The 72,089-nt window shown below is 43.4% G+C and overlaps 1 protein-coding gene across 2 annotated transcripts; it reads left to right on the top strand.

Moving 5' to 3' along the window:
• Positions 1 to 40,086: 40,086 nt before the first annotated feature.
• Positions 40,087 to 65,271, top strand: LOC115103986 (EGF-containing fibulin-like extracellular matrix protein 1). 2 transcript variants are annotated; one of them, XM_065006391.1, is made up of 9 exons: positions 40,087 to 40,285; positions 42,194 to 42,284; positions 51,825 to 51,870; positions 52,300 to 52,575; positions 59,083 to 59,202; positions 59,390 to 59,509; positions 59,845 to 59,968; positions 63,008 to 63,200; positions 64,283 to 65,271. In XM_065006391.1, exons 2-9 carry the CDS (start codon positions 42,204 to 42,206, stop codon positions 64,442 to 64,444), a joined length of 1,122 nt encoding a protein of 373 aa, XP_064862463.1. In that variant the 5' UTR covers positions 40,087 to 40,285; positions 42,194 to 42,203; the 3' UTR covers positions 64,445 to 65,271. The 2 variants fall into 2 exon arrangements, with proteins under 2 accessions (XP_064862463.1, XP_029480948.1); XM_029625088.2 differs by having other exon boundaries at positions 40,087 to 40,297.
• Positions 65,272 to 72,089: the final 6,818 nt, after the last annotated feature.

Genomic DNA, 72,089 nt, shown 5'->3' with positions numbered 1-72,089 from the left:
ACTAATGTGAATTCAACGTGAAATCAACAAAACATTTCACCCTGTTATTGAATTTAAGTTAAAAGTTAGGTGAAGAAAATACTAAATCCCCTTATGTTGATGACTTTTAGCAAATCTAATCAGTTTTCCACGTTGATTCAAAGTCATCCCATTGATTTTTTTGGTTGAAATGCTCAGTGGGAAATTACCTCGATAGAAGTTGAGATTACCTTAAAAGTCCATGGTGCAAGTGATTAATGCCGTTCGAGATTCTGTGCAGATTATTACAGCAATTGTGACGATCATCACAGACCTGCGATGATCTATGCATGCTATATTGAACATGCACACTTTACATGATTACTTAACACATTTATAGTTAGAGTAACCTCAATGTGGCCATGGATGTGTTACTCATTTTAAGGTTGAACGTTACATTAAGATAGTCTTAACTTTAGGCTATTTTGCTTTATTACAAAAGTAATATTGAATTGGGTTTGGTTGACAACATTTTAAGGACATGTATCTACTGCTTGGATAGTTCCATCTGGGCCACTGGCTTAATACCATTCTTTAACTTTTTTGTTGTTGTTTAAATTGGAGACATGAATCCAACATATAATTTGTTAACAAGTTGATAGGCTGTTTATTGTACTTCAAAGGTGATATTGAATTGTGTTTGGTTGTCAACGCGACCAAATATCAACATTTGAAGGATGTTTTTCTTCTGCTTGGATAGTTCCATTTGTGCCACTGACTTAGTCTGACTTTAATTCCAGTTTGTTTACAAATTAATAATTGTTATGTTGGATTCGCGTCTCCATCTCAACCAAAATCAAAGTTAAAGTTTCGATTTCAATACCAAATCATTTCTGGGTAAAAATTAGTACCTTACTGTGATTGTTTTCAATTAAAATGGTCAAAAATAAACAAAAATAGCTTTTAAAGCAAAGAGCAATTTCTCAAACAAGAATTTAGCTAGGACAGTCTGGGAGTTGTCTGATTTGGGAGGAGAAAACTGAAAACTAGCTAATATTAGCAAAGAGGTTCGGAACTCTCTTTCTTATTGGTCTATTAACTAATTTACCGCCTGGTGACCTCACCAGGCAGTCCAACACTCCATCTCTCCAAAACAGGCTGAAGTTTTAGATAGTCTTTTCAACCAAAAGGGCTAAAAGGGCATTATCATAATTTTCACAATTTCACAGTATTATTCCAATCTCATAGTGTGGAAATATATACAAAACAGAAAAAAATCACTGTTTTGACTGCACTGGGCCTTTAAATAAAGTGTGAAGTAAAGTATGGTCAAATGTAATTTGCTCTGTTAAACCTACCCTTTGGAATGACTTCAATAGCAACAATGAATCTATTCATTTTTTAAGTGGAGCTCTCTCAACGAGCATATTCACAATAGCACATTGACAATAATCAGTGACAAATATCATAGATGAGTAGGGCTTGTTTAAAACCGATTCAATTCTCAAGTAGTAGGTGCTGCCCAGCCTCTAGTTTTTTTCTGCTAGTGGATATAAAGTTGAAAATCTGATGTTTTTTGTGCTACTCATTATGAAAAACAAGATTTGCTTCTTGGGGGTGCGGTTTGATGTGGGTGTGTTATGTCAGTTAGGACTGATTTCTGGGAACAGGTCTACAACCATTCCTTGAGGAAATCACTGATTTTATACAATAATATTAGTGAAAGATTTATGGGGGAGACCATGTTTTTACCTATCGACTCACATACAAGTCAGTTTCAAATGATTATATTCTGCAACAACTCCAAATATTTTTTTGTCTTCTTTGGTTAAGTTCAAATACACTATCTCTGAGGACTGTGGTGTACTCTGGTAGCTTTTATAATGATGCCAGTGGAGTTCTTAAGGTGCCTCATGGTTACAGTACTCATATACAGTACTCATATACAGTACTCATATACAGTACTTTGCAGAACAATTCATATTTTCTCTCTTGTGTCCCATCAATTCTGTAATTCTGTAAAAAATAATAATAATCTAGTGTCCCTCTCACACTATGGACTATTCAGAGAGAAGAGGACCGATGAAAAGAAAGGGGGGGGGAAATCAATACTCATCCTGCAGCATGTATCCAATAAAGCAGGAGAAAGATGAATGTAAGGATATATCAGTTCGGCCCGGGTGCAAGAAGGGAGAGAGAATGAGAGGAAGAAAAAAGAGAGAGTGGAGGGGAGACCTTGCATGAAGTGACATTTAAAATTATCAAAATTATCTCTTTTTCACGTACACACGTGCACACACACACACACACCGAAATTCATCCATACATACATAGTAATGTACTGACTAAATACACTGCGTCCATTCAGAGGGTGGCGAAGGAACAGATATTAATGAGAGAGCTCCAATAATTTAAAGAGGGATAAGGCAGATATTAGCAGGTTTGCTGCACAGACAGTAGCCACTAGTCACTACCTCCCATCCCTCCTGCCATTTCACCCTCTCAGGAGTTGGAGGGAGATGGGAGGAGGAGGCTGCTCTCAGTCGCTGCTCCAACTTAACACACAGACAGGCAGGGAGTTTCAACCAATGGAGGAGATAGGTGGATGAGGGGGGAGCTTATATGGTACGCCCACCACTCCCAAGCTGCCAGGAGAAAAGAAGCATCAAGGACCGAGGCTAGAAGACTTCTTGTTTTCTCCTTTCTTTTCTCTGTATATCTTGTCCTCTCTTCCTCTCGCTCCCTATCCCCCCCCCCTCTCTCTCTCTCTTTCTCATTGTCTGAATCAGTGTTGCCATGGAGTACTGGAGCGATACACCTGTCCGGGCTGTTGCCACACCACTCCACTGCGATGCCTGCAAGAGGTACCCCCTTTCTTTCTCTATTTATTTTTCCCTCCTCCATCTTTCCCTCTCTCCCTGTCTATTCTCCCCACTTTCTTTCATCGTGTAAATGTTTGCTAATTTAATGTGAAACTTTTCAATTATATATTGTATGAATGGTTACAGTCATAACACAGGAGTGTATTGCCTACCCCATGCCAAAAGGTTAACTGAAGTAATTATGATTCTCTTTTTAATTGATAATCCCCCAACAATATAGTTCATCAGTGTGTCAATTTGATGTGTGTATTTTTTAGGTTTTCATGTTTTTTCCCCCCAAATCAATATGATCAATACTAATTGCAGTTAGTTAAAATTGTAAAATGACACATATTTTAATCTTGATAATCTTATGGTCATGCCTTGATATTCATGATATTGACGGTCATGATATTACAATTATTTGACCTGTGAAGATAGTTCCAGTTTTCTATGGCTGTAATATATTCTGTAATACTAGGTCAAATGAAAATGTAGTGAATCTTACTGATGTAATACTATCAGTAAATCAAAGTAACGAACAACTTACAAGTTTACATAATATTAACCCGTTGATATAACATAAAGTAGTCAATCTGTGACACTGTAAAATGCTTAGAATTTTATTTGACAGCAGACTTTGTCGTACAATAAGTTATTTACTGATAAATGTGGTGTCTACCTCATTCCTGCTAAATTAGCACAAGTATGCCAGATGGTACTGGCATACTTGCACAACAATTTACAACATAGTCAAGATGTTCAGAATACCCCCTAAATTATCTGCAGTACTTTATTTCACATAAATCAAATGGTTGGTTTAATATGCTTTGAAATTATTGGATGATTATATGCACAATGCATGAGAGACGTATTATGGATGTAGTCCTTCAAAAAGATGGAACAAGACAAATATTATCTTTTACAACCAGCATAAACATACAATTACCAAATTAGCATTGATGAAAAAAGTATTAATTGTGTCAGTGGGGTAAACATTTTTGGGCTAAACTCTAGCTATCACAAAAGCCTGGAGTCACACCCCATTTTAAAGCTATAGTGTTCCTATTTCGGCAATAGCACCACATAAAGTTTAGCACCACACAAAGGTTCAGATAGAATGGAATACTTGAAATTCTTTTCACAAACCTACCATTCCAGTTTGAATTGAGCTAAGAGAAGCGGATGCTGTTCCAGTGATAGAGTGCTAAAGGATATTGTCTGCCAAAGTATTAACACTTATATGCAGATGCTTTTATCCAAAGCGACTTACAGTAGTGCGTGCATACATTTAAGTATGGGAGGCCCTGGTGGAAATCAAACCAAAAGTCCTGTTTTTGAAAGTGCCGTGCTTTACCAACTGAACCACATAGGACCACATAGTAAATGTAGTGTCTTGGGCACAAGAACCCTTGCCTGCTTGAGCAGAGCAAACAAGTTGACTATTGACTATGTAAACTCATTGAGATTGAGGGGACCAGAGCTAAACTTAAAATTCTAAATGCCAACTGAAAAATGTAATTGATAGTTTCAATTGAAAGTGATAGTGAATCTACTATATGGTTAATGCCCGATGCCTCAAATAGTGATATAGGCAGGCCTCTTTCCTTTCTCATTACCCTGACTGGCACCACAGAAGCCATTTTGGGGGAAATACAGCGACAGAATAGACCAGATTTTCAATATCTGGGCCATGGTTTGTAGTTCGGCTGTGTTGTTTAAGGGGCCATTTGTTTGGCAACAGAAGGGCACTGATACCAGGCCTGTGGTCATCTTTCAATTCTATTGCCTTTCATGCCAAAGGTCACCAGGGGTCACGGAGAGGCAGAAGCTAATTAGTTTAACCCCCAAGAGGGCTAGGTCACCCAAAATAGGATTGGAGTGGGGATCCCTCAATCAATCATTCTATCCAGCCCTTCCTTTCTCCATCAAACCTTATCACACAACCTGCGTGTGCTGCTGCCTGATTCCTAATTGGTGATGAGATTGTGTTTCTGTAATGTTATGATAACATTTCTTACTCAATGAAATTATACTTGTAAAAGTGCGATGTGGTTCTTATTGTGGTTTCTGTCATATGACCCCTTTTGCCATAGGATGACCTCAGGTATCTTGTATCCTTAAAAGGGAAATCAGCAGTTGCTACATCCATTTTTTGACTTAAATTAAAGATTGATTCTTGAAGAATATAACATGTAGTTTAACATGAAGATTGGTACAGTTTTATTTTTTGCTTATTAGATTGAAATGAAATGATACTAGATTACTTTAGAAAAAAAATTGCCTTTGACTGATCAGATCAAATGATGACATAAAGAGCCGTTGTATTGAAACACCGTGCGATGTTTAACAGTGAGAATCGCAGAATGGTGAACTTACTAAATGACAGAGTTTGACTGTGTGATATTAAATTGCTTCTTGTGTAAATATTTTCTGTCTGAATTTTAATGATTTGTATCATTAAGCTGAGCTTAGTTCAACCCATCAGCACCCAAAATATAAGCTTGATTTACTCCAATGTTTGTAAACAAAGTAAATGTAAACAAACACTATATAGCCTCAGCACGGTTAAAACTATAATTTTATATAATGTATTGTCAGTCCTTGCATCCATAGCGCTGCCTATGAATTTGAGAGGTTACATTTCTCCACACCCATATGCCTCAGCTTTTTGCTGGAACAGGGGCAGGAAAACGCCTTGTTATTGTTTCTACTGCTGATTGCCACTTTATTTTAAATGGTCCTGAGACTAAATGGAAGCTTTATGATACAAATATTGAACATCCACACGATCTCATAACCTCATAAGCTCATTGGTTAAAAATGGTTTGTTTCTTTATTCTGAGCATCAATAATAGGCCATGGGGGCGTCGTGTTGTTCAACATAATCAAGAATGTGGCGGCTTGCCTTCCTTCCTTACTGCAGTTTGCTGTAATGTGGCCTGTTTTTTATACTAGAAAGTAAACAAGATCAGCAATAGTCAGTGGCCTCTCAGATAATACTACACACCTATAATAATGCACTCCTGGTAGGTAGACTAGGTGGCACATCAGATGCTGTAAGTGCAAACTTGCTTGGGCAGCACAGTTCACCAGTACCAATACAGATAGTCTTTTTCAACTTGTATCTCATACCTGGATGTACCGGTTTAGTACATCAATTCACATAAGTACCAAGCCATTACACGAGGGCCATGTAATAGCAATTTTCATTGGGAGATGGATGTCTAAAGTTGCTCATTTTCAATGGATGATTTTAAGGCCATCACTAATGGCATTATTGCTTGACAATATTGCCCCAAAAATTGCCTCTTTACCATAGGCTTTACACATATTTGCCAAAATGCATATGGTAGATGGTGAATGGAAAGGGTTGTAGTTGTATCTCAGCAGAGTTGTGCAACGTGGGGCCTTGTGAATAATGTCAGGTGTTTGAGGAGGGGACAGAACTCAGGGACAGAACTCAGTGTATGATAGAGATGGGACAAACAGTTTGAGTTGAAAGGCAGAGGTGTGGGAAGATCACCGGCTGTGTGGCCATCGCTGATAAGGGTTTGCTGATATGGGAGTTCTTACATTTGTCCTATTTCACACACGTACAAGTGTGTATTATACGCATGTGAGTTAGAAATGTTTTCTTTGCATATCCCACTCCCCCCTGAGAGTGTGGTCACGGCCAAGGATAAACCATTATTGACAGTGACCCTGGTGCAATTAGGATTAATTGCCTTGCTCAAGGGGACATAGACAGATTTTTCACCTGGTCGGCGATTCAAACCGGAGACCTTTCGGTTATTGGCCCAATGCTCTTAACCTCTAGGCTACCTGCCTAACTCAGTTACTTTGTAGGCCTACATCTTTATATGCCTTTATATGCATAACAATTGAGGTAGCCGCAGGGCAGCAGGTGGTTAGAGCATTGGGCCAGTAACCGAAATGTTGCTCGATCGAATCCCGAGCGGACAAGGTAAAAAATCTATTGTTCTGCTCCTGAACAAGGCAGTTAACCCACTGTTCCTAATCTCTCATTGTAAATAAGAATTATTTGTTCTTAACTGACTTGCCTAGTTAAATTAAGCTTAAATAATAATACAAATTGATTGATTTATATCGAAATGAGCACTGGTCTACAGGAATGAGGCAATAATGACATCACAGTCCACCATACATGGTCTTTAAATAAATGAGCACTGGTCTACAGGAATGAGGCAATAATGACATCACAGTCCACCATACATGGTCTTTAAATAAATGAGCACTGGTCTACAGAAATGAGGCAATAATGACATCACAGTCCACCATACATGGTCTATATGAAGCGGATGGCTAAGTATTGTACTGCCTTACTGAGACCTTGAGGTACTGTAGACCTGGATCCAGAAATGCCTTTGCTTTCTTGGAATCAGTGGTATTGATGGTGCTTCTTAGGGCTGTGAGTTAGCGACCTGGATGGGGCGGTATTTCCACTTCGTCACATATACAGAAGAAAATGTGTTATTTTGATTGACAACATATCCTTACAGTGATAATGTGATAGGAACAGTGATAATGCTGTGTGTGGATCATCCTTTTGATACTATCTTTGAATGTTACTTTGATTGTAACAATGCAGCTCTGTAGTGCTATTCAGCCAGTTGTATGGGACAAACTATAGGACACATTTTATATATACTCTACATGGCCAAAAGTAGGTGGACAATCCTTCAAATTAGTGCAATCGGCTATTTCAGCCACACCCATTGCTGACAGATGTATAAAATCAAGCACAAATCAATGCAATCTCCATAGACAAACATTGCAGTAGATTGGCCCGTTCTGAAGAGTTTAGTGACTTTCAACGTGGCACCGTCATAGGATGCCACCTTTTCAACAAATCAGTTCATCAAATCTCTGCCCTGCTAGAGCTGCCCGATCAACTGTAAGTGCAGTTATTGTGAAGTGGAAGCATCTAGGAGCAACATCAGCTCAGCTGCGAAGTGGTAGGCCACACAAGCTCGCAGAACGGGACGGAAGCGATTAAAAATCGCATGTCCTCGGTTGCAACACTCATTACTGAGTTCCAAACTGCCTCTGGAAGCAACGTCAGCACAATAACTGTTTGTCAGGAGCTTCCAAGTAGCTACAACAGCACTCTGTAGGGTAGCACCATAGTGTAGTTGGAGGACAGCTAGCTTCTGTCCTCATCTGGGTATATTAACTTCATGGTTCTCACCCCCTTCCATAGACTTACACAGTAATTATGACAACTTCCGGGGGACATCCTTCAACCTATCAGAGCTCTTGCAGCATGAACTGACATGTTGTCCACCCAATAATCAAAGGATCAGAGAATGTAGTACTGAGAATCTAGTACTGAAAGCATAAGCTACAGTGTATGTGGTGTGTATGTGTATGTGGTGAGTAGTTGACTCAGAGAGAGAAAGACAATAGTTGAACAGTTTTGAACAAATGTATTTCTTCAAAAATGTAGGCGCAAGAAATAGAGAGAGCTAATTATATTTTGTCTATTTTTTATTTATTTTCACTTTTCACTTACTTTGCTAGCAAATGCAGTTAGCTAGTTTGACCTACTCAAACACCCGGCTAAAACATAGGGATGCTATGTTAGCTAGCTGGCTATGACTATCCAACACTTGAACTCTTCCTAGTCAAGGTAAGCTTTTGGTTTTTACAAATGTATTGCCACTGGGGCCCACCGGTGTAACTGCTAAACTGACTGCACACTGTACTGTATGATTGTAGCAGGTTTACTAACGCATTAGTTATATTACCTATGTTGACTATGAAGTTACTTTAGCTAATATGGTGACAACGATGTAGGCTGTGTGTAGTGGTTATGATATGAAGGTTCGGCTTGGAAAGGTTTTTTCACCTGGTCACAGACAGCTGATGTGTTTGTGCATTGAAGTCCATAAGTGGAGGGAAAATGTGAGAGTAGGAGAATGCGTAGATGTGAGAAGGAATACAATGATAGTATGTTGTTGTGAAATTGAACTGTTTGCATGTGATCAGGGGTGTATTGTTTGTCATTGCTTGTCACCTCAAATCTTTCTCTCGACCTGTGTGCACCTACGTTGTCAACTTTAATTCATAGGCTGGGTTGTAGCAACCTCATGACGGGTATAGGGAAAATTTGAATAAAGCTACCGATGTTACATTGAGCTGGGTAAATGGAGTACAGTCATCCACTATGCTGTAATAGATATAAAGTAATATTCATAAAAATAAAATAAATAATAAATAATTGTCCTCCCTCATCTTATAGTGCCTTCGGAAATTTTTCAGACCTGTTGACTTTTTCCACATTTTGTTACGTTACAGCCTTATTGTTAAAGGGATGAAATACAAATACATCCTCAGCAATCTATACACAGTACCCCATAATGACAAAGTGAAAACTGGTTTTTAGATTTTTTTTCACATTTATTAAGAAATAACAAACAGGAGTTTTGTCCTTATTTACATAGGTATTCAGACCCTTTGCTATGAGACTCGAAATTGAGCTCAGGTGCATCCTGTTTCCATTGAACATCCTTGAGATGTTTCTACAACTTGATTGGAGTCCACCTGTGGTACATTGAATTGATTGGACATGATTTGGAAAGGAACACCTGTCTATATAAGGTCCCACAGTTGACAATGAATGCCAGAGCTAAAACCAAGCCATGAGGTCGAAGGAATTGTCTGTAGAACTCTGAGACAGGATTGTGTCGAGGCACAGATCTGGGGAAGGGTACCAAAAAAAATCTGCAACATTGAAGATCCCCAAGAACACAGTGGCCTCCATCATTCTTAAATGGAAGAAGTTTGGATCCCCTAAGGCTCTTCCTCCACCAATCAGGCCTTTATAGTAGAGTAGCCAGACGGAAGCCACTCCTCAGTAAAAGGCACATGACAGCCCGCTTTGAGTTTGCCAAAAGGCACTTAAAGACTCTCAGACCATGAGAAACATGGTCTGATGAAACCAAGATTGGACTCTTTGGCCTGAATGCCAAGCGTCACATCTGGAGGAAACCCGGCACTATCCCTACACTACAGTGAAGCATGGTGGTGGCAGCATCATGCTGTGGGGATGTTTTTTAGCGGCAGGAACTGGGAGACTAATCAGGATCGAGGGAAAGATTAACGGAGCAATGTAGAGAGACATCCTTGATGAAAACCTGCTCCATAGCACTCGGGACCTCAGACTGTGGGCGAAGGTTCACCTTCCAACAGGACAGCAACCCTAATCACACAGCAAAGACAATGCAGGAGTGGCTTCAGGACAAGTCTCTGAATGTCCTTGAGTGGCCCAGCCAGAACCCAATCGAACATCTCTTGAGTTACCTGAAAATAGCTGTGGGGCAACGCTCCCCATCTAACCTGACGGAGCTTGAGAGGATCTGCAGAGAAGAATGGGAGAAACTCCCAAATACAGGTGTGCTAAGCTTTTAGCGTCATGCCCAAGAAGACTAGATGCTGTAATTGCTGCCCAAGGTGCTTCAACAAAGTACTGAGTAAAGGGTCTGAATACCTATGTAAATGTGATATTTCATTGTTTTATTATTTTAAATTAGCACACATTTCTAGATACAAAGTGCATGTTTGCAGTAGCCAGCATGATCGAAATATCACATCTAGAGTTTTTCCGGGGGGAAGTGTAATATATCGCAATCGTGTGGCATAATAAGACTACCCTCGATGGGGGGCAATCATGACTTGAATAGTGTTATGTAGGAGATCACAGGTACCGAAGGTGCACCTATCATTCTGATCAAGCACGAATCACACATGGGCCCTTCCCAAATATTACATAAATGTTTGGTATGAGCTGTGAGCACCTGAACTGGCCATAGGCCCGTTAGACTTTTCCCCCCTTAGCACAAAGACACTATAGTCCTCCAAACCCACTAACAGGGCAAAAAAAGCAAACAGATCTTTTTATCCATCTTTCTCCTCTGTAGAGTTATGTGCCTATGCCTATCAAAATGTATAAACTACTGTAAATTGCTTTGGACAAAAGCGTCTGCTAAATGGCATATAATTATGTATTATTACATTGGTACAAGACAACCAGTGAACTTCAGTTTTTGAATAATGGAAAATGGCTCGGATCAGGCGGTGACTGTGGTTGTTGGATCAATACAGGGGGGGCATTGGAAGAGAAATGCTTGGCTTGACGGTAGGGTTCCGCCTTGGAGTGGATGGAACAGGGAGGGAACTCATGGGCACATGGTCTAGTAAGAGCAACGTGGGGTGAACGCACTCCCAGACTGTGCATAGTGTCTGTCAGGGAGAGAGGGCCAGAGCAAGCCCGCTTCTCTGAAGGTATCACAGACCTGTGTTTCGTAGCAAGGGCTAAGGTAAGAAAATCTTTCCAGCACAGATTATATTGTATTCTAATTTGTGTATTATATTTGGTATGAATGAAGACTCGGTTGGATTTCATGATCATAGAGATTACACAAAAATTGTAAGGGGAGCAATGTGAAATTGGGTGCATATCTGCAGTGTACTCTATCTACAGTAGTAAGCATTATTCATTTATAACTATTTGATGCTCATACATACTCCGTCTCTGTCTTGCTCAATATGGCATTTGGTGTTTGTTCTTGCGATCCAGTATTGAAAGAAATAATGAATTGGGAAGCAGATTTATCCTTTACCCTTCTATTTTCACTATAGTCTTTCTAATTTGTGTGTGTAGTGGAAAAGGCTGAAAGAAATAACATATTTCTGTTCACATTCCATTTGGACAAGAGCCAATAAACTCCCCGTAAAGGGCTTCACATGAATTCATGACTTCCATTTTAATATAGGGAATTAACATGTAAAACAATTGTGCAATAAGTATTTGAATGTATTTGACACATGTACGTATTTGACCCACGTCCGATGTTAACAGAAATCCAATCAAATATTAGAGTCTGTGCGGACACAAAATGATCATGAATGCAAACTGAAGACAAATTTTGCTGTGCATAGTAACCTATTTGTAGCCTTAATAGTAGCCTGCTTTGTTTTAAAGTCAATTGCAGATTTTACGTATAAGTTCACAAACTCACTGGGAAGACCATGTGTTCCTAAGAAATATGACTGATCTTGAACAGTATGTGTTCCAGATGCTCCATGAGAAGTAATACAACGACAGAACAGTGCATACTGTTGAACACAATAGATTAGAGAGCACCGCCTTACTCTTGGGAGACCTCACTGTCACGTCTCGGAGCCTTTAAAGTGCACGGTACCAGAATCAAATCATATTGTCTTTATTTTCAGTTCTTGTGACAAGACAATGCAGAGCCATAGGGGGGCCAAGTTCGGTATCCATTGCCAATCCAGCCGGTCCAATTTAGCTTTGTGTTCCCACCGTCTTCCCTTGTTAATGGCAAGAAAGGACTCAGAACCTCAGGCCTGGAACAAATCACAAATGTCATCTCCGCTCATGCAGATTGCAATTGTTTGTGTGCAACCCGCAGCCCTGAGGTCTTGGGATCTGGCCCTGAAGAGCGTAAGGAGGGCAAGGGGTGTGCTGCAGGGGTGTGTATCCGTCCCCCTCCAACACCTCTCTGGTCCAGTTCAGTTCCTTACTCCACTGATGGCCCCAACCGAACAATACAATGGCCTCTCCAGGAGGCAAGTCCATCCGGAATCTCCTCATAATTCACACGGAAGGGGCCATTGTACAGTAGCCCTTTGAGAATGACCACCAACTGACACAACTTATCTTTTTCTTATGGGAAAAAAAGTGGGGGTGACTGAAAAAATGTATGGAAAAATAGAGGCACAAAACAGTGCATGTGTACAGTTATTTTTGTCTCGTAACAATTACACAACCCTGTTCAATTATGAAAAGAGCCAGTAAGGTTGGACTTCATAGTATTCACAGTCCACTGAATGCAAAAGTAATGGATAACTTGAGGTGTTTATTAATGATGACAATATGTTGCCTACGGGTTTCTTGTTGCTGCATTATGCATTATGCAGATATTTGTTAAATATACACTTTGAACGTGTATTTGTTTTGGAAGTTTAGTTATTTATGACATGTTTTGGCTTGAATGTGGCTGTATTGTTCAGACACATAAAACATTTCTGACTGTCTATTTGGTGGACCCCTTTTGTTTCAAGAGCATGCGTAAGGCTCTAATTTCGACTGCGGTTAAGGCGGCGCTAGTGTTAAACGCACGTTAGTTTGCAATTTCGTCATGTAAAGACTGTCGCACTGGCATTTTCCAGCCCTAAAGCCAGGTTCGGCAATTTACCTCCCTTATATCAGTTCCTAGTGCTCAGATAAGCGAGGTGGAAATATTTGAGGTGTGTCCTTAAAAACATGATCCAAAGTGCTAATTTCAGGCAGAGCTGATAGGAATATTTAAGACCAACCAAAAGCTGTTTTTAGCGGTAACGCAGTTGCTTATGCATTTTGATAGCGGAAGCTCAGCCTATCCAGCCGTCCATATGTGTATGAAACAAGGGTTGCCTAATCTTCTTTTGGTGCCTGTATACGTTGTATTTAGAAACATGAAAAAAGTCGTGTTTTTCCCGATTTCGTTTTATTTGATTAAAAACCAAGCATAGCCTCCCGTCCTGTCAGACCCACCTAATTTTAACCATGCGGATCCCGTTTTGGATGTGCGTAAACCCCCCGTTAAAACCCCCTCCCATGAAACGAGAGATGAGAACCTCGGTACCAGTGAACCTTGTATTTAGAAGTTATTTTCGTGTGACAAGTGCTTGTTTTCCGTTTCATATGTTCAAAACCCAAGCCCTCCCTTACCCTAGGTCTACTATAACGAAGGCTGGTTCAACAGCAATGTATGTCGTTGTTTATCCCGGAGATTTTATGATATCGTTGCATTTTACATTTATTTGTTGTTGTTGTTGAAAAAAAGCTGATTGCTTGTTTTTTGTTTACTTTTATTACAATCAAACGTATTAGACTGATTCACCTTCCTGGTTTTATGGTGACAATACCGTGGCGCGCATGCAATGCAACTCCTGGAGATGTGTGAATATTATCTGATCTGTAAAATGCTTCTGATTATGCTCATAAAACATATTTGGGAGCAGTATAACGGGGAGTAGACATTCTCCCTTTCTCTTTATATTGGATTTATATTGGATCCCGCTACTGTGAAAAGTGTGGATGTGAGTAACATAGTCTGTGTTATTTTAATATGATATGCACACTGCGAGAAATGATGGTGCCTGTAAGTGTGATATAGCCTATTTAAAATGAATTGATGTTTAGTTTTGTTGAGAATTTGATTAGAATTATTCGTTCTCTTTTGAGGCCTTATCAATCATTTATGTAATCTTGCTTATTGACAATGTTTGGCATTGCTCAGCCACAATGCAATGTACAGTAGGCTTAGCCACTATATCAGTGTGAATGCTATTAAAGCCATGCTTTAATTACTTAGAACAATGTGGACTGCAAATTCCAGTTAATGTACATAGCAAAGACAGATCTACATTTTGTTATTTTATTTCTGTAAGCCATTTAACAAGCTATAACGGACTAACATTGGAATTGGAGTTGATTCAAAGGCAATGCATAAAAGACAGTAAATACACAACTTGAAGCAACCACATATTTCGCCATGGAGCGCGTTCTGATTGGCCAGTGAGGGGCCAAGCCTCGACACACCCACAACGTGTTTATTCATCAAAACCCATCCCTTTAGCTGCAACACCAGCAAGTGCGCCGATCATTGTAATAGTGAAAATAGCACCGGTATGTCTGACACACCCCTGAACGCTCCCGCATGCGCTTAGATTTACCATTGCATTAGGTTTGCTAAAATAGAACCCATATAGTAAAATGTTCGTATAGACTCTTTGTCATAAAGTTTATTGTTATCAGTAAATGCCAATGGTAAAATTAGCCACTACTGTGTACTGTGATAACTACCACATCTGGATAACTTCACTTTGATAAACAAAATGTTCCTCAAATAGTAACTCGACATTTGCATGTACATCAGCCTCATTACCCTGCACACACCAAAAAAACATGTGCCCTTCAAGGCATCTATCTCGCTCAGAAATGTTATTTTCCCCCTTTTTACAAAATGTAATATGTATGCATATCCCTTCAATAAGTTTACATCTGTAGTCTCCAATGACCAAAACACATAGGGATGAACACATTTGACATCGATTTTGAAGCCTTGTTATGAAAAGTCAATCCTGCCCAAGCGAGGCCATTAAATAACGCATATGCTTTTGTTGCAATGTTTACTGTTTGAACTAAAGCGTGTGCGGGGTAGGTACTCTTATGGCAAAAGTCCACTGTTTTGACAGATGGTGGCGAGCGTATGAGTCCAGCTGTGCTCTGCGGGGCTTGTAGATCACTAGGCTAGGACTGTCAAAAAGATTGAGTGAATAACAATGCTCTTATTACTTGAGAAGACCCAATTCTTTGTCATCACTACCACAATTGCAATGAACAGCCTTGTGTTGTGTGTAAGTTATATTTCATGTTTGATTATACTTTATACCGTGTGCAGATAGCATGATGTTGTGATTAGACAGTAATTATTCAATACACCTTTTAGGTAATTTGGCCTGATTCCATTTTTTTGTCATAAAATCTGCACATACAGCTAGGAAATTGCACTCTGGTCACTTCATGGTATAAGCAAAAACCATTAGAAAGTATTTATGCCTATAGAAAGTTCAACAATGCAGTTCAACAAGTATCCTTCCCCCTTAAAACTTCCTTGAATTATGTCATTTTACTGTAGCTTTTTAGTTGTATCTGACATCCACAAAGTTAGTGGACAAAGTGTCTAATTAAAAACGAACCAGAAATGAAAAAGTTTCATGCTTTTGAATTGACTTAAACTGGAATCATTTGAGGTAATTTCAGTGGAGGCACATTTTAGGTTTTGGAAATTAATAAATTCAACAGTTAAAGCCAAACTGAAATATCTTCCAGTATCTCCAAACAAATGTACTGCTGTATGTTTACATTTCGTTCTAAATCAGCAAACATCTGATCCAGGACAAATAGTCTGGTCTGGTTTAGGAACACTGCTGTGTGCTACTGGTCACTGTTGAATATATTCTCTGAAAGTGTGTCTCTCTCTCTCTCCCTCTCTCTTCCAAACTCCTCTATTCCTCCTCTTTCCTTTGCCCAATCCCTCTCAATTTGTTGCAGTGGTCCGGAGGTGTCAAAAGGCCAGGGACCATGACTTTTAAGGTGACCCGGAGCTCTCTGACAATGAGGGACCCTCATTCGCTATGGTAACGAGTTCTGGTGGATGGACCTTCTGGATGGATTGGGGTGAGGTCTGGGGGTGAGGGCGGCTTTTTTTTTTTTTGGGGGGGGGGAGGTAGTGGTCTCCTGGAGGGGTCTTTCTAAGGACAGGGGGCACGCGCCAGCTGCCACTGGCGGGGAGACGCCTTTTAGCACACCAGCTGGAAGCAGGATTTAACCCCCTCATCCAACCCCTCCTTCATGGTTTGAGGGGTGAGTGGATTAGCTTCACTACTGTTTGTTTACAGCACACTTCTATTGTTATGGCCGTTTACATATGTATATGTTTCAGGCCCGACAGAGGGACAGAGGACTGCCCATAGTAGTCCTCCTCCAACTCAGCTGCCAGCCCGTCATTGGCTTTTAAGTCCTGCTTGGCTTCAAAAGAGAGAGAGAGTATCACCGCTGCCAATACAATCTCCATGCTCTGTGTTACTGTGGATTGTGGTTTGGGTAACCCTTTAATAAGATTCTGGGTTGTGTTCATTGGAGCACACTGTTTTAAAACGTTTCACAACGGAAAATGAAAATTACTGTTTCTTATTGGACAGATATGTACAGATAATACCTTCATGTTTCACTCTGTTTTGGAGTGTGCTCCTACTGAACACGACCCAGGTATGAGTCATTTGATCCAATCAGTGGCCACATCTGGGGAGATGAGGTCACAGTGGCCAGGTTCGTGTTCATTAGGCACCAAGTGGAAATAACTAAAACAGAGAGGGACAACCTGGACTAAACACATGTTGTTTCAAAATGTTTAAAAGTTGTATATTGTGTGTTGTAATGAACATGACCCATGTGTGGGCGCTTTTGGGACAGATTGGGATTCATTGGATCGAAGAGAACGATCTCATAAGAAAGACAAGGGCATTGTAACTGAATGTGTGTGTGTGTGTGTGTGTCCGTGTGCGTGTGTAACATGGATAGCCTGGGTAATCTCTGCAGGCAACTGTGATGTTTTATGGTTTCTCACATTGACCTGGAGAGGTTCTGCAGTCTGTCTGCTCATACGCCCTCTCGTTCGGGGGGTGAAAACACAAAAGAATGTAGATCATTATTTTAAAACATATAGATCTCAATGCATCCATCTACAGTTGAACTCAGAAGTTTACATACACCTTAGCCAAATACATTTAAACTCAGTTTTTCACAATTCCTGACATTTAATCCTCGTAAAAATTCCCTGTTTTAGGTCAGTTAGGATCACCACTTTATTTTAAGAATGTGAAATGTCAGAATAATAGCAGAGAGAAGGATTTATTTCAGCTTTTATTTCTTTCATCACATTCCCAGTGGGTCAGAAGTTTACATACACTCAATTAGTATTTGGTAGCTTTTCCTTTAAATTGTTTAACTTGGGTCAAGCATTTCGGGTAGCTTTCCACAAGCTTCCCACAATAAGTTGGGTGAATTTTGGCCCATTCCTCCTGACAAAGCTGGTGTAACTGAGTCTGGTTTGAAGGCCTCCTTGCTTGCACACGCTTTTTCAGTTCTGCCCACAAATGTTCTATAGGATTGAGGTCAGGGCTTTGTGATGGCCACTCCAATACCTTGACTTTGTTGTCCTTAAGCCATTTTGCCACAACTTTGGAAGTATGCTTGGGATCATTGTTCATTTGGAAGACCCATTTGCGACCAAGCTTTAACTTCCTGACTGATATCCACATAACTTTCCTTCCTCATGAAGCCATCTATTTTGTGAAGTGCACCAGTCCCTCCTGCAGCAAAGTACCTCCACAACATTATGCTGCCACCCCTGTGCTTCACGGTTGGGATGGTGCTCTTCGGCTTGCAAGCCTCCCCCTTTTTCCTCCAAATGTAAGGATGGTCATTATGGCCAATCAGTTCTATTTTTGTTTCATCAGACCAGAGGACATTTTCCAAAAAGTACGATCTTTGTCCCCATGTGCAGTTGCAAACCGTAGTCTGGCTTTTTTATGGTGGTTTTGGAGCAGTGGCTTCTTCTTTGCTCAGCAACCTTTCAGGTTATGTCGATATAGGACTCATTTTACTGTGGATATAGATACTTTTGTACCAGTTTCCTCCAGCATCTTCACAAGGTCCTTTGCTGTTGTTCTGGGATTGATTTGCACTTTTCACACCAAAGTACGTTCATCTCTAGGAGACAGAATGCATCTCCTTCCTGAACGGTATGATGGCTGCTTGGTCCCATGGTGTTCATACTTGCATACTATTGTTTGTACAGATGAACGTGGTACCTACAGGCATTTGGAAATTGCTCCCAAGGATGAACCAGACTTGTGGAGGTCTACATTTCTTTTCTGAGGTCTTGGCTGATTTCTTTTGATTTTCCCATGATGTCAAGCAAAGAGGCACTGAGTTTGAAGGTAGGCCTTGAAATACATCCACAGGTACACCTCCAATTGACTCAAATTATTTAAAGTAGCCTAGCAGAAGCTTCTAAAGCCATGACATAATTTTCTGGAATTTTCCAAGCTGTTTAAAGGCACAGTCAACTTAGTGTATGTAAACTTCTGACCCACTGGAATTGTGATACAGTGAATTATAAGTGAAATAATCTGTCTGTAAACAATTGTTGGAAAAATTACTTTGTCATGCACAAGTAGATGTCCTAACCGACTTGCCAAAACAATAGTCGCTCAAAAACAAGTTTTAATGACTCCAACCTAAGTGTATGTATACTTCCGACTTCAACTGTATCTGGCTTATCCTAACTAAGATGTATGTACAGTATACCTCTGCAATAATTTTGGTGAAAAGTAGACATGTCAATCATGGGGTGGATGAACACCACTTACACATCATGTGTACCTCACACAAATATCATTAACTCAAGCCAGGCAGAAATGGCTGGTAAGTGCAACCGCTGTTTCTGTCTCAGGAGCCCATGTTGAAGCCTATGGGAGATTCTCTATTGGTTTTTTCAACTCCTCAGTCCTCTCCTCGCCTACTTTTGAAAAAAGTTAAATGTAACCGATGAGAGAAGGGGAGGAAAGGAAATGTGGAAACAAATGCACTTGTATGAAATGAGACAATCCTTCTTTACTTTCACGTCATCATGCAAATTATGTTTACAGGGGTGGAATCCCTAATTAAATGTGTAAAGTAGTAAAAAATAAATTTAGCTAGTTGTCCTAGGCATTTTATAGATAAAGTGATAAGTTGCATATAATTTTTAAATATGTGCATCCTTTTCTCCTCCAAGTAAACAACAGCAGATTCAAAGGGGGTGTGGCAGATCCCATAACTCTTCCACGAAGGACTCAGGTAGGATACTCTTGTGCTTCTTCGGAGGGAGGAGGCTATCGAGGAGGACTGACCAGGTGGCGAATCGCATCTCTGCATGTCTGGCAGACATATCAGTGTGGATGACGGATCACCACCTCAAGCTGAACCTCGGCAAGACGGAGCTGCTCTTCCTCCCGGGGAAGGACTGCCCATTCCATGATCTCGCCATCACGGTTGACAACTCCATTGTGTCCTCCTCCCAGAGCGCTAAGAACCTTGGCGTGATCCTGGACAACACCCTGTCGTTCTCAACTAACATCAAGGCGGTGGCCCGTTCTTGTAGGTTCATGCTCTACAACATCCGCAGAGTACGACCCTGCCTCACACAGGAAGCAGCGCAGGTCCTAATCCAGGCACTTGTCATCTCCCGTCTGGATTACTGCAACTCGCTGTTGGCTGGGCTCCCTGCCTGTGCCATTAAACCCCTACAACTCATCCAGAACGCCGCAGCCCGTCTGGTGTTCAACCTTCCCAAGTTCTCTCACGTCACCCCGCTCCTCCGCTCTCTCCACTGGCTTCCAGTTGAAGCTCGCATCCGCTACAAGACCATGGTGCTTGCCTACGGAGCTGTGAGGGGAACGGCACCTCAGTACCTCCAGGCTCTGATCAGGCCCTACACCCAAACAAGGGCACTGCGTTCATCCACCTCTGGCCTGCTCGCCTCCCTACCACTGAGGAAGTACAGTTCCTGCGCAGCCCAGTCAAAACTGTTCGCTGCTCTGGCCCCCAATGGTGGAACAAACTCCCTCACGACGCCAGGACAGCGGAGTCAATCACCACCTTCCGGAGACACCTGAAACCCCACCTCTTTCAGGAATACCTAGGATAGGATAAAGTAATCCTTCTCACCTCCCCCCCCCCTTAAAATATTTTGATGCACTATTGTAAAGTGGCTGTTCCACTGGATGTCTTAAGGTGAACGCACCAATTTGTAAGTCGCTCTGGATAAGAGCGTCTGCTAAATGACTTAAATGTAAATGTAAATGTATGTAAATGAGGAGGCAAGGACACTTCTCCGTTTGCCTACTAACTAACTGATACTCTCCTCGACCACTCAACCACTTATTGGTTTCCGGGTCACGGAGGAGAGAGGACAGTTTTTTGCCCAAATGAGAATCTTCCTGTGAATATAAACATTCAAAAAAGTCTCCTACACCTCCACGGAATATATCAAAGTCCAACTTGATCCGATGAGTTGCTGTGATTTGGCCTAATCTCAGCTGGCAACTGTGAGCAGTTCAGCGTTTCCTCTCACAGTGGCTACTGGGGTTCTGCTAAACGTAGCTGTTTGCCTCTCCTGCACCACAGTAAAGTCCAGTACAGTAGGTCCCTCGCTGGAACAAGCTTTTGGAGAGGCGCCCAGTCTCCAAGGTGTCAATAGAGATGACCTGCCGCCCCAGTGTCCTGCCTTCAAAATTGTCACTGGTGTTAGCACTTAACATGGGATAGTCCCCTACTGTTTACAGATCTTGAACAAACTATCAACAAATTGTTTAACTATCCACTAACCATATCCATAACTCCAATTTTTTGTTTATTTTTTATTACAGATTTCAAATTTGCAATTGCAACATTGATACATATATACACTGCTCAAAAAAATAAAGGGAACACTAAAATAACACATCCTAGATCTGAATGAATGAAATATTCTTATTAAATACTTTTTTCTTTACATAGTTGAATGTGCTGACAACAAACCGACTTGCCAAAACAATAGTCGCTGAAAAACAAGTTTTAATGACTCCAACCTAAGTGTATGTAAACTTCCAACTTCAACTGTATCTGTCTTATCCTAACTAAGATGTATGTACAGTATACCTCTGCAAATAATTTTGGTGAAAACTAGATGTGTCAATCATGGGGTGGATGAACACCACTTACACATCATGTGTACCTCACACAAATATCATTGTAACTCGAGCCAGGCAGAAATGGCTGGTAAGTGCAACCGCTGTTTCTGTCTCAGGAGCCCATGTTGGAGCCTATGGGAGATTCTCTATTGTTTTTTTCAACTCCTCAGTCCTCTCCTCGCCTCCTTTTGAAAAAAGTCAAAGGTAACCGATGAGTGAAGGGGAGGAAAGGAAATGTGGAAACAAATGCACTTGTATGAAATGAGACCATCCTTCCTTGCAATAGTTGAATGTGCTGACAACAAAATCACACAAAAATTATCAATGGAAATCAAATTTATCAACCCATGGAGGTCTGGATTTGGAGTCACACTCAAAATTAAAGTGGAAAACCACACTACAGGCTGATCCAACTTTGATTTAATGTCCTTAAAACAAGTCAAAATCAGGCTCAGTAGTGTGTGTGGCCTCCACGTGCCTGTATGACCTCCCTACAACACCTGGGCATGCTCCTGATGAGGTGGCGGATGGTCTCCTGAGGGATCTCCTCCCAGACCTGGACTAAAGCATCCGCCAACTCCTGGACAGTCTGTGGTGCAACGTGGCGTTGGTGGATGGAGCGAGACATGATGTCCCAGATGTGCTCAATTGGATTCAGGTCTGGGGAACGGGTGGGCCAGTCCATAGCATCAATGCCTTCCTCTTGCAGGAACTGCTGACACACTCCAGCCACATGAGCATTGTCTTGCATTAGGAGGAACCCAGGGCCAACCGCACCAGCATATGGTCTCACAAGGGGTCTGAGGATCTCATCTCTGTACCTAATGGCAGTCAGGCTACCTCTGGCGAGCACATGGAGGGCTGTGCGGCCCCCCCAAAGAAATGCCACCCCACACCATGACTGACCCACCGCCAAACCGGCCATGCTGGAGGATGTTGCAGGCAGCAGAACGTTCTCCACGGCGTCTCCAAACTCTGTCATGTCTGTCACGTGCTCAGTGTGAACCTGCTTTCATCTGTGAAGAGCACAGGGCGCCAGTGGCGAATTTGCCAATCTTGGTGTTCTCTGACAAATGCCAAACGTCCTGCACGGTGTTGGGCTGTAAGCACAACCCCACCTGTGGATGTCGGACCCTCATACCACCCTCATGGAGTCTGTTTCTGACCGTTTAAGCAGACACATGCACATTTGTGGCCTGCTGGAGGTCATTTTGCAGGGCTCTGGCAGTGCTCCTCCTTGCACAAAGGCGGAGGTAGCGGTCCTGCTGCTGGGTTGTTGCCCTCCTACGGCCTCCTCCACGTCTCCTGATGTAATGGCCTGTCTCCTGGTAGCGCCTCCATGCTCTGGACACTACGTTGACAGACACAGCAAACCTTCTTGCCACAGCTCGCATTGATGTTCCATCCTGGATGAGCTGCACTACCTGAGCCACTTGTGTGGGTTGTAGACTCCGTCTCATGCTACCACTACAGTGAAAGCACCACCAGCATTCAAAAGTGACCATAACATCAGCCAGGAAGCATAGGAACTGAGAAGTGGTCTGTGGTCTCCACCTGCAGATCCACTCCTTTATTGGGGGTGTCTTGCTAATTGCCTATAATTTCCACCTGTTGTCTATTCCATTTGCACAACAGCATGTGAACTTTATTGTCAATCAGTGTTGCTTCTTAAGTGGACAGTTTTATTTCACAGAAGTGTGATTGACTTAGAGTTACATCGTGTTGTTTAAGTGTTCCCTTTATTTTTTTTGAGCAGTGCATATATTTTTTTATACAAAAAACAGCTCAGTCCCTCGCCCCCACCTACCCCAGTCCCAACTTCCCTTTCCATCCCAGGTAAATAAATACATAAATAAATATAAAATACTATTAATATAAGGCCTCATAACTCCAATTCTATACCTAACTGTAATGCTAAATCTAACCCTAACCGTAATGCTAAATCTAACCCTAACCGTAACGCTTAATCTAACCCTAACCGTAACGCTAAATCTAACCCTAACCGTAACGCTAAATCTAATCCTAACCGTAACGCTAAATCTAACCCTAACCGTAACGCTAAATCTAACCCTATAACCGTAACGCTAAATCTAACCCTAACCGTAACGCTAAATCTAACCCTAACCGTAACGCTAAATCTAACCCTAACCGTAACGCTAAATCTAACCGTAACGCTAAATCTAAACCTAACTGTAATGTTAAATCTAACCCTAACCTTAATGCTAAATCTAACCCTAACAGTAACACTAAATCTAACCCTAACACTGGCAGGTGGTGGCATATCAATAAAGCTGCAGTTGATAGTTTGAGCCATTAAAGAGCAACTATGGGGGCTATCCAATTAAGTGGGGTGTCTCTATTTTTCTCTATAACTTGTCCATTTCCTCTCATAATCTTGTTTTAAACATGCACTAACTCCCTCATTTGCCCACTTGCAGTTGGTTCTTTTTGAGCCAGAGTGGAATCCCGGTTTCCATGACTGAATGCAGAGCTTTCTGATGTTGATGATACTGCATCAGGAACTGATTGGATGATGTCGATGGGCCATCAGTTCTTGATGCATTGCCTTCAGCATTGAAAGAAACACCACACAGTGTGTTGCTCTTTTAAACTATGATTTTCTAGTTTTGTCCATGTATGTTGTACAGTAATTCATTTTGTAAAAATGTAATCATTTAAAATACTGTAATTGAGCATCATGAACCTTTATAAAGGCTTATTCACATTTATAAATGTTTACAAATAAATGTGTGATTGTTTATAAATAGATTATTAATGCTTATTCATGATAATTATTATAAAGTGTTACCAATGTTTTGTTAAGGAAAAGATTAGGACAGCAGGTACTTTGAGATATTTCAGGAATAGAATAAATCTGTGTCGTTGTACCTTTGGTTAGGATTTGTGTTAAAGAGAATGCTTGTTATGAATGGTTTGACATATATAAGCGATTGTATTTTTTTTTAATAAGTTCATAATTGATTTTCTGGTAAATGTGTGGTGTGCAATGCAGAATGATGACGCTATTAAAGGATGTTTTAGAAGTGTAGTACGCTGTACCTCAAGTAAATTTCCTCATGGCTATTCAGACCACAGGAGGCTGCTGAGGGGAGGACGGCTCATGATAATGGCCGGAACAGAGCAAATGGAATGGCATCAAACACATGGAAATCATGTGTGTTTGTGTAACATTTATTTAACTAGGCAAGTCAGTTTCTTATTTACATATACCAGCCAAACCCAGACAATGCTTGGCCAATTATGCGCCACCCTATGGGACTACCAATCACCGCTGGTTGTGACACAGCTTGAATTCAAACCAGGGTGTCTGTAGTGATGCCTCTAGCATTGAGATGCTGTGCCTTAGACCGCTGTGCCACTCAGGAACCCAAGTTGTATTTCATACCATTCCACTAATTCTGCTCCAGGCATTGCCACGAGCTATCCTTCCCAATTAAGGTGCCACCAATCTCCTGTGATTCAGATGTGTTAGTTCAGATGAAAATTGCTGCAAACATGACAGTCGACTTCAAGACAGAATTGAGAACTGTGAATACCATAATGACAAGGGCGCCACCTGCCAGTCACAATATGAAAGTATCTATATTTTCATATGATGAGTTTTTTAAACAAAGACAGGAATCGACACACTCCATCAATACCATCTATGGAGTTACATTTTCACATTTTTTACATTTTCACAGGCAAATACTGTCTGCTTTCTGTATATCGAACATTCCATGAGAGCAACTACTTTTTAAAACATTATTTACATTTACATTTAAGTCATTTAGCAGACGCTCTTATCCAGAGCGACTTACAAATTGGTGCGTTCACCTTAAGACATCCAGTGGAACAGCCACTTTACAATAGTGCATCTAAATCTTTTAAGGGGGGTGAGAAGGATTACTTTATCCTATCCTAGGTATTCCTGAAAGAGGTGGGGTTTCAGGTGTCTCCGGAAGGTGGTGATTGACTCCGCTGTCCTGGCGTCGTGAGGGAGTTATGTGAAGCTATCCATAAATTCTTCACAATAATAGGTCCTTCATTTTGGATTAGGGTGTATGTGTGTGGCATGTGCAAACATGTAGCCTAACTAAGGTAAAACAGTTGATCTCTTATAGTCACAAGGCCTCCAAGTAAAGCTCACAATGCATTGACACCAGATACTAGCTTTATCACTGAATGGGTGTTACTATCCTCACAAACAATGCTGAATCAAACCATAACCCAGGATATAGGGGCTGAGTGAATGTGGTCTGGAATTTGTGGAGGAGGGTCATTGTGTCAGAGATGCTGTAGAAGGACAGAGTCCCTGCACTGTGGCTCAGGTACACTCCTGCACCAGAGGAGCGAGGAACATTAATATGAGTGCATTCTCCATTATTGTAGAAGAAACAAGTGTAGAGCGGAGGGGAGCAGTATATCATCCAGGACTGATCATTCATCCCATGCTGATCACCTACTTTCCTGATCTCTTCATTTGACACTGCTATATGAGCGGATTGCCCACTCCACTCTACCTCCCAGTAGACGCAGGCACCAGACAGACCCCCTCCACACAGCACCTGAAAGTGGTTGAAGTCTGACTGGATGGTACGAATGGGAAGATTCATGGCCACTTTTTTGTACCCAGCAGACAGACAAAATAATTTACTGTATTGGGAGATAATGTCAGCTGGCAAGAGTCTAAGAGAAGGAGAAATAAAGAGATTGAAAATGAATGCGTGTGCGTGCCTCAATTTACTCACATTAAAAAAACTCCTCTCTGATCTTGGGCTCAACAGGGCGTTTCCATCTGAACTTCAGTCACTATGGTGACAGACCGACTCATCTTATAATGCACATGGTTGAAGAATTGTCTCAAATTAAATAAAGCTGGCCAGAATATGATCGCGTGTATGGTCATTTTTGCACTTTGCACAATTATTTTGTCCTATGAAAATCCTCATCAATCTACACACCAAACCCCATAAATGACCAAGCGAAAACAGGTTTTTAGAATTTTTTGCAAATGTAGAATTTCTTTTAAACAGAAATACATATTCACATAAGTATTCAGACCCTTTGCTATGAGACTCAAAATTTGCGCTCAGGTGCATCCTGTTTCCATTGATCATCATTGTGATGTTTCTACAACATGGTTGGAGTCCACCTGTTGTACATTCAGTTGATTGGACATGATTTGGAAAGGCACACCTGTTTATTTAAGGTCCCACAGTTGATAGTGCATGTCAGAGCAAAACCAAGCCATGAAGTCGAAGGAATTTGTCGGTAGAGCTCCGGGACAGGATTGTGTCAAGGCACAGATCTGGGGAAGGGTACCAAACAATTTCAGCAGTATTGAAGGTCCCCAAGGACACAGTGACCTCCATCAATCTTAAATGGAAGAAGTTTGGAACCACCGAGACTTCCTAGAGCTGGCCGCCCGGCCAAACTGAGCAATCGGGGGAGAAGGGCCTTGGACAAGGAGGAGACCAAGAACCCGATGTTTAGTCTGACAGAGTTCCAGAGTTCCTCTGTGGAGATGGGAGAACCTTCCAGAAGGACAACCATCTCTGCAGCACTCCACCAATCAGGCCTTTATGGTAGAGTGGCCAGACAGAAGCCACTCCTCAGTAAAAGGCACATGACAACCCTCTTGGAGTTTGCCAAAAGGCACCTTAAGGACTCTCAGAATTATGAGAAACACATCATTCAAACAGTTTTAGAAACTTCAGAGTCTTTTCTGTCCAAATATACTAATAATATGCATATATTAGCAACTGGGACTGAGTAGCAGGCAGTTTACTCTGGGCACCTTATTCATCCAAGCTACTCAATACTGCCCCCAGCCATAAGAAGTTAAGGACTCTCAGATTTATGAGAAACAAGAGTCTGAAAATAGCTGTGCAGCGACGCTCCCCATCCAACCTGACAGAGCTTGAGAAAATCTGCAGAGAAGTATAGGAGAAACTCTCCAAATACAGGTGTGCCAAGCTTGTAGTGTTTGTACCCTGGGGTACAAATGGACTCAAGGCTGTAATTGCTGCAAAAGATGCTTCAACAAAGTACTTAGTATAGGTTACGAATAGTTATGTAAATGTGACATTAATTTAAAAAATGTTAATACATTTACAAAATGTTTTTATTGAATTGTGTGGGTAATTGTGTGTAGATTGATGAGGGGAAAAAAACAATTTAATACATTTTAGAATACGGTTGTAACGTAACAAAATGGGGTCTGAGGTCTTTCCTAATGCACTGTAGATATACCTTGATCATCATGTCATTTTGAAGAATTATCAATAGTGGTGCCCACCACAAGAAATGTCCAACTACTCCATTTTGTACAGATAAAATGAACGATATCTATACTTTCTTATACCATGGCATTGTTGAATACTAATTTCTGATTGGCTTGAAGGGCATTCTAGAGCGTGCATTATTTAAGCAATAAGGCACGAGAGGATGTGGTATATTGCCAAAATGCCACAGCTAGGTGCTGTTCTTATGTACGATGCAACGCGGAGTGCCTGGATACAGCCCTTAGCTGTGGTATATTGGTCATATACCACAGCCCCCCGAGGTGCTTTATTGCTATTATAAACTGTCAGCATCTCTCCTCCTCAGGTCAGCAAACTCTTGCTCCAGTTCCTCTTTCAACTCAACTCACTTCAGACCTTTCCTGGGCTCTGATCAGCTCCTTCACATCAGAGCACCTTCTCTCAATGGAGTGCATGAGCTCAGTGAAAATCCTCTCACTATCTTCCACTGCTGCCAGTGCAGAGTGCTGTAAGGACACACACACAGAGGAGGGGGTCCATTTATACCAGCCCATTCACTCAGCTCTTACCTGGATCCCAGACAGCTTGGAAATGCAAATATGTAAATAATTTACATAGATGACACCAACACTTAGCTTCACAGAGTCCACAGCCTGTCTCACATCCTGCATCCCCCTCTGTCTCTCCTGGATTGTCTGTTGGGATTTCGGATGTTTCTCCCCCAACTCTTTGCATATAAATTAATCTGAATGTGAAATGCCTTATATTCTAGTGTTTGTTAAGTTTGAAATATGTTATGCCCTAGGGGCCTCGACCGGGAGGCCCATGGGGCGGTGTACAATTGGCCCAGTGTCGTCCGGGTTAGGGGAGGGCTTGGTCGGCAGTGATATCCTTGCCTCATCGCGCACTAGCGACTCCTATGGCAGGCCGTGTGCAGTGTACACAGACCAGGTCAAATCAAATCAAAATCAAATCAAATTGTATTTGTCACATACACATGGTTAGCAGATGTTAATGCGAGTGTAGCGAAATGCTTGTGCTTCTAGTTCCGACAATGCAGTAATAACCAACAAGTAATCTAGCTAACAATTCCAAAACTACTACCTTATAGACACAAGTGTAAGGGGATAAAGAATATGTACATAAAGATATGTGAGTGAGTGATGGTACAGAGCGGCATAGGCAAGATACAGTGTTCAGAGCCATCGATGTGTCTGCTTGGGGGGAATATATACGGCTGTGATTATAATCGAAGAGAATTCCCTTGGTAGATAATGCGGTCGACATTTGATTGTGAGGAATTCTAAATCAGGTGAAAAGAAGGACTTGAGTTCCTGTATGTTGTTATGATCACACCACGTCACGTTAACCATGAAGCATACGCCCCCTCTTCTTACCAGAAATATGTTTGTTTCTGTCTGCGCGATGCGTGGAGAAACCAGCTGGCTGCACCGATTCCGATAGCGTCTCTCCAGTGAGCCATGTTTCCGTGAAGCAAAGAACGTTACAGTCTCTGATGTCCCTCTGGAATGCTACCCTTGCTCGGATTTCATCAACCTTGTTGTCAAGAGACTGGACATTGGCGGAAAGAATGCTAGGGAGTGGTGGACGATGTGCCCGTCTCCGGAGACTGACCAGAAGACCGCTCCGTTTCCCCCTTTTACGAAGTCGTTTTTTTGGGTCGCCGGCTGGGATCCATTCCGTTGTCCTGGGTGAAAGGCAGAACACAGGATCCGCTTCGCGAAAGTCATATTCTTGGTCGTACTGATGGTGAGTTGACGCTGCTCTTATGTTCAGTAGTTCTTCTCGACTGTATGTAATGAAACCTAAGATGACCTGGGGTACTAATGTAAGAAATAACACGTAAAAAAACAAAAAACTGCATAGTTTCCTAGGAACGCGAAGCGAGGCGGCCATCTCTGTCGGCGCCGGAAGTTCAAAAAGGTCGCCAGGTGTACAGTATTTCCTCCGACACATTGGTGCAGCTGGCTTCCGGGTTGGATGTGCATTGTGTCAAGAAGCAATGCGGCTTGGTTGGGTTGTGATTTGTATGGGAGTTGTGTTGTTGTCACGCTCTGGTTGAAGTAATGTATGTTTGTCTTCATTTATTTGGTCAGGCCAGGGTGTGACATGGGTTATTGTGGTGCGTTTTTGTCATGGGGTTTTTGTGGGGTGTCTAGCATAGTCTATGGTTGCCTGAGGCGGTTCTCAATCAGAGTCAGGTGATTATCGTTGTCTCTGATTGGGAACCATATTTAGGCAGCCATATTCTTTGAGTATTTCGTGGGTGATTGTTCCTGTCTCTGTGTTTGTTGTTCACAAGATAGGCTGTATAGGTTTTCACGTTCCGTTTGTTGTTTTGTAGATTTAAGTTGTTTCATGTATCGTTCATTTTCCATTAAAGAACATGAGTAACCACCACGCTGCATTTTGGTCCGCTTCTCCTTCTACAGACGAACGTCGTTACAGAATCACCCACCACACTAGGACCAAGCAGCGTGGTGAGAGGCAGCGACAGCAGAAGCAGCGAAAGGAGGAACGGACATGGGAGGATGAATTGTTCCGAGAAGGACCCTGGGATCAGCCTGGAGAATATCGCCGGCCCAAAGAAGAACTGGAGGCGGCGAGAGCTGAGAGGCGCTGGTATGAGGAGAAGCAACAGCGGCAGCAGGAGCAACAATATCGGGACTACACTACTTGGGAGGAAATAGACAGGTGGGCGGTCGACCCAGAGAGAGTGCCGGAGCCCGCCTGGGATTCGCTGGAGCAGTGCGAAGCAGGTTATCGGAGAATGGAGTTGGCGAAGCAAGCATGGCGGCGCGGAAGGAAGACCGAGAGTCAGCCCCAAACATTTATTGGGGGGGCTCAGGGAGAGTGTGGCAGAGTCAGGGTTCAGACCTGAGCCAACTCCCCCTGTTTATCGTGAGGAGCCAAGGAGGAGACCAGAACCAGAGCCGGTGTTGGAGGTGAGTGAAGTTGAGACTGTGAAGGAGTTAATGGGGAAAGTGGAGGAGAGAGTTATGAGGGAGTTGCTAGTTTGGTGCTTTAAATACGATATTCGCCCGACGGAGCGTGTCGGGGATTTAATGGCACCTGGGTCAGCGCTCCATACTCATCCTGAGGTGCGTGTTAGTCGGCTGGTGAAAATTGTGCCAGCCTCACGCACTAGGCCTCCTGTGTACCTACCTAGCCTTGCACGTCCTGTGCCAGTCATGCTCTCAGGCTCTCCAGTACGCCTTGACGGTCCGGTCCATCCTGTGCCACCTTCACACACCAGTCCTCCGGTGGCAGCTCCCCGCACCAGGCTTCCTGTGCGTGTCCTCGGTCCAGTACCACCAGTGCCAGCACCACACACCAGGCCTTCAGTGTGCCTCGCCTGTTTAACGCAGCCAGAGCCTTCCTCCTCTACAGCGCTGCCGGAGCCTCCCGCCTGTTTAGCGCAGCCAGAGCCTTCCTCCTCTACAGCGCTGCTGGAGTCTCCCGCCTGTTTATCGCAGCCAGAGCCTTCCTCCTCTCCAGTCAGCCAGTCAGCCAGGATCCGCCAGTCAGCCATGATCTTCCAGATCTGCCAGTCAGCCAGACTCTTCCAGATCTGCCAGTCAACCAGACACTTCCAGATCCGCCAGTCAACCAGACACTTCCAGATCCGCCAGCCAGCCAGGATCTGCCGGAGCCAACTACCTGCCTGAGCTTCCTCTCATTGCTGAGCTTCCTCTCAGTGCTGGGCTTCCTCTCAGTGCTGGGCTTCCTCTCAGTGCTGGGCTTCCTCTCAGTGCTGGGCTTCCTCTCAGTGCTGGGCTTCCTCTCAGTGCCGAGCTTCTCCTCAGTGCCGAGCTTCTCCTCAGTGCCGAGCTTCTCCTCAGTGCCGAGCTGCCCCTCAGTGCCGAGCTGCCCCTCAGTCCCGAGCTGCCCCTCAGTCCCGAGCTGCCCCTCAGTCCCGAGCTGCCCCTCAGTCCCGAGCTGCCCCTCAGTAACTACTACCAATTGGATACCACGAAATTGGGGAGAAAAAAGGGGTAAAAAAATATATTAAAAAATTTAAAAAATGTTAGGCCCTACATGAACTCAATGTGAGGATTGGCAACAACAACTCCTCCACGCTAACTCTTAACTCAGGGGCCCCCCAGGGGTGTGTCCTCAGTCCACTGTTGTACTTCCTGTTCACCCACGACTGGGTGGTGGTGTCATGACAACAACCTCTCCTTCACTGCCAGCAAAACAAAGGAGTTGATTGTTGACTTCAGGAAGCAGAAGATGTGGCCCAGTCCACATCAATGGAACTGCAGTAGAAAGAGTCACAAGTTTCAAGTTACTCAGTGTCCACATCCCAGAGGACTTGTCATGGACCAACAACCCAACCACTCTTGTCAAGAGGATGCAACAGTGTCTCTACTTATTAAGGCGTCTGAAGAAATGTGGCATGCTGCCCCGGGTCTTCTCCAAATACTACCGCTGCACCATTGAGAACGTCCTGACAGGTTGCATCATGGCCTGGTATGGGAATTGCTCCTTCCATGACCGCAATGCCTCCCAGCCATGAGCTGTTCTTCCCCTTTACCGTCAGGCAGACGTATCAAAGCATGAGGTCTGATACCAACAGGCTCAGAGACCGTTTCTATCTACAAGCCTGCTGAACACTTGAACTGGACTGACCACCTGCTTCTGATTCTCTGCACCTTAGCACACATGCACTCACTCATGCACACACCCACCCACACAGACACACACACATACACACACACATGTAAATATTGGACTATAAATTGTGCCTTCCTGTATTATACTTATAAATGATAAAGGTTTTTTCTATTCTAATGAGCCATTTACTTTATGTTTGTATTCTTATCTTTTATTATTTATTGTTGTGGCATTGTCGAGAAGGAACCTGCAAGTAAGCATTTCATTGGACGATGTATACCATGAGTATCCCGTACAAACGACTAATAATAAAACTACATACGACTAATAATACAACTTGAAACAATGTGTCACGACTTCAATCGAAGGTGGCTCCTCTCCCTGTTCGGGCAGCACTCGGCGGTCGTCAACACCGGTCTACTAGCTGCCACTGATTCCTTTTTCTTTTCTGTTGGTTTTGTCTTGATGTTTTCACCTGTACCTTATTTGTTATTAATTCGGGGCTATTTAAACTTCCAGAGCCCGCCTGCTTTTGTGTGGGCTTATTCCTCTCTGTCAATGGTAGATTTTGTTTTGTTTTGCTTATAGGTATTTTTGCTGTTCGTTATTTTCCCTGGTTTTGGGGGACTGTTTATTGGTCATTGTGCCTGTATGTTGGCTAGACCCAGCTGAATAAATACGTCTACATTGGAAGCTTTGCTCTCTGCGCCTGACTCCACACCCACCACTCCTAGCTTTCGTGACACAATGAGATTAAATGTATTCCTAAAAGTCAACTGAAGTTTATCCTGACAACAGTTAATGATTGACACTATCTATTGTACCTTGATATTTTCTGGTCATTGGCTGTTTTTTTTTTGCTCGTCCAGTTACAGTATATCACCTCAGCAAAAACACTTCCGTTTAATTATGAATATACTCTATATAGTATATATAATTCTATGTTTAAATGCAAATAGGTGATATAAAACCGTGGAGTTTCCATCCTTACCTGTTTCCCAGTCCTTTCTTCTGCAGTTGAGACTGTATAATGGCCTTTATGTTCATCCATTGTACACAGCAGACAGACAGACCTACCTACGCTGCTGATCGGTATCGCAGTAAAGCTTCATGATGAGAGCAGATCTTCTCCTGTAGTTGTGGAGGCTTTGACCAGCTAATGTTTCTTTAATGGAGCTACTTCATAGTGAGGCTGGGGGTGAGGTTCACAGTAAAGCACCAGACAGACCTTGACTGCTTTGAGTTCTATCCCAGTGCAGAAATCCCACTCCACATCTCCAGGTCCAGCATAATAGGGAGCAGGAGGAGCAGCTTGGAGTCCTGTCTTCTTCAGCAAACATGGTGCGTTTGTTTTATACAAGCGCATTTGTTTCCTCTCCTCGTTTCCATTCCTCGATTACTTTTGACCTTTTTCAAAAATAGGTGAGGAGAGGAAGAAGGACTGAGGAGAGGAGGCGAGCAAAACCAATTGAGATTCTTTCAAGGTTAGTTGTCCTTGTGAATGCAGAGGGAGAATGCATTTTTGTTAATTATTCTTTTAAAAGGAGGTCACAAAAACTTTTCATTGTGTAACATTATTTACATGGACCCAGTTGCATTTGCAACCAAATTCTTAGTGAATAAGGGCTGCGGCAGGGCTTGGGATGGGTCATGTTGACCTATGCAAGGTAGGAAATAGGTTCCCTCGGAGAGTTCATCAATGAGCTTGATGCCTTGATAAGCTCCTTTCCTGAGGATGGCTCACCTCTCACAGTTCTGGGCGACTTTAACCTCCCCACGTCTACCTTTGACTCATTCCTCTCTGCCTCCTTCTTTCCACTCCTCTCCTCTTTTGACCTCACCCTCTCACCTTCCCCCTCTACTCACAAGGCAGGCAATACGCTCGACCTCATCTTTACTAGATGCTGTTCTTCCACTAACCTCACTGCAACTCCCCTCCAAGTCTCCGACCACTACCTTGTATCCTTTTCCCTCTTGCTCTCATCCAACACTTCCCACACTGCCCCTACTCGGATGGTATCGCGCCGTCCCAATCTTCGCTCTCTCTCCCCCGCTACTCTCTCCTCTTCCATCCTATCATCTCTTCCCTCTGCTCAAACCTTCTCCAACCTATCTCCTGATTCTGCCTCCTCAACCCTCCTCTCCTCCCTTTCTGCATCCCTTGATTCTCTATGTCCCCTATCCTCCAGGCCGGCTCGGTCCTCCCCTCCTGCTAGGTGGCTCGACGACTCATTGCGAGCTCACAGAACAGGGCTCCGGGCAGCCGAGCGGAAATGGAGGAAAACTCGCCTCCCTGCGGACCTGGCATCCTTTCACTCCCTCCTCTCTACATTTTCCTCTTCTGTCTCTGCTGCTAAAGCCACTTTCTACCACTCTAAAGTCCAAGCATCTGCCTCTAACCCTAGGAAGCTCTTTGCCACCTTCTCCTCCCTCCTGAATCCTCCTCCCCCTCCCCCCTCCTCCCTCTCTGCAGATGACTTCGTCAACCATTTTGAAAAGAAGGTCGACGACATCCGATCCTCGTTTGCTAAGTCAAACGACACCGCTGGTTCTGCTCACACTGCCCTACCCTGTGCTCTGACCTCTTTCTCCCCTCTCTCTCCAGATGAAATCTCGCGTCTTGTGACGGCCGGCCGCCCAACAACCTGCCCGCTTGACCCTATTCCCTCCTCTCTTCTCCAGACCATTTCCGGAGACCTTCTCCCTTACCTCACCTCGCTCATCAACTCATCCCTGACCGCTGGCTACGTCCCTTCTGTCTTCAAGAGAGCGAGAGTTGCACCCCTTCTGAAAAAACCTACACTTGATCCCTCCGATGTCAACAACTACAGACCAGTATCCCTTCTTTCTTTTCTCTCCAAAACTCTTGAACGTGCCGTCCTTGGTCAGCTCTCCCGCTATCTCTCTCAGAATGACCTTCTTGATCCAAATCAGTCAGGTTTCAAGACTAGTCATTCAACTGAGACTGCTCTTCTCTGTATCACGGAGGCCCTCCGCACTGCTAAAGCTAACTCTCTCTCCTCTGCTCTCATCCTTCTAGACCTATCGGCTGCCTTCGATACTGTGAACCATCAGATCCTCCTCTCCACCCTCTCCGAGTTGGGCATCTCCGGCGCGGCCCACGCTTGGATTGCGTCCTACCTGACAGGTCGCTCCTACCAGGTGGCGTGGCGAGAATCTGTCTCCTCACCACGCGCTCTCACCACTGGCGTCCCCAGGGCTCTGTTCTAGGCCCTCTCCTATTCTCGCTATACACCAAGTCACTTGGCTCTGTCATAACCTCACATGGTCTCTCCTATCATTGCTATGCAGACGACACACAATTAATCTTCTCCTTTCCCCCTTCTGATGACCAGGTGGCGAATCGCATCTCTGCATGTCTGGCAGACATATCAGTGTGGATGACGGATCACCACCTCAAGCTGAACCTCGGCAAGACGGAGCTGCTCTTCCTCCCGGGAAGGACTGCCCGTTCCATGATCTCGCCATCACGGTTGACAACTCCATTGTGTCCTCCTCCCAGAGCGCTAAGAACCTTGGCGTGATCCTGGACAACACCCTGTCATTCTCAACTAACATCAAGGCGGTGGCCCGTTCTTGTAGGTTCATGCTCTACAACATCCGCAGAGTACGACCCTGCCTCACACAGGAAGCAGCGCAGGTCCTAATCCAGGCACTTGTCATCTCCCGTCTGGATTACTGCAACTCGCTGTTGGCTGGGCTCCCTGCCTGTGCCATTAAACCCCTACAACTCATCCAGAACGCCGCAGCCCGTCTGGTGTTCAACCTTCCCAAGTTCTCTCACGTCACCCCGCTCCTCCGCTCTCTCCACTGGCTTCCAGTTGAAGCTCGCATCCGCTACAAGACCATGGTGCTTGCCTACGGAGCTGTGAGGGGAACGGCACCTCAGTACCTCCAGGCTCTGATCAGGCCCTACACCCAAACAAGGGCACTGCGTTCATCCACCTCTGGCCTGCTCGCCTCCCTACCACTGAGGAAGTACAGTTCCCGCGCAGCCCAGTCAAAACTGTTCGCTGCTCTGGCCCCCCAATGGTGGAACAAACTCCCTCACGACGCCAGGACAGCGGAGTCAATCACCACCTTCCGGAGACACCTGAAACCCCACCTCTTTAAGGAATACCTAGGATAGGATAAAGTAATCCTTCTCACCCCCTTAAAAGATTTAGATGCACTATTGTAAAGTGCTGTTCCACTGGATGTCTTAAGGTGAACGCACCAATTTGTAAGTCGCTCTGGATAAGAGCGTCTGCTAAATGACTTAAATGTAAATGTAAATGTAGGAAATAAAGGTCCAGAAACCTTTATTCCATTATTCCATATTCTCTGCTATGATGACATGATGACATCAACCGTAATGCAGGTGTATGAGTGTAATGAGGTATGTGGCTGTAATGTTTAGTGTTGGTAATTTGTTTATTATTCACTAATAATTTGGTTGCAAATGCAACTGGGTCCATGTAAATAATTGTTAGGCTACTCATTTTGAATATACAGGTGCCACCTTGTGTGACTAGAAAAGGGTGTGCAACCGGGCACATTAAAATCATTTCCTTGCAAAAGTTACTATCTTGCCCTACACAATAGCATGCTACACCATAGAAACATAATTACAATTGTAATGCATAACTGCCATGGTAATTTGGAATGTTAAGTCAATGAGCATTTTGGGTAATGTAGTCACTCTATAGTTTCCATAAATACTGGGAAAATTAACAAAAATACAAAAAACAGTGGTATAAAGCAGACTGTGGAATGGTCCCAGGCAATGCACTTCTTTAGAGCCTAAAATAAAGAGAATCAGTTCAAATGGTAGGAGCCTATCCTTCCACAAGTCTGTGGCATACAGGCGTGATCCACTATACCCTGATAATTCGCCCTCATGTAGGTGCTACCATACTAGCAAGCATGCTAGTTAGTGCTAGTTAGTGCAACAGCCAATCCAGTAGGGGATGGAAGCTATAGTCAGCTTTGATTGTTCAAAGTATTTGCATAAAGTTCAGCTTTCCCCAACTTAGGTCCTGCCTTGTTCATGCTCCTTCGCCCAACGGTCCTACCCTCCCATTTCACTTCCTTCCATTAAAAATGAATGGCTTCATCTCCCCTATCCTGTTCAATGCGGATCAGTGGATTTCGGCCGCTAGTCTGGGGTTATGTGGTTATGCCTAGTGGTTATGTCTGTACAGTACATACAGTAGGACAGTCATGCAAGATGTTGTTACAGTGTCTGGTACTGGGGTTGCCATGCATGCCAGTCTCTCTTGGCTAAGAATTGAGGAGAGACTGACTGAATCACTTATTTTTGTAAGAAACAACATTTTGAAAATCTCAAATAGTTTGCATAGTCAACTTACACACAGCTTTAACACACACACTTACACCACATGCCACCGGGGTTCTCTTCGCAGTCCCCAAATCTAGAACAAATTCAAGAAAGCGTACAGTATTATATAGAGCCATTATTGCATTGAACTCCGTTCCATTTCATATTGCTCAAATAAAGAGCAAAGTTGGTTTAAAAAACAGAAAGCAACACCTCACGGCACAACGCCTCTCCCCTATTTGACCTAGATAGTTTGTGTGTATGTATTAATATGTAGGCTACATATGCCTTTAAAAATGTTTAATGTGGTCCGTACTGGAGCTGTTCTTGTTTACTAATGTTCTATACTATGTAATGTTTCATGTTTTGTGTGGACCCCAAGAAGACAAGCTGCTACTTTTGCAACAACTAATGGTGATCCTAAAAAAATACCAAATACCCCCACATTCTCTAATGTTCAGTTGATGTTATGATTAAAATTGTACAGTTAGATGCAACCACAGATGTCAGATCTATCTTTCAAACCTAACAATTGGCGACTATGGCTGTATTGTCCCTAACACCACCCTCTGTCTTTCTCGCTCTGTCTGGTGAGTCCCCGGTTCCATGGACTTGATGGATTTAGCCTTTTGAAGCTTACATAACCGTGCTGGATAATCGGGACACTTGGCTATGCTGAAAAGTACTCAGATAATGTTGCTCTTTTGACACAGTTTTTGTTTTTGTTACAGTTAGAGCGAGCACAACTATAATATACTTGTGTAATGTACACTTACCAACAATAAATATTTGTTTTTGACAGTGGTTTGTTACAAGCTTACAGGCTTTGGTTTTATCATTTATATTTCGAGGTTGGACATTAGCATGTTGGGCGTATGGTGTCACCTCATTAGTCAGTATGTGTTACACCTTTGCTGGCTTGTCATCTCGTTAGTCAGAAGGTGTTCCACCTATGTTGGCACAGGTGATATTTAAGAGCGGCTGGCCCAGTGCTCCAGTTGGCTTGAGAGATGTGGACCTTTAGTTGGCGCTCCCTATTTTGATTTTTTTTTTAACAATCCTTTATCTGATCTTCCCTGTTTTCCTTTTGCTCCACTTTTTGGTTTGCTTCCTGTCTTTAAGTTTGCCGTGGGTTTTATTTTGTTTGCCTCTTCTTGGGCATTCAGTGGGCGCTCATGGTGGTTGTCTTTTAGGGCCCAGTTGTTGTTGCTAGTCAACTTTCAGTGGACACCCCCATGAGTGTCTTTCAGAACCCCTCCTAGAACTCCACCTTTTGTGTTTTGGTCATTGTCAGTGACTGTAAAGATACTGTACCTTAATAAAAATTACTCAAGTGAAAGTCACCCAGTAAAATACTACTTGAGTAATTTGGTATTAAATATACTTAAGTATCAACAGTAAATGTAATTTCTCAAATATACATAAGTATAAAAAGTATAAACCATTTAAAATTCCTTATATTAAGCAAACCAGACAGCATAATTTTATTGTTATTTTTTAAACATTTACAGATAGCCAGGGCCACACTCCAACACTCGGAGATCATTTACAAATGAAGCACGTGTGTTTAGTGCACCTGCCAGATCAGAGTCAGTAAGGATGGCCAGGGATGTTGTCTTGATACGTGCGTGAATTGGACCATTTTCCTGTTCTGCTAACCATTCCAAATGTAATGGGTACTTTTGGATGTCAGGGAAAATGTACGCAGTATAAAGTACATCATTTTCTTTAGAAATGTACAGTGAAAGTTGTCAAATCTAAAAAGTAAAGTACAGATACCACAAAAAACTACTTTAGTACTTTACAGTGGTTTTTGAGACGGGGAGTCAACAAAAGCTGCAATCACTAGGTATTTTGTAGCAAATTAAATATATTTTATACATAAGCTCTTTTTTTTTTAACCAAAACTGACAACTGTGTTCATTTGCATGACAATTAATTGTGACCCAAAATTCCATAATTGTCCCATCTAGTTGGTTTCTCTGACCTTGGGGATATGTTAAGCCCCCCAACGTTCTGTATTGTTCAGTTGAATTTATAATTAAAAGAGTACAGTTTGCTATGACATCTGTGGTCATGTCTATCCTTCAAACTTAACACTAGTCTTAGGCCTATAAATCAAGGGTTGCTTCATTAATTTAAATCAATGTACATTTTACAGGCAGAGGCTGTCAGAGGAAGTGTGATAACGGAAGAATCTCAATTGTCCCCTCTGACCTTCTCCAATGGGTTTTGAGAAGGAAGGGAGGAGAATGGACATCAGGAGTATCCAATTGAGATTGTCCCTGTGTTGTCAATGTTAGGATGAAAATTGGATGTTCATCATTGATTAGTAATGCCTGACCGGTGACTATAAAATCCTGTCTGTCATCTGAACTAATTGAGATGGTAGTTGCCTGTCAAGATTAAAGTTACGATTTATAGAGCTCCTGTATGTCTGGTCTTAGACTTCATATAGTTTACGCTACACTCTCTGATCCCTCCAAACAGGGCTTAACAATTACATTTGAACAAAAACATTCTGGCTCTGACTGGCAGTGCCAAGTTGTCCTATTACATTTACCTGCCTCAATATTTTCACATCTCCGGTAGAGGGGGCGCAATGCTTTTTATTAGATACAGTAGAAATTACTTTGCAACGTTAAAGAGACAAAAACCTTTGACGCGGATGTAACCTGTAAAGATAGCACCACCTCCCGATCCTTTTGTTACCCTGTGATACCCTGGTAATTTGTACATAAGTGTACTGATTTCAGGGAGAAGTTGCTTCTTCAGACTCACCATCACTTCTGACGGGACCCTCCGGAGGAAAATAATCAATTCAATATTGATACACACCCAACTAAAAAGTAATTTTACAGGTAAATTGCAATCCTATCGAATGCAAATGAAACCGTACATTGCATAGCCTAACGTTACATGCACTACTCCAAATTAGGTTGCATGTCATTATGATCCTAATCTACATTTGATCTGTTGCGCATTGTTCAGGAGACGTTAAATCATTTATTACAAATTGTTATAATCGGAAATTGGTTTTGTTTATAATCGCTGCATCAGACATTCGCACCATGTCGGAATTGACCGTTTCTATTCTAGGCCAATTTATGTATTTGACAGGGACAATGCACATTAATTAACATTTAATGTGCCAGATTTAGCCAGTTTGGTAGTTTTCATCTGTAGTCCCTGGGAAGATAGTTGGCTATCTAGCCTGTGGTTTATCTTGTAACTCAAACGTTACTACGTGGGGCGATTAGTGTTAAAATATGTTATGTTGATAACGCTAGATACGACACCAATAGGATATAATGATTTATTAAACGTTAAAGTACTTACATTATTAACAAGAGCTAAACGCGGAATGGGGATGTACTTTCAGAGAAAACATGAAACTGATAGGGTGATTCAGAAGGTAGCTGGAGGGGGATTTGAACCTTTGCCAATAAAAAAGTGAATGCAACCTGGTCTCAGAGCATTTCGTATCATTCAGTAAGTACATTTGAGACACTCCATTTAGTTATCTTATGGTAAGTATTAATTTGTGGATGTCGCACGGTTAGGGGAAGGATTAGCTCTAATGATAAGTTGTTGCCAATTAGCTAAAAAAAAGTAGTAAGTAATTAGCAAAAATGCTAAAGTTGTCTTTGAGATTCAAACAGATGTTCACATTGTTATACACCCAACCAACCACCCTCCCTCCTTATGATTTTCCCTTAAGTAACATTCTGTCTCATGTAACCATACCAAATGGAACATATCATACTAAATGGGGTGTCCTGGATTTACTTTTACTATGTTACATCTAGTCTATGAGACCAGGCTGTGCTCCCAATGGAGATGTTTGTACTTGCCTAACAATTACTCTCCTGATGTAATTATTTTTCTTAACAACATACACCAACTGATGGTGCAATAAAGACGCTTTACAATTGGTTTTCACTCTGCACGCATGCACACACACACACACAGCCAATTATTCTGTAGTCAAGTTCACTGTTGTAATTATGGAGGAGAATGGCAGAGACATAGCTGTGTGATTTACTAGTGTCTGCATCCCAGCTGACCCACTATTTGGGACAACCTTAATACATACAGTACCTACTTTTTCAGACACTGGATACGCAATATCGATATGCCAGCATCAGCTCCTTGAGCATTAGGCATTGTGGTATTACTGTAAGTTTGCCACAGGTCATGCCATGGAATTTGAACATGATTTTCCAAGCATTTCCTGTTTTCAATGAAGGGACATCGTGCAAAGGGGATGTTGCTCTATCCAGCTTAGGAAAATAGTTAAATAGTAATAGAATGTGCTGAATTCTTCATTAAGGAAGTTTTGCTATACAGGTCATAATGCCAATTTTCAAATAGTAATGGCAATTATAATGTATGCACCATATAATGTTATAATCAGCATATAATCATATTTTATATAATTTCATGATAATATAACATAAAACGGACAGAGCTATGAATTTGGTTTGTGAGAATCATGTCCATGCTGACACAGATCTCAACTTAGTGCCTTGCTCAGCATGTGTTAGAAAGTGAGTACTGGCCATGGGAATGTCACAGGAAGGTTGTGGACTACCATTTGGGAAACATAAAGAAAACTGGACCAAATTAGATATATTCTGCAAACATTTTGCCAATGTATACAGACATTTCTGGAACATTCTGAGACGCAACATGTTCACAAGGACACTTACTTGAAAAACACATTTTCTCACTCAATCTTTTTCTCAATGTCGCAGGGACGTCACAATGCTACGGATTTACTTGTGCTTGAGTGTTGTTGTCAACGTGGCCGTCTCGCAGGAGGCTGAGGAACCCATCTCATACACGGCAAGTGCCACTCTCACAACCTCCACATGCATACACTGCAGTGCATGCTGCAACAAAAAAATTAGCACCAAAAGACGCAGCTCCTTACCAAAAAAAACAGGCTTCCGTTCAACAGTTGTGGCAACTCTTTGGTAAATTTTCCGCAAGTTTGTGCCAAGCGCAAATTTTCAGTTTTGTGGCAAACTGGCGTCAAATTTGCAGTGACTTGTGGAACTTCTGGAAAACTTCTGGAAAACAATTCTAGAAAGCTTGTAGCGAACATCTATTGAACATATGAATATACCAATTAGTTCAGATTTTTGGTTACTTTCTGTATTAACAACATTTAATGCAGTGTTGGGGAGTAGTGAACTACATGTACACTGAACAAAACTATAAACGCAACATGTAGCAATTTCTTCCATTTTACTGAGCTACAGTTCATATAAGTAAATCAGTCAGTTGAAATCAATTCATTAGGCCCTAATCTATGGATTTCACATGACTGGGACTACAGATATGATTATGTTGGTCATACACACCTTAAAAAAAGGTAGGGGCGTGGATCAGAAAACCCGTCAGCATCTGGTGTGACCACCATTTGCCTCATGTAGTTCGACACATCTCCTTAGCATAGAGTTGATCAGGGTGTTGATTGTGGCCTGTTGAATGTTCTCCCACTCTACTGCAATGGCTGTGCAAAGTTGCTGGATATTGGCGGGAACTGGAACACGCTGTCATACACATCGATCCAGAGCCACTCCGACATTGATCGTCCTAATATTAATGTATTTCTTCATTCCATTCTTTTACTTTTAGATTTGTGTATTGTTGTGAATTGTTAGATACTACTGCACTGTTGGAGCTAGGAACACAAGCACAAACACCCTCAATAACATCTGCTAAATATGTGTATGTGACCAATATAATTGATTTGAGAGCATCCCAAACATGCTCAATGGGTGGGTGACATGTCTGGTGAGTGTGCAGGCCATGGAAGAACTGGGCCATTTTCAACTTTCAAGAATTGTGTACAGATCCTTGCAATATCATTCTGAAACATGAGGCGATGGCAGCGTATGAATGACACAACAATGGGCCTCAGGATCTCATCACAGTGTCTCTGTGCATTCAAATTGCCATCGATAAAATGCAATTGTGTTTGTTGTCCATAGCTTATTCCTGCCCATACCATAACCCCACTGCCACCATTGGGCATTCTGTTCACAATGTTGACATCAGCAAACTGCTCGCCCATATGACGCCATCTGCCTGGTACAGTTGATACCGGGATTCAGCCGTGAAGAGCACACTTCTCCAGCATGCCAGTGGCAATCGAAGGTGAGCATTTGCCCACTGAAGTTAGTTATGACACCGAACTGCAGTCAGGTCAAGACCCTGGTGAGGATGAGGAGCAGGAAGATGAGCTTCCCTGAGACGGATTCTGACAGTTTGTGCAGAAATTCTTCTGTTGTGCAAACCGACAGTTTCATCAGCTGTCTAGGTGGCTGGTCTCAGACGATCCCGCAGGTTAAGAAGTCGGATGTGGAGTTCCTGGGCTGGTGTGGTTACACGGGTCTGCGATTGTGATGCCGATTGGATGAACTGCCAAATTCTCTCAAACGGCTTATGGTAGAGAAATTAACATTCCATTTTCTGGCAATAGCTCTGGTGGACATTCCTGCAGTCAGCATGCCAATTGCATGCTCCCACAAAACAAAATCTGTGGCATTGTGTTGTGTGGAAAAACTGCACATTTTAGTGGCCTTTTATTGTCCTCAGCACAAGGTGCTCGCTTCGCGTTCCTAGGAAACTATGCAGTTTTTTGTTTTTTTACGTGTTATTTCTTACATTGGTACCCCAGGTCATCTTAGGTTTCATTACATACAGTCGAGAAGAACTACTGAACATAAGAGCAGCGTCAACTCACCATCAGTACGACCAAGAATATGACTTTCGCGAAGCGGACCCTGTGTTCTGCCTTTCACCCAGGACAACGGAATGGATCCCAGCCGGCGTTCCCAAAAAACGACTTCGAAAAAGGGGAAAACGAAGCGGTCTTCTGGTCAGACTCCGGAGACGGGCACATCGTGCACCACTCCCTAGCATTCTCCTCGCCAATGTCCAGTCTCTTGACAACAAGGTTGATGAAATCCAAGCAAGGGTAGCATTCCAGAGGGACATCAGAGACTGTAACGTTCTTTGCTTCACGGAAACATGGCTCACTGGAGAGACGCTATCGGAGACGGTGCAGCCAGCTGGTTTCTCCACGCATCGCGCCGACAGAAACAAACATCTTTCTGGTAAGAAGAGGGGCGGGGGCGTATGCTTTATGGTTAACGTGACGTGGTGTGGCCAAAACAACATACAGGAACTCAAGTCCTTCTGTTCACCTGATTTAGAATTCCTCACAATCAAATGTAGACCGCATTATCTACCAAGGGAATTCTCTTCGATTATAATCACAGCCGTATATATTCCCCCCCAAGCAGACACATCGATGGCTCTGAACGAACTTTATTTGACTCTTTGCAAACTGGAATCCATATATTCGGAGGCTGCATTCATTGTAGCTGGGGATTTTAACAAGGCTAATCTGAAAACAAGACTCCCTAAATTTTATCAGCATATCGATTGCGCAACCAGGGCGGGAAAAACCTTGGATCATTGCTATTCCAACTTCCGCGACGCATATAAGGCCCTGCCCCGCCCTCCTTTCGGAAAAGCAAAAAAACTAAAACAAGAAGCTCCCGCGCTGAGGTCTGTTCAACGCTGGTCCGACCAATCTGATTCCACACTCCAAGACTGCTTCCATCACGTGGACTGGGATATGTTCCGTATTGCGTCAGACGACAACATTGACGAATACGCTGACTCGGTGTGCGAGTTCATTAGAACGTGCGTTGAAGATGTCGTTCCCATAGCAACGATTAAAACATTCCCAAACCAGAAACCGTGGATTGATGGCAGCATTCGCGTGAAACTGAAAGCGCGAACCACTGCTTTTAATCAGGGCAAGGTGACTGGAAACATGACCAAATACAAACAGTGTAACTATTCCCTCCGCAAGGCAATCAAACAAGCTAAGCGTCAGTATAGAGACAAAGTAGAATCTCAATTCAACGGCTCAGACACAAGAGGTATGTGGCAGGGTCTACAGTCAATCACGGATTACAAAAAGAGAACCAGCACCGTCACGGACCAGGATGTCTTGCTCCCAGGCAGACTAAATAACTTTTTTGCCCGCTTTGAGGACAATACAGTGCCACTGACACTGCCCGCAACTAAAACATGCGGACTCTCCTTCACTGCAGCCGAAGTGAGGAAAACATTTAAACGTGTCAACCCTCGCAAGGCTGCAGGCCCTGACGGCATCCCCAGCCGCGCCCTCAGAGCATGCGCAGACCAGCTGGCTGGTGTGTTTACGGACATATTCAATCAATCCCTATCCCAGTCTGTTGTTCCCACATGCTTCAAGAGGGCCACCATTGTTCCTGTTCCCAAGAAAGCTAAGGTAACTGAGCTAAACGACTAGCACTCACTTCCATCATCATGAAGTGCTTTGAGAGACTAGTCAAGGACCATATCACCTCCACCCTACCTGACACCCTAGACCCACTCCAATTTGCTTACCCCCCAAATAGGCCCAAATAGGTCCACAGACAACGACGAGACGGCCTACAGGGAGGAGGTGAGGGCCCTCGGAGTGTGGTGTCAGGAAAATTTACCTCACACTCAACGTCAACAAAACTAAGGAGATGATTGTGGACTTCAGGAAACAGCAGAGGGAACACCCCCCTATCCACATCGATGGAACAGTAGTAGAGAGGGTAGTAAGTTTTAAGTTCCTCGGCGTACACATCACAGACAAACTGAATTGGTCCACCCACACAGACAGCATCGTGAAGAAGGCGCAGCAGCGCCTCTTCAACCTCAGGAGGCTGAAGAAATTCGGCTTATCACCAAAAGCACTCAAACTTCTACAGATGCACAATCGAGAGCATCCTGTCGGGCTGTATCGCCGCCTGATACGGCAACTGCTCCGCCCACAACCGTAAGGCTCTCCAGAGGGTAGTGAGGTCTGCACAACGCATCACCGGGGGCAAACTACCTGCCCTCCAGGACACCTACACCACCCGATGTCACAGGAAGGCCATAAAGATCATCAAGGACAGCAACCAGCCGAGCCACTGCCTGTTCACCCCGCTATCATCCAGAAGGCGAGGTCAGTACAGGTGCATCAAAGCTGGGACCGAGAGACTGAAAAACAGCTTCTATCTCAAGGCCATCAGACTGTTAAACAGCCACCACTAACATTGAGTGGCTGCTGCCAACACACTGACTCAACTCCAGCCACTTTAATAATGGGAATTGATGGGAAATGATGTAAAATATATCACTAGCCACTTTAAACAATGCTCCCTAATATAATGTTCCCTACATTATTAATCTCATATGTATACGTATATACTGTACTCTATATCATCTACTGCATCCTTATGTAATACATGTATCACTAGCCACTTTAACTATGCCACTTTGTTTACATACTCATCTCATATGTATATACTGCACTCAATACCATCTACTGTATCTTGCCTATGCCGCTCTGTACCATCACTCATTCATATATCTTTATGTACATATTCTTTATCCCCTTACACTTGTGTCTATAAGGTAGTAGTTTTGGAATTGTTAGCTAGATTACTTGTTGGTTATTACTGCATTGTCGGAAATAGAAGCACAAGCATTTCGCTACACTCGCACTAACATCTGCTAACCATGTGTATGTGACAAATAAAATTTGATTTGATTTGATTTGTAATGATCATGCTTAATCAGCTTCTTGATATGCCACGCCTGCCAGGTGGATTAATTATCTTGCAAAGGAGAAATGCTTACTAACAGGGATGTAAAGAAATTTGTGAACAATTTGAGATAAATACATTTTTGTGCACAAGGAACATTTCTGAGATCTTTTATTTCAGCTCATGAAACATGGGACCAACACTTTACATGTTACATTTATATTTTTGTTCAGCATATTTCAACTAGTAATTTAACTACATTTTCCAGTAGCTTGGTGGTAGTTGAGATACATTCAAATCTAGGTAGTTTACCAGGTAGTGGTGCAGCTAACTACTGGAATTACACAATACTTTGTTTGCAAAAATGTTATAAATTATGGGTGAAGTAGGCAATCATTTACTTTATTTTTCGGGCATGAAACCTGCCCAATTCTCACTTAAAACATGGTCTATTAAACACAAAAACCTTCTGTTAAGATATGACCCCAACGTGATCTGTTCTTGCAATTTGTGATCTATGACATTTCAGATTTACATGATCATTTTTTCACGAGGTAGTTTAAATGCAGTGAACTACTTTTTCAAAGTAACTTTAGGTAGCCCTTTACACTCGTACTTGTATACGGGTTGGAAATGGCAGGTTTGGACACTGACAAGAGTGTAAATTTGAAAACAGTGGCTGTACAGTACAACGTTACTGTAGAGCCACAGATGGCGCCGATAGAGATGGCAGCTTCGCTTCTAGTCCGGGAAGAACTATTGGAAGAACTATTGGGAAGAACTATTGGATATCAGAGAGACATCAACTTACCAGCACAACCAGCACTACGACCAGGAATACAATTTTCCCAAAGCGGATTCTTTGTCTGTGTCACAAACTTCAAAATGAGCAGCGTGCATTGAGTTCCACATCTTTTTAATACAAAGTGGAACAAAACTTACAACGACCGTGAAGTCGTAGTGCCCACACACACTAACACAAACAATATCCCACAAACACAGGTGGGAAAAATAGCTACTTAAGTATGATCCCCAATTAGAGACAACGATTACCAGCTGCCTCTAATTGGGAATCATACAAAACACCAACATAGAAAATATAAACTAGAACACAACATAGAAATATTAAACTAGAATACCCCCTAGTCACGCCCTGACCTACTACACCATAGAGAAACAAGGGCTCTCTATGGTTAGGGCGTGACAGTCTGCACCTCCCAGGGCATTTGAACTGATTCCAGAGGCTGACCCAAAACAACGCTGCCAGAGGAGACGGTGCCGGAGCGCTCTTCTAGTGAGGCTTTGGATGTGCGCACACCACCCACTGCTTCCGAGTATATTACTCGCTAATGTCCAGTCCCTAGTTAACAAAGTTGACGAAATCAGGGTAAGAGTTGCTTTCCAAAGAGATATCTAGGATTGTAACATACTCTGTTTCACGGAAACATGGCTAGCTGGGGACATGCCGTCGGAGTCCATACAGCCAACGGGATTTTCAGTGCATCACGCTGACAGGAATAAACATCTCTCTGGTAATAAGAAGCGCCGGGGTGTATGTTTCATGATTAATGACTTATGGTGTAATTGTAACAACATACAGGAACTCAAGTCCTTTTATTCACCTGACCTAGAATTTCTCACAATCAAATGCCGACCGAATTATCTCCCAAGAGAACTATCCTCGGTTATCCGTCACAGCCGTGTATATCCCCCCGCAAGCGGATACCAAGACGGCCATCAAGGAAGTTCACTGGACTTTATGCTAACTGGAAACCATATATCCTGAGGCTGCATTTATTTATTGTAGCTGTGGAATTTAACAAAGCTAATTTGAGAAAAAGGCTACCTAAATTCTATCAGCATATCGATTGCTGTACACTAGTGAGTAACACATACGAAAATTGCTACTCTAACTTCTGCGATGCATACAAGGCTCTCCCCCTCCCCCTTTTTGGCAAATCTGACCATGACTCCATCTTGTTGCTTCCCTCCTATAGGCAGAAACTAAAACAGGAAGTGCCCGTGCTTAGGTCTATCCAACCCTGGTCTGCCCAATCGAATTCCAAGGTTCAAGATTGCTTTGATCACGTGGACTGGGATATGTTCCCGGGTAGCCTCAGATAATAACATTGACGTACAGTGGGGGGAAAAGTATTTAGTCAGCCACCAATTGTGCAAATTCTCCCACTTAAAAAGATGAGAGAGGCCTGTAATTTTCATCATAGGTACACTTCAACTATGACAGACAAAATGAGAAAATAAATCCAGAAAATCACATTGTAGGATTTTTAATTAATTTATTTGCAAATTATGGTGGAAAATCAGGATCAGGAGCGAACCAGTCACCACTGCGAAGGTGCTGGAACCTGTCGTTCCAGCTGAGGTGCGGGAGCTTGGCAACCTAGAGATCCGGAGAGAGAGCATACGTGACAGTACTCCCTCCCCGGCACATTCAGCTTCAGCCGCAGGACGCCAAGTACAGGGATAATCCCGGGGATTAGGAGAGGACTGGTCGCCTCCGCTGAGGCACAGAAACCTGACGAACCGGCTGAGGCGGGAGAGCCTGGTGAGCCAGCTGAGACCTCCAGGCACGGGAGCCCGTCGAGGCACGGGAGCCCGTCGAGGCACGGGAGCCCGTCGAGCCCGCTGAGGCAAGGGAGCCCGTCGAGCCCGCTGAGGCACGGGAGCCCGTCGAGCCCGCTGAGGCACGGGAAGCCGTCGAGCGCGTTGAGGCGGGGGAAGCCATCGAGCCCGCTGAGGCAGGGGAACCCGTCGAACCCACCGAGGCATGGGAATCTGACAAACCGGCTAAGGCCTCCCAGGTAGCTCCGGTTCTGACACCCGGACCCGACATCACCTCCCCAAAAAATTATTGATCCCTGATGCTTCACTTTGGTGAGGCGTCATTCTGTAACGATGTGCGCTGAGAGTCGGGAAGCAAGTTCAGGGAGTGAGTGAGTGAGTTAATCAATAAACGAAACATAATACAAAGCACAGTCATGAAACTGAAACAGGAACATTGACGCCTGGGGAAGGAATCAAAGGGAGGGACATATATAGGGGAGGTAATCAAGGAGGTGATGGAGTCCAGGTGAGTGTCATAATCCACATAACGATGGTGACAGGTGTGCGCCATAACGAGCAGCCTGGTGACCTAGAGGCCGGACAGGGAGCACATGTGACACCACAAAGATATTTCCAGGGTGTTGATGCATCCTCTTCCGACAGGACGGGTATGGGCAGGGGATCCATCTGCAAAAGTTAAGTTTTGCTCTGATCAAGTCAGTTCATATTGAGCTGGTCAAGTCAGCTCATATTGCTTGTTGCTACTTTAACTTAGCTGTTGTGCTAGCTAACATGGTACTGAACAGTGACGCTAGCATATTGACATTTGTTATTACAAGACAGCAAGTCTTTACCTAAAAATGTGTTTAGGCAAATCATTAGTTAGCTAGCTAGCTACCACATTAATTGTGCAAAAATATGATAGCTATCTAGCTAAGCGCTAGCCACTAGCTGAGGACTAGCCAGTCTGTGGCACTGACAGTTTGCAACAACATGTGTTTCACTCTATCCCATAAAACTGCTAAACAGGCATCAATTAGCTAACATGATTTATGTTTATTAGGATGTTTAATTAATAAATTAGACACTCACTGTACAACTTCAGTAGGTAGATCACTTGGTTTGCATTTCCAATAGATTTGTCTTCTCCCACCGACTGGTCATCAAAGCTTACTGGTCTTGGAACTACTTCTGGTTTGCCACTAATAAATATTGTTGCCACAAGTTTGCCACAGATTAAAATAGAATCTTGAGAGAATTGTTTGTCAGAAAACTCTGGCGAACTGTTTGCCACTAGTGGCAATACATATTATTGTTGCCTAAGGTTTGCTGCAGATTCACCACCAGTAGCCAACATTTGCAAAATTATGTCGCACAATACTTAATTTGCAGCAAATTAGCCACAAACGTATTTTTGTAATTAACAGCACAAGCAAGAGCCAGTACTGAAGGACAATATACGTTTTTCAAAGTGGTATTTCATTAAAGTCAAGGATGGGGTCAATTACATTTTTTAATTCAGGAAATGAAAATCGTCATTGTAAGCAAATGGACAATTTGCATTTCATGAAGTAAAATGTTAATTCACTTCCTGGATTGAAATGTGAGTTGACCCCAACCCTCATGTACCAAGTGAACGTTAATGAAAATTAACAGAGGGCTTGGAATGGACACTGATGGGGTGGGATAGCATTGGCATGTCTCCAGTGGAGGATGTCTCCTTCTCGACAAATGACTGTAGTTGAAGTTGTTGTTGTTGGAGCTGATGAATTATGGAGGTAATAACATGACTCTGGACTCATGGAGACTGGAGACAACACATGCCCGTGCACACACAGTGGCAAGTCCCATGACTCAGAAGAGAGCAAGCGAGGAGAGCAGACATTCCACCCTGGATGGCGACAGACTAAACACATTGTTTTGGTGTGAATTAGGGAGACACAGGTGTTCTTCAGGCTGACTCCTTAATTGCTGTCTGCCTGATTTCCTCATATATAGGCTCAAAGTGGCATAACAAAGGAGCATAAGACTACATATTTAATGAGATGTAGACTGTAAAGCTTCAGAGATATGTGATACGTATTTTGTAGATCAATTAATCAATCGATGAATCAATCAACCCCTCAATCAATCAACAAACCAATCAATTGAGGACCAGATACTTATCCTCCCTTATTTCTATTCCCAGTGCACAGATGGCTATACATTTGACATGGAACGACAAGAATGCAAAGGTAAGAGGTGCTTATCAACACTTTGTCAAATGTCCTTGTACGTTTCTGACTTAATGAATAGATTGATTAGTAGATTAATTGAATAGCACTATAGAAGAGATACGATCAGTTCTAGCAGACACTGTACTGTACACATACCATACAGTATGTGTACACCAAGCATTTTGATGGTGGAGGTGGGGGTTTTCCTGGTACACTCATGCTGACTTGGTGGTGTTACACTCCGACCAGACCTGTGTTCAAATACTATTTGTTTTTTTCCAACCTGGAGTGACAGGTGGGTGGGATTAGCACTTTTGGGGCTATTCCACTGGTGTCATTGCGCCAGGCAAGCTCAATCAAGCGCAGCTTAAGTAGTTGAAAGAAAATAAGCCGTGGCTTACTATATGAACCCAGGTCTGTCTCTGAATGCAGTCCTCCCTTTTTCAGACATCAACGAGTGTACCACGGTGCCCGACGCCTGCAAGGGCGGCATGAGGTGCATCAACCATTTCGGAGGCTACTTCTGCCTACCCCAGAATGCCCAGATCATCGTCAGTAATGGTGACGACGAGCCCACCGTGGCCCCTCTGGTGGAGGAACAGCGTCCTCTGGCACCCGCCCCTGCTCTGCCTGTCCGACGGGTCATCCAGAGCCCCTTCCAAAGCCAGGGCACCATGCAGTGTGCCGCAGGGTTTGTGGTGGACGAGCTCAACTACTGCCGTGGTAAGAGTAAGCCCACGCAACTTAACTTGGGCGTGTTTATTAGGATTAGGGCACGCTATAGTAAAATACAAATACCCTGATTCGTTATGGAAGTGTCCAGCATCATTTTAATCCTACATACAAAGATTCCATCACTCCCTGATGAATGTAATTTGAAGTATATAGGAATGGATCTGCCAAACAGTTTTTGACCAGAGGTTGATTCTTATAAGTGGACTGTAGTGCAGTGCAGTTATACAAACTCAGTACTGAGGCTACAGTACTCAGCATTGCAGGAGCCCCAATTTGAATGAGCAATCCCAGCAGGCAGATTTCCCTCTGGAGTACTACCGATGCTAGTTTATGAACAGATATTGAGGCTAAAGATAGCCATCACATATTGTCATTCAGTCAATTCAGGATTCATTCCAATTGGAATTCATTCAAATTGATTGCAGTCCCTTTTTAAGTTTAGAGCACTTTGTATGAAAACAGTTCTAGTGAAATTCCTTACTGGCACCGAAGATCTTACACTACATGTAGTCCTATTTTGTTAAGCCAATAACACAGTATATGAACAGTTTATGTGCTGTCTGCAGGTTATGAAGATGCATTGTGTTTGATCTGTAAAGTGTGGAACCACTTAACTTCCATTTAACCCTTTGCTCTCTTTCTTTGGATGATGGATTTGCAGCCGTCATTAAAGAATGTCCTCATTTGTCTCTGTGTGCGTGTGCATGCGTGTGCATGCATGTGTGTGTGGGTGCGTGTGTGTGTACATGCGTGTGGGTGCGTCCTCCAATCTCCTGTTGGCAAACGGTGCAAGATTTTAGTCAAGTTGCAACATGCCAAATCCGGCAGTAGAGGGAAACAATTGCTGTTACATAAACCATTGAATCAACATGGGGCGACAGCCAAGCCGAGCTCAGGGAAGGAAGGAGATGGTCGCCAACAACACATTCCTGAAACATATTTTTTTCTCATTTAATCATATTGTTTCTTTCATCAGAGGGACTGTCCTTAAGTTGGAGTGATTCACAAACTTAAGGCAGACAGATTAGTGGTATGTACTGTACAGTATTATACAGTGTCAGATACAAAATCAAAATGATGCAACATCTCCAAAGAAAATGGCTTTAGTCATTTGCATTGATACTTTTCCAGTTTGTCATCACAGTCAAAACATACACTGTTACCAAGAAAGTTATTGCAGTGTCTTGTTCTTACAACTGGTAAACATTTGCCACATGCTGCCTGCGAGTCTGGTAACTAATGCTAATAAGACCGTGGCACTTAAAACCATTAATAAAAGTTCACAGGGCGGGATTTAACTCCAGCCTTAATTCTTTAATGTTTACAGATCTGGAAAGGTTTGAGCAGTGTAGTGGTATAGCTTCATCAAAATGCTTCCACCTTCCAGATAGGCAAACATTGAAGGGTTAGGGCCAAGAGGAAGGCATAGGGAGGGAATTAGGATTAGAGGCCGTGCTATTATTATGTTGCACTGCTGAAGAAAGCAGGGCTGTGTGCATTAGGACTTACAGTAGCAAAAACGTTTTGCAATAGAAAACGAAAACAAGTATTTTTTATTGGGTAAGATCAGATAGTACCTCTCCATTTCACTCTGTTTCCGAAAGTTTTTTCCCACTACGTGCCTACTGAACACAGGATTCCTTTTCCAGGAAATGTGGGCATAAATAAACACTTTTGAATTGACCTCAGCATTTGATCTGTGGAGACAAACTTAAAATGAGTTCCTAAAAATGAGTGGCCAGTAAGATTGCTTTTAGGTAACAATATCCCTGAGAGCCTGAGTATTCTACTGTTCAATCAATACATTGACTGTAAGGTTCAATAGAAACTCATTATTGAAGTGCCAAAGAGGAGACAACCAGCAGACACTGACTAGAGCCATCCCACATCTCATCCACCTCAGACATGGACAGATGGGTCCACCAAAAAAGTGGTCACAACATCACTGCATGTGCTTACTTATGGGCTTTAGTCTTTAGCATTTGATTTGGTCTGCGGCATATTCTTTCAGAAGCTTGGTTCCCTTGTTTACTCTCTTTCGTAATTTCAAAGGAAGAGCTGTTGCCCTTCTCAAAACAGTAGTTTCTCATCCTGGATGTGTACATATTTGAAGTGGTGGGTGGGGGGCTTCCCTCAGTAGTCCCCTTGCAATGAAGCATTTTGAACCTGACACCTTGACGGAATGAGAATATATAGGGGTGCTTGGCACAGCATTCTTGCAAAGACAGGGGTCTTTGTAAACCAAGCTTTTTGTATGAAATGTTCTGGGGGCGGGTGGGGGATATGTACAATATGTGCATGCACTCTGTAGTGCGGTTGTATTTCAACGTTGTAGTTTTATCCAATTCTGGCAAGAAGTACTATATTTTAAGGTGTCATGTTCTTTGCACTCGTATTTCTGGCACAGTGTGTTAATTACACTTATGCTACATCAAACTCAAGTTTGATTTCAGGATTGGTTCACCTCTGTCAGCATGTCAACTTGTCACTGGTCTTAATTTCTAGGGAAAAAAGGTTGCAGGGTGACAGTATCCAGTATCGTCACTTTTTCCCCTCATATATGCTGAGTGGAGGCCAGCTTTGATCATTAGAGCTATTCACCTCCCAATCCCACCAGCCAAAAGCAGGGTCAGCCGGGCTTTGTTAACTGGGAGTGTTTGTGTGTGTGTGTGTGTGTGTGTGTGTGTGTGTGTGGTTGAAAGGGGAACTTGTTTCCACAGACTTCCAGCCTCCAGGATGACATAATTCTCACCTTGTGTCCATCACTGTCGTCACAAAATTAGTTACATCAGCAGGGTAAGAGTAGGCTGGTCTCAGATCCCTGTAGAGAGCCTCCTGGATGTACTCCTTCAATAGCCTTGGTTTCAACCACCGACAGTGGGTAGACAGTGAACAGAGTCTGCTAGCAGGACAATGGCACAGTCCCAGGGGCTATGAATAGGGAGAGAGGTAGCACAGGTCTTGGAGATAACCTCCCGGAGATCCTGGTTACCTCCAGGATGTTGGCCTGGAGGGCAACCACAGGACTCTCAACCAACATGGAATCACAGGGTAAGGGAAAGCAGGTCTTCCGATATCTGGGTGCCCAGGCGTTGATCTCCAACCTCGACCAGGAGATGGTGGGGTCGTGACGTTGGAGCCACGAGAGGCCGAGGATGACTTTGTGTACTGGTGCCTTGATGATGAGGAAGGGAAGGATTTCTCGGTGCAGGGGTCCCATGGTGATGATGAGTGGTGCTGTGATGTGATGTGTCTGATTGTCCCAGTTCCCAGTGGTTGACTATGCAGTGCTTAAACCGGAAAAGGAGAGGAGAGGTGATGTTCAGGGAGGAGGCGAGGGCCTTATCAAATCAAATCAAATGTTATTTGTCACATACACATGGTTAGCAGATGTTAATGCGAGTGTAGCTTGTGCTTCTAGTTCCGACCATACAGTAATATCTAACAAGTAATCTAACCTAACAATTTCACAACAACTACCTTATACACACAAGTGTAAAGGAATGAATAAGAATATGTACATAAAAATATATGAATGAGTGATGGCCGAACAGCATAGGCAAGATGCAGCAGTGGTATAGAGTACAGTATATACATATGAGGTGAGTAATGTAGGGTATGTAGACATTATATAAAGTGGCATTGTTTAAAGTGGCTAGTGATACATTTATTACATACATTTTTCCATTATTAAAGTGGCTAGAGTTGAGTCAGTATGTTGGCAGCTGCCACTCAATGTTAGTGATGGCTGTTTAACAGTCTGATGGCCTTGAGATAGAAGCTGTTTTTCAGTCTCTCGGCTTTGATGCACCTGTACTGACCTCACCTTCTGGATGATAGCGGGGTGAACAGGCAGTGGGGGGGTTGTTGTCCTTGATGATCTTTTCGGCCTTCTTGTGAAGGCGGTGTAGGTGTCCTGAAGGGCAGGTAGTTTGCCCCCGGTGATGCGTTGTGCAGACCTCACTACCTTCTGGAGAGCCTTACGGTTATGGGCAGAGCAGTTGCCGTACCAGGCGGTGATACAGCCCGACAGGATGCTCTCGATTGTGCATCTGTAAAAGTTTGTGAGTGTTTTGTGACAAGCCAAATTTCATCAGCCTCCAGAGGTCTGCGCCTTCTTCACCCCGCTGTCTGTGTGGGTGGACCATTTCAGTTTTTCCGTGATGTGTACGCCGAGGAACTTAAAACTTTCCACCCTCTCCACTACTGTCCCGTCGATGTGGATAGGGGGCTGCTCCCTCTTCTGTTTCCTGATGTCCACGATCATCTCCTTTGTTTTGTTGACATTGAGTGTGAGGTTATTTTCCTGACACCACACTCCGAGGGCCCTCGCCTCCTCCCTGTAGGCCGTCTCGTCGTTGTTGGTAATCAAGCCTGCCACTGTAGTGTCGTCTGCAATGATATTCCCCATGGCACCGGAGTCCACTAGAGCTGTAAGGACAAAATGAGGGACAGCCAGCCAGTGAAATTGAAACCAGAACAGGTTTGGTGGAAAGTGATGACGATGGAATACTCACGCCTACCCCAGGAGACGGATGGTCACGGGACTGTCTCTCTGCCCTTGTGGACCCCTGGTTGGGATCCACCGAAGCTGGTGCCCCTCCTGACCACAATAGGGACAGAGCCCAAACTCTGCGTGGAGGTGTGTGGACCCTACATCCATGGGTTCAGGCTCTGTCTCAGGATGGCCAAATAAGGAAGGTAGGAGGCGATGGCGGTTTTGACTCTCCCGAAGAAGTTTATCCAGACGGATGGCCATCAGGATGACCGTATCCAAGGAGAGGTTGTCGTATCGACACGCCAGCTCCTTCTGGAACTCTTCGCACAGTCCTCTTATGAATAAGGTGCAGAGTACTGGCTCATTCCATCCACTGGAGGCTGCCACAGTCCGGAAGGTGAGGGCGTACTCCGCAGCGGTCTGGGCACCCTGCCAGAGTTGGAGTAGGCGCTCACCTCCCTCTCTGCCCTCCGTTGGATGATCGAAGACCGCCCTGAACAGAGCCATGAACCTTTCATAGGAACCCCTCACCTCTCTCCCAGGCGGCCGTAGCCCACTCCATCACCCGTCCAGTCAACAGGGAAATGACTGTGGCAACCTTGGACCTCTCAGGGCTCCTGTCTGATGGGCGAAATAAAGGAGCACTGGAGTAGGAAGCCACTGCATTTAGACAAAGTTCCTTCATATTTGTACAGGCGGGACAATCGGGCATCGCTGACCTGGGTGGACTGCTGGATGGGCTGGGGACTGGCTCGCTGGGACAGCTCGTGGTAGAGGGTCCTTCACTAGTTGGAGGTGATGCCCCTCGGATGATGTTGAGCCGTACCCAATTGGTTGTGGGGTTGGTGGATTAGGTGTCCCTGTTCGCCGACTCTCTGGAGATGTCTGGATTTTCTGCTGTTTCCATTTGTTGAGGCACTATTCTGTAGCATATATGCAGGGAGTCAGGAAGCAAGTGCATTTGGTTAGTTTAAGAATGAAGACCATGAAGATATACAAAATAAGAATGGGCATGAAAAACTAAAACCTGTTACATGAGTTGACGCTGGAGAGACGAAGCAGGTACGGGGAGTAACATTTAACAAATAACAGACATAGAACGAGACAGGAACAGCGTCAGCATACAGAAGACAAAAACAATCAATGCAGCCGTGGAGAACAGAGCTGGGGAACTGACAAATATAGGGGAGGAAATAAACAGGTGATAAATGAGTCCAGGTGAGTCCAATAACGCTGATGCGCATGACGAGGGAAGGCAGGTGTGCGTGATGGCAGGTGTGCGTGATGGTAGGAGTGCGTGATGCAAGGCAATCTGGCGCCCTCAAGCGCCAGAGGGAGGGAAGAGCGGGAGGGAAGAGCGGGAGCAGACTTGACAAAACCAATACAGCCTGAAGACTGAAGCTTCTGAGGGCTAGATAAAGGGGAAGTAATCAAGGTACTGATGAAGTCCAGGTGTGCATAACGATCGGGAGCAGGTGTGCGTAATGATGGTTGCCAGAAGTGCGTAAGGTGGGTTGCCAGGACCAGTGGTTAGTAGACCGGCGACATTGACCACCGACGCGGGAGAGCGGGAGTAGGCGTGACAACTTTCCTGAGCATGTCTGTGTCAACCAAGGAGAATAAATCCATAGTGCCTTTGCATGGTAGGCACATATCATCAAACTTCTCATCAGGTCTTGCTTGACTGATACCAAGCCTAATGTTTTTTATCTTATCTCTCATCACATTTAGATGTGGAGAAAAGTTAAAATAATTTTGCGGGGGTAGGATTTATCAGCCATCAATGGTCAAGAAGAGCGATCTCAAATTATTCTGGTTATTAGTGATCAAGTTAGAAAAATGAGCACGTCTAGCATTTCTAATTGCCTTGTTATACAGTATGGGTCAAGTTGTTCTCTCAGAATATCATAATGGACCTGAAATTTTGACTTTTTCCACTTCCGCTCTGCCTTTCTGCAATTTTTCTTTTAATTTATTAGTCCCTCCTTGTCTTGCAGATGTGAACGAGTGTGAGGGGAGCAACCCCTGTCAGCACCAGTGCTACAACATCATGGGCTCCTTCATCTGCCAGTGTGAGCAGGGTTATGAGCTAGCCTCTAACCAAGCCTCCTGCCAAGGTACTGCAAGTCAATATTAGGAAGGTATTCCTAATGTTTGGTAATCTCTGTGTATATTTATCAGTACCTTAAGTATACTGATACAATTTCACAATCCCCCCACTCACACCTAATATTTTCTTTCCTGAGAAGTTTGTCAGCCTTCTCCTCTTTAAGGATTGACTTTGTAATATTTATATATTCGTAGATATCGACGAATGCGCCTTCTCGAGTTACATGTGCCAGTGGCAGTGCGTGAATCAGCCTGGAGGATATGTCTGTGCCTGTCCCGAGGGATACCAGCTCCAAGGCAACCGAATGTGCCAAGGTAAATAGGCCTGTTTCAACTAGTATAATATCTAGCCCTCTCTTACACCAGCAGCAAGTCGTACGTCATAATAATGAATCTCAATACCTGTTTACCTGAATCCCCAATGATAACTCATTGGCTTTAGGCCTAGATTTTTACTTGTATCTTGGTTAAAGTCAGTATTGACTTCATTAACAAACAGTACATGAGATAGAAATTATAGTTTCACATTTAGTTTTAAGCTACGCATTGCTTGTTTACAAAGACCTCAAGACAGTTGCACTAAGCTCAATCTATCTTCAGCTATTTTCTTATTGAAATTACCATTGACTACATTTTCTCTCCATTAACAGACATAGATGAGTGTGAAACAGGAAACAACTGCCGCGAGGACGAGATGTGTTGGAACTACTTTGGCGGTTTCCGCTGCTACCCCAGGAACCCTTGCCATGAGCCCTATGTGAAGACAGGAGAGGGGTGAGTACGGTCCGGTGAAATGCATGATGATAATCACATGATGAGTAACCTTGACTGGGACCTGAAGTCTTTGCGGGCTAACACAGTATTGTGGGGTGAAGGAGACCCAGATTCAAATCCAGTTGGTTACATAGTATACATAGTATGGACCCTTAAATTACCACATAGAGTGGCTGCATGACCTTTATTTGCTGACGGGATGATGTTTTGGGCTGGGGATGCTGTCAACGGAGGGGGGTATTTTTCTCTGCTCTGCTGACAAGTATTTTTCTACCTCATACAGGAGTAATAAAGGCCTAGTGCACTAATTTGGTTATTATTATTCATTTTTTATTAGTATTTATTTTTTAAATTGTGATTTATCAGGGGGTGCTGCAGCACCCTCAGCACCCCTACTTCCCGCGGCTATGGGTAGGCCTGATCACCGACAATGAGAGCCTATAGGGAAGAGGTCAACGACCTGGCAGTGCGGTGTCAGGACAACAACCTCAACGTCTGCAAGACAAAGGAACTGATCGTGGAAACAAATGGCTGAGCATGCCTCCATTCACATCGACGAGGCTGTTGTTGAGCGTGTCAAGAGCTTCAAGTTCCTCGGTGTCCACATCACTAAGGATCCACACACACCAACAGTCTTGAAGAGGGCACAGCAATGCCTCTTCTTCCTCAGGAGGCTGAAAAGATTTTGCCATAGGCCCTCAGATCCTCAATGTTCTACAGCTGCACCATTGAGAGCATCTTGACTAGCTGCATCACTGCTTGGTATAGCAACTTCTTGGCATCTGACCGCATGGCGCTACAGAGGGTAATGCGTACAGCCCAGTACATCACTGGGGCCAAGGTCCATGCCATCCTGGACCTCTATACCAGGCGGTGTCAGAGGAAGTCCCATTTCTAGGGCCTATCTGCATTGACCCTTTTTGCACTAACTTTTTTGACTCATCACATACAGTGCCATCAGAAAGTATTCACACCCCTTGACTTTTTCCACAATTTGTTGTGTTAGAACCAGAATTTAAAATTGATTTAAATTGAGACTTTTGGATCAATGGCTTACACACAATAACCCCATAATGTCAAAGTGGAATTGTTTTTCCAGATTTTAGTAAATTAATTACAAATAAAACTATTCAATGCCTTTGTTATGGCAAGCTTAAATACTGTATGTTCAGGAGTAAAAATGTGCAAGTCACGTAGTAAGTTGCATGGACTCACTCTATATGCAATAATAGTGTTTAACATGATTTTTGAATGGGTACCTCATCTCTGTATCCCACATATACAACTGTCTGTAAGGTCCCTCAGTCGAGCAGTGAATTTCAAACATAGATTCAACCACAAAGACCAGGGAGGTTTTCCTATTGGTAGATGGATAAAATTTAAATTAAAATGCAGACATTTAATATCCCTTTGAGCATGGTGAAGTTATTCATTACACTTTGGATGGTGTATCAGTACACCCAGTCACTACAAAGATACAGGCGTGCTTCCTAACTCAGTTGCCGCCAAAGGTGCTTTTACAAAGTATTGACTCGGGGGGGTGAATACGTGTGTAAATGAGATATTTCTGTATTTCATTTTCAATAAATTTGCAAACATTTCTAAAAACATGTTTTCACTTTGTCATTATGGGGTATTTGGGTGTAGATGGGTGAGAGAGAAAAAAATATTTAATCAATTTTGAATTCAGGCTGTAAAACAACGAACTGTGGAATAAGTCAATGGGTATGAATACTTTCTGAAGGCCCTGTACACTGCTGCTAATGTTGATTATTTATCCCGTTGCCTTGTCACATTATTCCTAGTTATATGTACATATCTACCTCCGTTACCTCGTACCCCAGCACATTGACTCGGTACTACCTGTGTATATAGCCAAGTCATTGCGTGTTTATTATTACTTTTATTAACTTGTGTTATTACTTTTCCATTATTTCTCTATTTCCTTTCTCTCTGCATAGTTGGGAGGTAATAAGTTCACTGTTACTCTACACCTGTTGTTTATGAAGCATGTGACAAATAACATTTGATTTGACTTTGAGGATTCCTTTCCCCGTGCACTAAACAACCTTACGTGTTACTTCATGCCAAAAAAACTTTACGCACTTGCTGCTCTCCCCTGCTCCCTCACTCAGCCTTTTATTCTCACTTGGCCTATACCTCCGAGGGATCAAACCATTCAAACCATTAGGAGGATATGATTGACTGTTACGATAAACTAGGAGTGGTGGGTGGAATCAGGCGCAGAGAGCAGGGTTCAGTAGATTGTCAAATTTATTCACCGGCGCAACAAAACGGTCACGCCAACACACAGGGCGCATACAATTTACCAGCCCAAACAACAGGACCAAAATAGTCCAGAGAATAAAGACACGAAAAAAACACCATCCAACAGAGTAACAAAAAACAAGCCTGCACAAATACCCAGCGGGCCTAGTGCCCTTAAATAGCCTACAAACAAACACTAACACAAAACAGGTGTACCCAATTACCCAATAACCAGAAACAAACGGAAAGGGAATCGATGGCAGCTAATAGGCCGGCGACGACGACCGCCGAGCACCGCCCGAACAGGAAGAGGCACCATCTTCGGCGAGGTTCGTGACATCGACATGACGTATAAACTAATTTAGGTTAAGGTTAAGATTACATAATTGCAAATATAAGCAGGAGGCAGCCAGGCAGTGTAAGTGTTTTTTCCCCCCTGCTTTTCAGTCAGTATCTAGGCTACAACATAAGTTACACACATTGGTGGGGAGTTACAGACAGCATGGACCACATGGATAAAAGTGTCAGCTAAAATTACCTCATAGCTAAAACAATATGTATTAAAGTGCTAAAATGACCATTTACACAAAACCACATCAATAAAAGTGCTAGCTAAAAAAAACACATACTGTAGACAAAGCCACAAGGACGAGATTGATAAAGTGTCTGCTAAAATGACCACATAGCTAAAAACCACATAGGCCACATGTATAAAAGTATCTGCTAACATGACCACATCCAATGGTTCTCTCTGTCTCTGCATGTCTGTAGGCGTTGCAGCTGCCAGTCGCCCACAATGTGCAGAGGCCTGCCGCCGTCCATCGTCTACAAGTACATGAGCATCTCGTCGGAGCGCTCCGTCCCAGCCGACATCTTCCAGATCCAGGCCACGAGCGTCTACCCTAACATGCACAACACCTTCAGGGTCAAGTCTGGCAACGAGGGAGGGGAGTTCTTCCTCAGGGTGAGCCCAGAGATGTTTCAGTCACTCACCAGGCATTAACATTACCATCATGTCAGATGGTGTCAGCATTTGTCACTTGCTTTTCTACCTAAGTGGTCGCGTAATTGAATGATCTCTCATCTACTGTGTTATTTAAACACTTATTTGAAGTAGGGGGTGGTTTCAGATGTTCTGGTTGCCCTTTGCTATTTAGGGAATATCGTGTGAGACAGTCCCTTTAATTAAATCATCTTTTGACTTCCCCTCATTGCGATCCCTTACCCTTAAATGGATAGCTCACACACATTTCCCACATACATCATTTATTATTGGATATCTAGAAAGTAGTTTGAAGCAAATATTCTAATATTTGCACCAAAAATTATACAAATTTTACCAGCAGTGGTGTGTTTCCATCAAACTGACTTCTTGCGACTAAAAAGCTGTGCGTAATGACGTAGTGCACATAAAAAGGTACTTAATTTACAGAATAAAAAACTGTTCAATATGTTTCCATCCCACTTTTAACTTTGTCGATTAGTTTTGGCACAAAAAGTCTGCGATAAACAGCAAATGTGCTTTGTTCCAGCCAACAGCTGTACATAGTGCAGAGGATACATGATGAGATTATGGATAAGCGCAATATCAGTTTTATATGTCAATTGGCAGCCAAGCACCGATAATCATGTCACCAGCATACAAATTAAGACCCTCAATATTTATTGGAAAGGAGCATCAAGTTCACTGTGAACTTTCACCACTCTGTAAAATGTATCATTACTTATTTAATCTGTAGCCTAATAAACTGCATTTTTTCCCCCCCAAGTTGTAGTAGAAGGACCATACAACATAGCACCGTGTGACTGCAAGTTTACTGTGACAAATGCGCAAAAAAGTGTTTACACTGCCATTTGCTATTTATCTATTTCACAGACAAAAAAATGATCCACCCTAGTCTAGCGTATTTTGTTCTATCAACATTTTAGGAATGTTTATTGACAATTGCTTGTTTTTATCCAACAAGTGTAAAATAATGGTAGTGATAGAACCCTTGTTAGCATCCTCAGAACATGCTAACCTAAATAATCCCTTTAACCTACCAGCGCTCCAGTAACGTCAGCGCCATGCTGGTGATGACCAAGCCGCTGACTGGACCGCGGGAGCACGTGGTCGACCTGGAGATGGTCACCCACAACAATGCCCTCAACTACCGCTCCAGCTCTCTGCTCCGGCTCACCATCATCGTGGGACCCTATGCCTTCTAAGTTCCAGTTATAAATTGCTCTTAGGCACTGATCTTAGATCAGTTTACCTGTCCCCATATCTCATATTATCCATTAGTGGATAAAATGCAAAACTACTCAGCCCTCTTACTCCCTGCCAGACCCTCACAAGGCCTAACACTCTCTGTACTGCTTGGATTTAATAGAGATATCCACATACTCCATGCAAGGGTTTCCCATTCCTGGTCCTTGTCCTGTTTTGGCCAGTTTTCATTCAAATTGATGGCTGTATAAATTGTGATTGAATGTATATTGTCTAATCTGCTGGTTGAGCACTGTACTGGGTGAAATTGTTTTGTTTTAGCTCAACGTGTCTATTCCTTTCTTAGAGAAGGAACCATTGGATAATTGCAGTGAAAACCAACACACACACACAGAGCACATACTGTAGGAGCAGGAGGGTGAAATAGCCAGGCCACAAAATAGTCATTTTATGCATCACTAGCTAACGATAACATTGTAAGAGCCTAACGTGACTTAAATTGAACACAAGTCCTTCTTATTCATCCGTTGCTAAATGTATGTATTGCAAAGTAGTAGGAGTTCTCATTACATTGAAATATTTGTGAAATCTCAACCTTAGTCTAGTCAAGATGTGTTTTCCTGCAGAGAAATTACCAGTGTTTGAAATCACACTTGCCCTTTATTATCTTTTACCATAGTTGCCAAGTGAGGTTCACAATCACATCGTTATCCCCTTTAAAGATCACTGATTTTGTTTGTTTGGAGAGCTTTTCACTTATGTAGTTGAAAAGAAATGTACAGTAATGCAATGTGATGTCACTATAAATACCAATTGTCTTTGAAAAGAGTTTGTTTCAGTTTTCTTGAAGAGAGATAATCTCTTGGACGGACTTCGAGTTTCTGACCAAATTACGTGAGATTTTAGTTCTGGGTTAACCGAGATTAGAAGAGAGACAAAGGTACCTAAAACAGTCAAGCTTATTGGTGAAGTGTGATTTATTGGGTTACAATTGTAGTGCGAGGACAGTGATAGAACCGTTTGCAATGTGTTGTAATCTAATGGCATCCTTAACAAATGGAAATGTATGATCACGTCAACCCCCATCGGAGAGTTGCTCGGCAACCTCTGCCCGTTGGGAATAAAGCAATAACGCTTTTGGAAGCAAAAATGATACTTTTCAGGAAATCATTGGCAGTGTTGTTTGGTCATATAGGCAGGGGAATTGTTGCTTAACATGTCTGTATGTGTGCCAGAGTACCTTTTGATCCTGCACAGCATTTCCAGTCAACGATCTGCAACAAACAGTTAGGTCATTTCAACACAGAGTGCCTTTCATAAGGAGTCATAGTAATTATAATTTGAGATATCTCAGGTTTTTAAGTAGAGGATTTGACTCCATGAGATTTTTGGAAATAAATGTCATGCTTGACAATCAACAGGGAAGCTCAATGCAATCAAAAGTTTTCCACTTCCAATAACATGCCATTTCAAATGTGTATGTACTATATATAGGTAGGTAGTATAATTACAGTATTGCATTTCTCTATGGTTTTAACAGTCAATTTGAGCAAATGTCTGTTTGTAAAAAGTGTTAAGGAGGTAACAGTTGTAGACCTACCATAAATAACAATGTGTACCTACACTGTGGTTGCAATGTACCTGCCTATATAATATACCTATATAACTACCATGTAGATACATAGTTCTGGCAACAATATTATGTGGAACCACATGTGGCTACATATCAATATGAAAATTATTTCTTGGGGTGATAATAAAACGTAATTAAAGACTGAAAATTGCCAATGAAAACGTCTTATTTTGTAGGCAGGAAGTACACTTGTAGCTCTAATACACTGCTCAAAAAAATAAAGGCAACACTTAAACAACACAATGTAACTCCATGTCAATCACACTTCTGTGAAATCAAACTGTCCACTTAAGAAGCAACATTGATTGACAATACATTTCACATGCTGTTGTGCAAATGGAATAGACAACAGGTGGAAATTATAGGCAATTAGCAAGACACCCCCAATAAAGGGATGGTTCTGCAGGTGGGGACCACAGACCACTTCTCAGTTGCTATGCTTCCTGGCTGATGTTTTGGTCACTTTTGAATGCTGGCGGTGCTTTCACTCTAGTGGTAGCATGAGACTGAGTCTACAATCTACACAAGTGGCTCAGGTAGTGCAGCTCATCCAGGATGGCACATCAATGCGAGCTGTGGCAAGAAGGTTTGCTGTGTCTGTCAGCGTAGTGTCCAGAGCATGGAGGCGCTACCAGGTGACAGGTCAGTACATCAGGAGACGTGGAGGAGGCCGTAGGAGGGCAACAACCCAGCAGCAGGACCGCTACCTCCTCCTTTGTGCAAGGAGGAGCAGGAGGAGCACTGCCAGAGCCCTGCAAAATGACCTCCAGCAGGCCACAAATGTGCATGTGTCTGCTCAAACGGTCAGAAACAGACTCCATGAGGGTGGTATGAGGGCCCGACGTCCACAGGTGGGGGTTGTGCTTACAGCCCAACACCGTGCAGGACGTTTGGCATTTGCCAGAGAACACCAAGATTGGCAAATTCGCCACTGGTGCCCTGTGCTCTTCACAGATGAAAGCAGGTTCACACTGAGCACATGTGACAGACGTGATAGTCTGGAGACGCCATGGAGAACGTTCTGCTGCCTGCAACATCCTCCAGCATGACCGGTTTGGCGGTGGGTCAGTCATGGTGTGGGGTGGCATTTCTTTGGGGGGCCGCACAGCCTCCATGTGCTCGCCAAAGGTAGCCTGACTGCCATTAGGTCCTGAGATGAGATCCTCAGACCCCTTGTGAGACCATATGCTGGTGCGGTTGACCCTGGGTTCCTCCTAATGCAAGACAATGCTAGACATCATGTGGCTGGAGTGTGTCAGCAGTTCCTGCAAGAGGAAGGCATTGATGCTATGGACTGGCCCGTCCGTTCCCTAGACCTGAATCCAATTGAGCACATCTGGGACATCATGTTTCGCTCCATCCACCAACCTGCCTCCTTTCACCCAGCTTTGAGATTTTTGTCCCTTGGTCCCTCCCTCCACACAGCTCCAAGCATCAACCTCTCCTTCCTTCTACCCCTCCCTTAAGCTCTCCCCTCCCCCGTAATCAGAAACATTCCCTTTAAGTGAGATTTGTTTGTTTTTTAACCATTCTTCTCCTTTACCGAACGGGTTGTCCTGTCTGAACTAGTTTCATTTGGCTTGCTTTTGCACCACAGACTGTCCAGGAGTTGGCGGATGCTTTAGTCCAGGTCTGGGAGGAGATCCCTCAGGAGACCATCTGCCACCTCATCAGGAGCATGCCCAGGCGTTGTAAGGAGGTCATGCAGGCACGTGGAGGACACACACACTACTGAGCCTCATTTTGACTTGTTTTAAGGACATTACATCAAAGTTGGATCAGCCTGTAGTGTGGTTTTCCACTTTAATTTTGAGTGTGACTCCAAATCCAGACCTCCATGGGTTGATAAATTTGATTTCCATTGATAATTTTTGTGTGATTTTGTTGTCAGCACATTCAACTATGTAAAGAAAAAAGTATTTAATAAGAATATTTCATTCATTCAGATCTAGGATGTGTTATTTTAGTGTTCCCTTTATTTTTTTGAGCAGTGTATATAAAACATTCTTGCGAGTTAACATACACTACCGTTCTAAAGTTTTGGGTCACTTATAAATGTCCTTGTTTTTGACAGAATGCCCATTAAAATAACATCAAATTGATCAAAAATACAGTGTAGACATTGTTAATGTTGTAAATGACTATTGGAGCTGGAAACGGCTGATTTTTAATGGGAATATCTACATAGGCGTACAGAGGCCCATTATCAGCAACCATCACCCCTGTGTTCCAATGGCACGTTGTGTTAGCTAATCCTATCAGGTTTCAAGGTAAGATCCAGATGCAGACTGTTTCGATGTAACAATGTTAATTACAGCAACAGGGGCAAAGGTACAGGACGGCAGGCAGGCTCAGGGTCAGGTCAGGCAGAGGTGGGGCAAAGGTACATGATGGCAGGCAGGGTCAGGGGCAGGCAGAGTGGTCAAGTGAGTGGGTATAGGGTCAGGACAGGCAAGGGTCAAAAACCAGGAGGACGAGAAAAGAGAGACTGGGAAAAATCAGAAGCTGACACAAAAACGCTGGTTGGCTTGACAAACAAGACGAACTGGCAACAGTCAAACAGAGAACACAGGTATAAATGCACAGGGGATAAAGGGGAATATGGGCGATACCTGGAGGGGGATGGAGACAATCACAAAGACAGGTGAAACAGATCAGGGTGTGACAGTACCCCCCCCCCCCCTCCCCCTCTAGGGTGCCACCTGCCGTCCTACCTGGGCTCATACCTGGTTTACCGGGGTGCCGGCAGTAGAAGTTGGCGATGAGGGCTAGGTCCAGGATGTCTCTAGCGGGGACCCAGCACCTCTTCTCCGGGCCATAACCCTCCCAGTCAACCAGGTACTGGAAACCCCTGCCCCATGGTCGAACCCTCAGGAGGCGTCTCACTGTGTACGGCGGATGGTCATCGACGACATGGGGACGAGGGGTGGGCCTAGAAATAGAAAACAAAGGGCTGTGAGACACGGGCTTAATTATAGACACATGGAATGTAGGATGAATATGAATGGTACGTGGCAACAGAAGGTGGACAGCAGAGGGATTAATGATCTTAGAGATGGGGAAAGGGCCGATATACCGGGGGGACAGTTTGCGAGACTCCACCCGGAGGGGCAGATCCCGGGTGGATAGCCATACCTTCTGCCCGAGACAATACCGGGGAGCCAGGGTCCGATGGCGAACCGCTTGTCGTCGATACCTGGAGATGGTCTTGAGGGCCGACCGGGCTCTCCTCTAGGTATGACGACAGCGGCGGACAAACATCTGGGCAGAAAGTATGCCAACCTCCTCTTTCTGCTCAGGGAAAAGCGGGGGCTGAAAGCCCAGGGAACACTCAAACGGAGATAGGCCCATGGCAGAGCAGGGAAGGGTGTTGTGGGCGTATTCGACCCACACAAGCTGCTGGCTCCAGGTGGTGGGGTTGGCGGAGACCAGGCAGCGCAGGGTAGCTTCGAGGTCCTGGTTGGCTCGCTTCGACTGGCCATTGGACTGGGGGTGGAACCTGGAGGACAGGCTGGCCGACAACCCAATGAGGGTGTAGAACGCCTTCCAGAACTGGGACGAGAACAGAAGACCCTGGTCGGAGACCATGTCCACGGGCAGTCCATGAGCTGGGCCGTCTCTTTCGCAGAGGGTAGTTTGGGGAGGGGATGATGGAAGAAGAAGGTGCAGTGATGTAGCTTGAGGTCAAGGGCAGAACGCTGGGACAGGACAGCCCCCACTCCGACATCTGAAGCATCAGCCTCCACCACGAACTGACGAGATGGGTCAGGATCAACCAGAATGGGAGCTGTGGTGAAGCGATGTTTGAGGTCCCGGAACTCCCGGTCACAGCAGAGCGTTTGTGAGGCCAAAGGGCATGACCAGATACTCGTAGAGGCCACTGGCTGTGTTGAAGGCGGTCCTCCACTCGTCCCCCTCTCGTATCCGCGCCAGGTGGTAGGCATTCCGTAAATCCAGCTTGGAAAACACAGTGGCCCCCTGGAGCGGCTCGAAGGTAGAGAAGATGAGTGAGTCCCCGGTAGTCAATGCAGGAGCGAAGGGCTCCTCCTTTTTCTTCACGAAGAACCCTGCGCCGGCGGGAGTGCGGAAGAGGGACGGATAAATCCAGCAGCTAGGGAGTCTAAAGAAGGCCATTGTTATTGCTTCTTTAATGATCAATTAACCTTTTAAAATTATAAACTTGGATTAGCGAACACAACGTGCCATTTGAACATAGGAGTGATGCTTGCTGATTATGGGCCTCTGTAGACCTATGTAGATATTCCATTAAAAATCATCCGTTTCCAGCTACAACAGTCATTTACAACTCTAACCATGTCTACACGGTATTTCTGATCAATTTGCTGTTATTTTAATGGTGTAACGATGTGCGCTGAGAGTCGGGAAGCAAGTTAAGGGAGTGTTTTATAAAATAAACGCAACATGAAACTAAATAAGAAACACGAACAACGAACGACTCAACACGAACGACTCAACACTGGAACAGAAACAATAACGCCTGGGGAAGGAACCAAAGGGAGTGACATGTATAGGGAAGGTAATCAGGGAGGTGATGGAGTCCAGGTGAGTCTGATGACATGCAGGCGCGCGTAACGATGGTGACAGGTGTGAGCCATAACGAGCAGCCAGGTGACCTCGAAGCCAGAGAGAGAGCAGACAAAAATGTGCTTTTCTTACAAGAACAAGGACATTTCTAACTGACCCCAAACTTTTGAGCGGTAGTGTATTTCCACCAAGCACAAGATTGTCATGGCTTTTGAGAATATTTGCTTCTTAAAAAAAGAGATACATTTTACTTTGTCTTCGTCAGGTTCTGTTATTTATTCAAAATCAAGAAGGAAAAGATCGTTTTATTATTGTCAGATTACAAATGGACAACAACAATAATCCATAACTGGGGTGGCAGGTAGCCTAGTGGTTACAGCGTTGGCCTAGTAACCTAAAGGTTGCATGATCGAATCCTTGAGCTGGCAAGGTAAAAATATATTGTTCTGCCCCTGAACGAGTCAGTTAACCCACTGTTCCTAGGCTGTCATTGAAAATAAGAATTTGTTCTTTAACTGACTTGCCTATTTAAATAAATAAATATCTGTGAGTCATACAATAGCCTTAATTTACTATGACATTTATATCTGCATTACCCACTGAACTGCTCTCCTGTTTTATCTTGGACTAGAGTATAATTAACACATAATTTCATAATTTTTGTCCCCATGCCACATTTTAGAAATTACGTACTAACTAGACACTTTACGTTAAGCAGAATCAATTAAAAGGTGTGTGGGTAGGATGGTTCTTCAATTACGGTGGCATTTGGGCATGGCATTTTGGTAAAATGAATTATTTTTCTTATTGAAATGTTTTTGGGGACATCTTCCCAATCTTAATCAAATAATATGGTAGCTCAATGACTTTAAATGATTTTTACCATCATAATAACATTGTGTCACCAGTAGGAGTAGGTAACACAAATTAAATGGAGGCCTCAAATGCTCAAATCTGAGGTCATCAAAAATGATTTACTGAAGTTATATGATTAATCATTTTGATCACAATGTTATTTCCCTTCATATAAATTGAGTAACATTAAGTGACACTTTGGATTTAGAAACATCACATTATTAGTGGACTTTTCAAATGTATGACATACTAAAAGGGTGTGATTAGTTAATAATTGTATTTAATATAGACCCCTCCCCTGATAACAGTTCAAATCAAATCAAATCAAATTTTATTTGTCACATATACATGGTTAGCAGATGTTAATGCGAGTGTAGCGAAATGCTTGTGCTTCTAGTTCCGACAATGCAGTAATAACCAACAAGTAATCTAACTAACAATTCCAAAACTACTGTCTTATACACAGTGTAAGGGGATAAAGAATATGTACATAAGGATATATGAATGAGTGATGGTACAGGGCAGCATACAGTAGATGGTATCGAGTACAGTATATACATATGAGATGAGTATGTAGACAAAGTAAACAAAGTGGCATAGTTAAAGTGACT

The sequence above is a fragment of the Oncorhynchus nerka genome, linkage group LG21, assembly GCF_034236695.1.
Source record: "Oncorhynchus nerka isolate Pitt River linkage group LG21, Oner_Uvic_2.0, whole genome shotgun sequence".
Lineage (NCBI taxonomy): Eukaryota > Metazoa > Chordata > Actinopteri > Salmoniformes > Salmonidae > Oncorhynchus > Oncorhynchus nerka.
This window is presented reverse-complemented; position numbering and strand designations above follow the sequence as displayed.

Bases quoted from the DNA above. Each gene is read 5' to 3' on its own strand.
- LOC115103986 (XM_065006391.1), top strand. From the start codon at position 42,204: ATGCTACGGATTTACTTGTGCTTGAGTGTTGTTGTCAACGTGGCCGTC. The intron at 51,871-52,299 runs GTAAGAGGTGCT...TCCCTTTTTCAG, and splicing joins GGAACGACAAGAATGCAAAG to ACATCAACGAGTGTACCACG. The intron at 63,201-64,282 runs GTGAGCCCAGAG...TTAACCTACCAG, and splicing joins GAGGGGAGTTCTTCCTCAGG to CGCTCCAGTAACGTCAGCGC.